The sequence below is a fragment of the Vigna unguiculata genome, chromosome 6 (genome assembly GCF_037176805.1).
Source record: "Vigna unguiculata cultivar grain cowpea cultivar isolate G323 ecotype 2 chromosome 6, ASM3717680v1, whole genome shotgun sequence".
NCBI lineage: Eukaryota > Viridiplantae > Streptophyta > Magnoliopsida > Fabales > Fabaceae > Vigna > Vigna unguiculata.
The window spans coordinates 8293025-8365113 of NC_140797.1; the positions used below are offsets into that span (position 1 = coordinate 8293025).

Genomic DNA, 72089 nt, shown 5'->3' on the forward strand with positions numbered 1-72089 from the left:
ATTGCAAGGTAAGTTATTTTTCTCGCTTTTTTAGTCTCATATAGAGGTCCATTAATAGGGTTAGATAAGTGGTATGTTAGCACGTAAGGAAATTATAAAGATATATCCATAGAAAGTTACAAAGTTGCATTCCTAAATAGAAGATTTTTCGATAGACTTAGTGTTTGGAAATGAAGCTAGAATCAATCACACTCGGATAGGTTTAAATGAGAAGTGAAGCTTAAATTTATGAAAAGAAAAAACAAAAGATAAAATATTCCAATAAAATATTAGTTAATTTTTCTTTTAGTAAACACTTATAAGTCAATCATATATTTAATTACCTTAAATAATAACATAGACTTTAAATAAAATTAACAAAGTTAAAACTTTTACAATCTTTTATTACACTAAAAGGAAAATATGTCAATATTTAGTATACTAAACTAATTTATCATTTATTTTTAAATAATGACGTAATTAGTCCCGCTAAAACGTCTAAATCATTGTTTTCTCTCAAAATGTTATTTAAAATATTTAGAGGATAAAAACAATAATTTTCAAAATTAATAAAATATTTAGGATTATGACATAACACTCTGCATATGTTAGGGGAACAAAAATACGTTTTACTGATAATAATTATTTTAGGGGAACAAAAATACGTTTTAATGATAATAATTATTTTATGAAACATGTGAATGAAGTTGAGGTATACATGGTATTATTATATCTATAAATCATTTAAAAATAAAAAAATCGCTGAATATCCTTCATTCCAAGATCTTTTTAATATGTAAAGTGTGTGCTTTGAACCAAAAATAATTCAAATTATTTGGTAATTCGCCATTTTCCTTCAGACAGCCACATTGACTATTGCCTAGTTCTTAAAACTTTTCCTTAAACAGCATTGCATTTGTTGCAGAACCAGAACCTCAGACAACCTTTGAGTATGATCATTTTCATAATTACTTAACCACGAGACGACTTCAAAAATAAACTTTTGATAAAAGATATATAAAATTAAATTAAATTTTTGTATTGGTTATATGTAATATAATTTGTACAAATTTTCTCATATAATTTCTTTTATGTTTACAACCAACATAAATTAACTTTAGCTTATAAAAGTGCAGGAAGCTTATTTAAGAGATACCCTCCATCAGTATTCCATTACAAAATTCAAATAAACATTAACCAATGCTCATATATGCACACCATAAATTAAAATAATTACATCAGAATTGAAAATAAAGTAAAAGTCCTATATCTGTTAACAAAAATGATATTTGGCAAGTTCCTTCTCTTTGCATAAAAAACACTTTAACAGAACCAACCAACTACAGTCTACAGTTTTGCCTAACCTGTAATGTAACCACACCCTTGTACAGTATTATTCAAAAGATGAAACTATCATTTAAAGTATGGTCATCCTATAAATACTTTATTCCTTCCTTTTTCTTTCTTTCATGTACAAATGCCACATCCAATGGACTTTGTATGAAATTCAACATTTATTAGTTTAACCAAAGCTACAATGCTTCAACTCCACCATGTTCTATATGCAATAGACTTTGTATGAAACTCAACTTTCATTAGATCAACTAATGCTACAATGCTGCACCTCCACCATGTTTTATGCAACCCTTTGCTTATTGTTAGGGCTTTTTGTTTTCAGAATCTTGAGCCTGAGAATTAGACCTATGATAATAGTAATTCTTAGCATTCTGAATGGCTTGTCTTAGTTCTGTGTACATCTTGACAGAAGACCCGGCAAAATTACTTAACTGAGCAACAAACCCAAGAAAGCTTGCCCGAAATCGATCGAAACCTGAATCCCAATCCTCTGGTGGGTCATCTCTCAGTAGATTATCTGATGATTCACTGCGGATATGAGCATTCCAATATTTCATGTGGGGGTTCTTTAAACCTTTGCCCTGGTTCTTCTCTTGATGCGGCAAGAACCGGGCGGTTTCACCGGCTAAACTTTTGATGGCATCTAGAACATCTTGGATGGGTAATTCACCAAGCTTTTCCAACCAGATTTCACAGGTGACATATATTGGTGGAGGACCATAACTTAGGAGTGGTCGTTGGGGTCTCCTTTTCTTCCCTGTTTTTTGCTTAAGAGAGACACATTTATAGAGCCATCCATTTATGGCCTCTAGATAGGACTTCTGAGCTCCAATCCATTTGTTAAAACTTGAGGATAGATAGTGAAGCTCACCTTCAAGATAGGAAGTAATTTGTCTGCGTAATTCAGAATTCGTGATCATTCTGGCATGCCTGTTGTTATAGGCTGCAGACATTATCTGAAACTGATGCTTGTGGCACTCAAACATCACTTCCCACATCCGAATTAACCTGCCACCAAAGCAAAATACAAACAAAAAGCAAGAAATTCATATCCTAATGTAACGCTAACACACACGACAGCATAAAAAGGGGCCTTGGTAAAAACAAGACCAATCTATAGAATCATACCCTTCAATCAACTCCTCAAGTTGAGGCTGGAGCTCTTTATCCCGCAATTCCTCAATCCTCTTTGATATAGAATCTATCCTGAGAATGGCAACTCTAATTCTTGAGTGCAGATCCTTGACTACAGCACGTGTTTTATCAATTTTATAAGTCTTTTCTCCTTTTGATTCCAGATGCTGTAAGACTTTACACTTCATGTCATATTCCCTTCTGATCATACCACTTGCCTGCAATTAGTAGAAATAGGTTGAGAATCTACTCAATATGATTAAAAACATAAAAGGAATCGGAACTAATAATCACTGACAGAAATATTTTGTAAGGATCCACATAATTGAGATTCAGATACTGTGACCTGACCATACCCTGAACCATGTAAACATATTCACAAATGATAAATTTATGCAGCATTGAAAGTTCAATAATACGAAGGATGAAAAAGTGGTAAATTTAATTTGCTTTATCTTCATAATTAGTCATTTTCTTTACAGATTATAGGAAAGTAGGGTAATTAATTCATAATGATTAGATAAGAATTTATTGTATTTGATTCACACACAACATTCAAATAACATCTTTTTGTTTTGAAGTTAAAATACCTTTTTGGTTCCAATTTTCGTCAAATTTTGATAAATAAGTCCTAATTTTGATTTTGTGCTCAAATAGGTCCCAATTTTCGTCAATTTTGTTCAATTTAGTCCTTTTTTAATTAAAAAAAATCAATAAGACCACAAAGTGGCACGTGACAGTCACTCTTCATGGCCGTTAATGATTTAAACGGTGTTAGCAAAAAATGACCAAATTGAACAAAATTGACGACTATTTGAGCATAAAAACAAAATTAGGACTTATTTGACAAAACTTGACGAAAATTGAGACCAAAAAGATATTTTAACCTTGTTTTAATGATCAGGTTCTTCACTCTCTTATATCCAACAAAAGCTCTTTACTCCATTTTTGTGTCTTTGGTTGCACATACTTTGTCCATGACCTTCTAATAACACTCAGAAATGAATAAAAGAAGGGAAAAATTTTATTACAAGCTGGATTTCTAATGAAAACGAAAGAGGATACACTGAGGGAGACAATCCAATAACCTTCCCAGCCCAACCCCAAATTTGGGTTGGGCCGAGTCAATTTTTTTAAAACATGGAGCAGGTTAGCTCTCTAATAAAACATGGTGTCATCAAATCCTAACCCCATCACAACTCTTCTCGAAGCATAACTCACTTGTGGGTGCAAACACATAGGATCGTGTGAGTTTGCGATCTTACTCGTGACCTTAACAACACTGGCAGTCTCGCTTGTTCTAGCTTGTCTGTTCCAAATCACACAAAGACACCGTTGTCCTGATCAGCTTCGCAAGACAATCATTGTGTCACCAGTTCCTACGTCAAATGAAGCAATGACACTCCCTTACACATGTCACATACATCAAACGCATCCTCCTTGCAAATTCAATAGTCGTCAAGCATGGCGACATGTCTACATCCTTTCTTGCTGCGATCACCGATGTTGGTCTCCCTTTGTTGTCCTTTTCTCAATCTGGTCTTACTTCTGTGATTGGAGCCTAGTTGATGTTTCTCACCTTATTCGGGAGACATTTTCTATCTCCTAAAGTATTTTTTTTCTCCTCTAGTGTGCAGTGACTCCTCCTAGTGGTGTTCAATCTAATTCTTCCATTTTTACAATTTATGTCAATGTTAACCTTTCCATTAACATATTAGACAGAACTAATTATGACACTTTGGGCATTTGATATAAAGCTTTGGCTTAAGGGCAAAAATTATGTTGACCATCTTTTTCAAACAACAACCTTCATTAATGAAAATGATCGCTTCTGTTGGGCTCAAGTTGATACTCAACTCTACAATTTCCTAAAGTCGACTATTAATACTTCCCACAGACAAAAATTTCATACCCATGCAACATGTTTTAGAGTCTGGAAGAGGCTCGACTATTGTACACAAATGGCATTGAATGCCTTCATGGTGTTTGTCAAAATCTCTTGAGTGTTTTTGCACCCAGACATCTTGATGGTTCTATGGTTGTAGATTTGACCAAAGTTCATGATCTCCTACATGACTTTAATGAAATGTTGCTCCTTGCTTCCATTCCTTCTCAAGATATAAAATAACACCAAACTTTCTTCATGTTAAGGACTCTATATGGACTTCCAAAATCAATTGTTCATGATCCGATTTATGTTGATGGCTCTATATTGACCTTTGTTTGGTACACCCTCTTGCTTGTGCCATGCAAGTCACCCACTGAATAATCTTCTATCTCCATTGGTGAATTTTTAGCATGGTATCAACTGCACTCGCAAAATTGGCAAGAGTCATCCCAAAATGTGTTCATTGCCATAGACTAGGCCATATGATTGACTGGTGTTATGTATCACATGGTTCTTGTTTCAAATCCCACTTTAGATTGGACGATGGTGACACCTTCCCTCTCATCGCTAGGATGACTTCTATAGATTATTCATTGCTATGGCTATTCTTTATCATTGGCCTCTTTATCATTTGGATGTCAAGAATGTTTTCCTTCATGGTGATTTGTTGAAGTAAATTTATATGGAGCAACCTCCTAGTTTTCTTGCTCAGGGAGAGTATTCCAGATTGGTATGTTGCCTCCAAAATCTTTATATGGTCTCAAACAATCTCCTAGGACATGGTTTGGTAGATTTAATGAAATTGTCAACAATTTGGTATGACTCAATGGAAAGCTAATATTCAGTGTTTTATTGTTCCACAATCATTATACTTTGTAGTATATGGTGATGACATTGTTCTTACAAGTAGTGATCATCATGGCATCACACACCTGTTTTGTCATTTTCAAGCAGAAGACCTTGGTAATTCAAATATTATTTGGAGATTAAGATAGCATAATCCATCAATGGAATTGTCATTTTCGAAAGGAAATATAAATAGGATATTTCAGAGGAAATTTACTCATGACTTCCAAGCCCACTGACTCACCCATGGGAGCCACTTCTTAATCCTAACAAATACATAAGACTAGTTGGAAAGTCGAACTATCTCATAGTTAGTCGTCATGACACTTCCTGTGCAGTTAATGTGGTAAGTCGGTTTCTAAATCGTCCATGTCTAGGATACTGGAATGTAGTTATTCACATTTTGAAGTATATTAAAGACGCCTATAGAAAAGGTTTGTTAAATGGTCATAATAATAACACTAATGTTATGGGTTATTCACATGCAAATTAGGTTGGATCTCCTTCTGAAAGGAGATCCAACTCTAGACATTTTGTCTTTATTGGGGACAACTTGATCTCATAGAAAAGCAAGAAGCAAAGTATAGTAGCAAAATCAAATGCAAAGGTAGAATATAGAGCTACAGTCTCTACCACCTGTGACCTTATTTGGCTCAAATGGTTGCTTATACAATTGATATTTGGGGAGTTCACACAAATGACTATTATCTATGATAACCAAGTTTCCCTACATAGTTTTTTCAAATACAATATTCCATGAGAGGACTAAACAAATTGAGGTAGATTATCACTTTATCAAAGAAAAGATTGCATATGGAAACATCACCATTGAGCTTGTTAACTCTAATGATTAGTTGGCATGTATCTCTACTAAATCATTGTGGGGTCCTAGAATTGATTAAATTTGTAAAAAGTTTGGTTCATATAATTTATATGCACCAACTCAAGGGGGAGTGTTAAATGTAACTAAATATACGGGCCTTGCCCATCTCTTTGTATTTCATTGAATTTGAGACGCTTACATGTTCTTATGTTGTAACACTCAAAGAGAGATTATTTATGTCCCTTCACCATATATCTCAACAGTATCCACTATAGGGTATCAAGTGGACCATAAAATTGAAATGCTACCGATTAGATTAATAATCGTCTGTATCTGGAATGTAAAATTAAAAAGACCTGTATGAAACCAATAAACTGTTTCACTGAGAAACAGTTGATATCCTTTCTAATATGGCATAGACCTTATTACTTAAAATATTTGTTAAGAAAAGAACTTTTGAGCATAATCTAACATCCAACCCAAGACTACTGCAAAATCCTACTATCAAAACAAAACATGGCCAAAATAAAGAAAAGTCTAAATGATGCTGAGAAACACACAGTATACAGTACCTTCACTTCATCATAGAGCTTCCTTTCCCATGCATATAATCTATCCAAGGTTGACGCATGACTTCCAGAGATCATGCACAAACTATCAAAAAGATTATTCGTAAGGTCCTCTATATCATCTTTTGAGTTTGGTCCCAACGGGTTTCTGGATGAAGAGGATAAAGATGACATTGTCCTTTGCCAAGTTAAGTACTTAACCGAGTTTTGAGCAGGTTCTAAGAAGATGTAGTGAAAAAAAAAAGAACATTAGATATAGGATTCCAGAAACAGCTTTCAACAAACAGCAGTCAGTCAATGCAGATTGAGAGACTTCTAAAAGCTTGTAATTCAGCAAATTGGTGAGTCGTTAGACACCAATATAAGCACAAAAAAGGTTAGGATCATGAAACATACTAACGATTTAAGTGGACCAGATCTGCTACTGCTGAAATTCATTATAAACTTCCAATAATCTCATGCACAACTCCAACGATACAAACATTTACGAAGAGGATATTATCATTCCTACTACTCATCACAATATCTGCAATGTCCTAGTAACGTGAGAGATCAACAGAAAAAAGACTACGAAATTACCTTCTGGAAGCTGACTTGGGTCTTCCCCACATGAGAAACATGCCTTTAAAAATGAGGGTGCAGCTGAACGACCTGTTATGATAATAATTCTCATGTTTAAGCTTCAAAGCATTTAATCTTGAAGTGAATAATGTAAAGAAACTTTCAAAACCTCTTATAAATTGAATATTTTTAAACCCAAAGTACAAGACATATTCTTCAAAGTATCATGATCTAGGTTATGGACATTCAAACAGGAGCTGCCTAGCCAAAGGGTAAACAATTCTATGGTTTTAGTCAAGGCATTGTTGTTGCCCGTATGTCACGTGACATATAATAAGGAAAAATGCAGCAGACCATAAAAACAGCATTTATTTATTTGTCTCTTCTACAAATGGATTTGAATGCTCTCATGTGACATTTTCACATGACTAAGAGTGACAAACAGAGACCCGGCTCAAGGCATGTCAATTTGATAGTGCCCAGAATCTTTGTCAATATTTCTATCAACATGGTCTTGTCAACTATCCTCCTAAAATTTCTAAAATTTAATATTATCAATATCATAAAAAACTAACAAGGAAAGACATGGAGACTAGAGAGCTAGAAACATTACTTTCTTTAGCTGGTAATAGTGGACGAAAGTGCAACTTATTTGCCTCAAGCATTCTTGGAACCTCTTTACCAGATTCAGAAGCTTTCACAAAGAGAAATTCAATATCTTTCATGCTAGAAAAGATATCCTTAGGAACAACTTTTTCACTGTGATTTTCATTCTCCATCAATTGATTTGATTCGGCTGGAAGTTCAACTTCTGTAGAAGCTGTCTCTAATTGTGATGCAACAGGGGAGTTCCCCTTCTCCACATTCACATGTTCAAATTCAGAAGTAGAATTCCCTTTCAAAGGCTTAATTGTGGCAGGTGATTCATTGGTTCTAACATGATCATTAACTCTGTTAAAATTTTCAAATCTTTGGACTAGGGTATCTGTGGCAGGCTCGTCATCAAATTCATCTTCGGAGTACGTAGAGTCTTCCCTTCCATGAGAAGAAACCTTCTCATCATCTTCTAATTCAGGAATTCCTTCCTCCTCCATAAGTTGTTTTATATCATCAGCATTCCCCACCATATCTTGGTGCATGACCTTCCTTTGAAAAGAAAATTGATGATCAATAGGATGAAAGAGACCAAAATAATCCCATGGTGGAGTTTCAACTGGAAGAGAAGAATCTCCAGCAGATGCTGATGGTTCAAACTTTTCAGGGGGTTGAGCAGCAGCATCGTGTGGAGTACCTGATGATGTTACTATTCCAACAACAGGAACAGGTAGTTTTTCTTCAACCTTTTTAGAAGAACTGGAGCTAAATTTCATATGATTTGCTTGGAACTTACTAGAGCTAGGAGGAGAGGGAGTTGGAGAAAAGGTTTCAGTTGTATCAATGTGTTGAGACACAGAACGCGAAGAAAGTGAGAATTGGGACAGGGTTTTCTCAAGTGGCTCCAGTGTGGCATTGGTAATTGGTGCTTCAGGTTCTGTGAATTTTCTCAAAGCTATTCCTGTACTTTTCAGTGACTGGACATATGAAACATGAGCAGCTGCTAAAGAGCAGCGCCCGTCAAGTGCTTGCCTAACAAATTTCTTCCTTTCACGGCATAGCTGGAGTGCCTTATCATCATCTATTTTGGAGCTCGAGGCCCCCATTATCTCAAATCTAGTCTTCCTTTTCGCTTTCTGCAAATTTTGGTGTATAAATTCTATCTGCACATTAATTCAGCATCAAATTATTAGAGAAACAACTCATTATATACTAGTAGTAGTGATAATAAACACCATAAACAACACAAGAAGTGACAGTTAAAAAGCATAAATCCAGATTATGAAACATAATAATTGTAACCAACCAGCGTTCAAGTATAAAGTGGCAAAGATCTAACAAGTTATAAATACCAAATCTTTCTTTCGTCATACGTCGCGACAAAAGAAATAATTATGACGAACACAACGACAAAAAATCAAAATTAAAAGCAAAAAGTTAATAAAATCACCAATCCAATAAACAGCCTCAGCAGCTGCCAAAGGAAAACTGAACCATTCACTCTCCAAAGAAACAATTTCCAAGTTTGTTTGCATATGAAAAAGGAACAAAGAAAACAAATTACATCCTCAGACAACATCATTCACTCTCCAAAGAAACAATTTCCAAGCAAGTTTGTTTGCATATGAAAAAGGAGCAAAGAAAACAAATTACATCCTCAGACAACACTAACCTTGCACAATCCACACTAAAACAGGTGATACTATTTTGACATCATAAAAACAAAAAATAAATAAATTAAACACCAAATTTGGGGGCAAAGAGACAAGAGAACAGCATGAATATTTCCACAAAGTTTCCCAATTTAGCAGACTAATTCACATTAACTATGCATAAACAACATTCCACCCTCAATCCAAAATCCCTCAACTTTCCCACTAAAAACATTAAGCCGTTTAAATGATAAAGGGACACCACCAAGAATACAACCGAATACAGCATAACACTATAGCAATAAAGACACGCAAACCGCAAACTTACTGTATAATCCAATTCTACACTACAGTGCTTGGAGATGCAGAAAGTAATAATCTTTAACATAAAAAGAACAACTTTCAACAAAGTAAGAGAAAACCCATCAGCAAAATAGGGAATCTGGAAAAGGGTAATTCTAAAACACCCAGGAAATTTTCAATCAACCCGAATAGCACAGTGAACACAAAAAAAATAAATAAATGAGAGACTGTAAATAGAATTTCATAAGGTTGAGAATTTGGGGTACCTAGAGTGCAGTGAATCAGTGATGCACGGCAAGAACATGGATTTCGGCGAAAATTGTAAACAAAGAAGAACAGAACTTCTATTTTATCTTCCAGAGAGAGAAATAGAAAGAGTGTGGAGGACGAATCTTGATCGGCCCATTAGATGTTTCCATGCAAAAGGCATAAAAAAGGACAATCCATCTGAGTTTAGATGTGGGCCCCACTCATGTTTGAACGCACATTGACCATTCAGTTTCATGAAAATGGAAGAAAAAAAACAATTGGTCCTATGTTGTCACGGAAACATATTTAAAATAAGTTTTCACTAAAAATTACTGTAAGAATGCATAAAAATATAATAAAGATGTATTAATTACATTTTTAAAATGAAAATTAATTTATTTATACCACTTATCGGTTAAACATGATAAATATCGATGTATTTTATTTTTAATATAATATAACAGTTAATCTTTAACTAAAAAACTTCAATTTTATAATTGTTTTGAATTTTGTTGACAGCTTAGAATATAAGATAATTAGCATAATTAACCTTTCACTCTTAGTTCTTAATATGCTTAACGGTCTTTTACCTTCTCCTTCTTTCGAGTAAATTTAAAAAAAATATATATTTTTATTTTATTTTCAATTTCAGCATTTTTTAAACTTAATTATAAACTATCTATAAAATAAATATTTTTTTATAATAAATTTATAAAAATTATTTATATTTAATTCTATAATTGTAATAATTATAATTATTATTTTTTTATTTTTTTATCTGAACACATATGAATATGAATGTCATGAATTTGTTTTTATTAGTACTTAATAAGTATCTTTAAGATTAATTGTATATTAATTACAATTTTTTAATAAATATAAGAGATAATTAATAAATTTAAACAAAATTATTAAAATTGAAATAAAAATTGATAAAATTATTAAAAAAATTGATAAAACTATTTTTTATTGTATTAAAAATTAGTGAATATTTATTGATTAAAATGATTATTTATATTTTTTTAATGTAAGAGTGATATTTTGACTTCTTACCTTAAAATTTAAGATTTGAAATCTAAATACAATGTAACTTCTTACCTTAAATGCATTTATAAAGAAATTTAGAAAAATATTATTAAAAAATGGAGTCTTATGAAATTCTTACAATAAAATAAAAGTTGTTATAAATTCTTAAAAACTATATAATGGAGGGAAAAAAATATGATATCATATCATAATAGAGAAACAAAGTTAATATATTTAGGATAGCAGTACTATTTCTTAAATTAATGAACTATCTAAACAGGAAAAAAATTAGTAAAGTAATTAGGTTTAAAATAACTTAACTAATTTTGATATAAAATAAATTATATGAATAATAATACTTCAAACATATAAAAATAAAGAATATTATTTTATTTTCTTTTAAATTTGTTTCGTCCCTTGATTTCTTTTTTTCTTATCTTCACAAAACATCTAATTTAATTCTCTTCATTTTCATCTTTATCTTTTGTCCTTTGTCCTTGATATTAAGTCTTCATATACAGTCTAAATTAGAGAAAAAAATAGAAAATATGATTATTTAATAAAATAAAAAACATTTGACTTTGAAAAAAAAAAAGTATAAATTTGCGTACGTAGAGTGTTTGTTCTTTTACTTTCTAATTTTGAACATGGAGTAACATGTCTTTTTCTTCCTCCATTTTATTGTAGAATTCTGAATAAAAATTGGAACTAGTTTGATTTCTAAACATTACTCTAACTTAGTCTCACAATTTTAGAATTGTGTAAATTGTGAATCCTATTTATATAGATTAAATTTATTAAATTAAAATACCACAAAGTTATAATAATAAAGAGCAATCAGATGAACAATATACACAAGAGATCAACTGTTACAGTCATCTACGAGGGTATAGGAATGGAAACTTAGGCATACCGCAATGCCATAAACAAAACATAATCCAAAAGGTTCAACAATTTTGCAAAAGAGCTACCCCTAGAAAAAGGAAATACCAAGTAGAGATGGCAAATAAACCTGTCCCCGTGGGTATTGCCCGAACCCGTCTCCGTTTTGACGGGGAATCCCCGCATTGACTGGGTATGGGTATGGGTATGGGGAATCCCGACTTTTTCAGTTGGGTATGGGGATGGGTATGGGGATGTACATATACCCGCCATAATACCCGTCCCCGCCATATCTTCATTCTCGTTTAAATTATTAAAATATTCACAATTAATCAAGTAACCCCTATATATATATATATTTTTTTTTTTTCTATTTTTTATTTCTTTTAATTATTTCATTTGTCATTAAACTCATTCTCATCTCCAATATATTTTTTTTCTTATCATAACCTTTATGTAATTATGTTAAAATGATGTATGTTAATAAAAAAAAATTATGCCTCACATTTGAATATTTATATTATTTTTTAATATTTTTATTTATTATAAATTTTCCTTGCACATGAGAATATTTATACTCTCAATTTAAGGTAATATAAAAAAAATTCTTTACTTATTATTATTATTATTTTTTGTTTAATTTGAAGAACTCTTTTGTTTCATTAAAATAATTTTCGTTATTTTTAACAATTAAGTATATATGTTGATATTTGAAAAGTTTTCTTAGTTCTCTAAGATATTTTTCGTCTTATCATACCTTAGTTATACATTTGATTTCCTTTGTGTGATTTTTTCGATAGTCTCTCAAATTATTTCTAAAACACACATTTGTTAGTTTTTTAATATTTTTATTTATTATTTTTATTCTCATCATGTAGAATAATATTTCGATATATTCTATCTAATTATTTTTTATTTTATAACTCATTATTAATCATAATGTAATTTTTTCACTTTAAATTCTATTTGAAGTGGTTAAAATTATATATATATATATATATATATATATATATATATATAATATTTAGGAATAGTATATGATAATTCACTACAAGAAAAATATGAAATGGTGACTGATTTAGTCAGTAACCCATATCAATCACTATTTTTCGTCATTGGTGGTAGTGGTTGATTTATTGTCTAAATTAGTGATTGATTCAATGATCGAATCGGTACTTGATTTAGTGACCAATTTAATTACTATTTTATTTGTAATTTAATGACAAATTTTTTGGTCACTAATGATATTTCTATTTATTTTTAACCACTTCAAACATAATTTAATAATTAGTTCTCTAAGGTTTTTTTTCATTTTATCATACCTTAATTATACATTTGATTTCCTTTGTGCGATTTCTTTCGATAGTCTCTCAAATTATTTCTAAAACACAAATTTGTTAGTTTTTTAATATTTTTATTTATTGTTTATTTTCATCATGTAGAATAATATTTCGATATATTCTATCTAATTATTTGTTATTTTATAACTCACTATTAATCATACTGTAATTTTTTTCACTTTAATTGTATAAATAACTTTTATTTACTACGATATAAAAATTTAATGTAATTTCTATGAATATTTTTTTGTCACTATCCAACATATATTGAAGTTCAAAAGATACAAAATCTATGTCAAAATTTTATTATTATGTTTATTATTTGTTCTTTGTGTCATTTTGATCAAGTGATGTATTATAACTTTTTATTAGTGTATAAAAAAGAGATTTATTATAATTTAAAAAATTGAAGTAAACAAATATTTAAAATATATTTTAATTTGAATATTTGTTTTCCTTTTATTATTTGTTCTTTGTGTCATTTTGATCAAGTGATATATTATAACTTTTATTAGTGTATAAAAAAGAGATTCATTAGAATTTAAAAAATTGAAGTAAACAAACATTTAAAATATATTTTAATTTGAATATTTGTTTTCCTTTTATATTTTTTTGAAATATTTTTTAATTTTATCAACTAAGTTCATCAATGTTGTAGTTTGCAAATTTAATAAATGTTTTGGTTCACATGAAATTTTATTTGGTATTCTAATATAAAATGTAAACAATTATAATTTATTTTAAGGTATTTGGCATCGAAGAAAATCCTCCTAATATTGAATATTTCATAATATTATGTTTTCTTTACCATAATTTTTTTTCTTTTATAAAAATTAATATTGAAGTAGTTAGAACACGGGTACGGGTATGGGTACGAGATTATACCCGTTACCCGGTGGGGATGGGGATAGGAAAAAAGTTTGATACCTGTTGGGTTTGGGTATGGGGATGGGGATGAATTTTTTATGCGGGGATGGGTATGGGATAGCGAAACCCGTTCCCGCCCCGTCCCGTCCCTAATACCAAGGCACCAAGGCCTTAAAACTACTCTTCAGAGCCATAATTGATCCCCACTAAACAGTGTCGCTGCCACCACCAGATCTATCTTCAGCGTTTCTCCCATCTACTCCCACCAAAAGATGATCATCACAAAAGAGAAAACAAAACAAGAACATACACAAAAATGAAAGGGTAAGCTAGTGTACAATAAACTTAACATATGATGGCAAATAGACACTTAAAACAATTCTATAACATGCAGCAAAGTAAGCACCAATTCATGTTATGGCAAACAAGCAAGACACTATGACTCAATTATCCGGATAAATATAATAAGATCGGATTCACTAGACGCTTGCACTTGTGGTGGCCTCTATTGCTCTGTAGAGCCATTGCCAATGGGTTTCACCCGACCACACACAAGGTTAGCCTTCAAGCATCTAAGGCCATTATCCTGCCAAAGACTAGGGCCTCCCGCTACTCTCACACTTGGATCAGTTTGCTCTACATGAGACCCACTGATCCTTTAGAGTTTCGGGATACGATCCTTACTTGAATCCTTATCTTAATTATATACACTACACACCACCATGAGATCTCCCTACGAGACTCATGGAATTACGCCTATCTCACACCAAATTCATGATCCTCATACCATAACCACCACTTGTTATCTCAACATTAAATTCTCATGCAAGTTCTCAACCAACCAAACAGAATTCCATGTGTTACTCATGCTAACATACCAATTTCAGTGCATATAGATCAAGGAACCAGGCATATGCATGACATATAGCTAATCCATGGATGAATTAAAGAAAATATACTCAAATCTGTACCATTCTCGCTTAGGCTAAGAGCCTTCGCCCAAGCAACAACGATTGTCTCGCTTAAGCTAGGCATCCTCGCCTGAGCGAGACCTGCAACAGTGGCACTCTGCGAGCTTTCTCTTGGGCGAGACCATCTCGCTTGGGCGAGATCACCACTCGCCCAAATCCAAAGTTCCCCGCTTGGACGAGAACGCGAGTAGAGAGCACAACTGGTTTCCTCGAGTGCTTGCTTGGGTGAGCCACTCTCGCCTGAGCGAGACGATGCGTCGCTCAAAACAAGAGTTGGTCGCCTGAGCGAGAGGCTCAAGCAGAACTAGGGCGAGTTCTAGCTACTCTCGCCTAAGCGAGACGACCTCGCTTGGGTGAGAATGACAGTACTCATGACTATTATGCGCATGCAGCAGAAACACAACTCAAATACCATACAAGAATGTAAACAAGCCAGTTTCATACAATTCAAAATATCATTCGAGCATCCAGAAACATTCAACAGACCAAAAACATGGAGAAATAACTTTAAATCATAAAAACCTAGCTTCCCTTACCTTAAGTAAAGTTGAGCTTAGGGGAAAGGACACGTAGGAGGAGGAGCTCCAAAACCAGAAGCGGCTTTAAGAAGCTGGGAACATTACAGATAAAGATGGAGGACGAGGTTAGCAATGAAACCCACACAAGACCAACTTAGGAAAAGAAAAGGAACCATTAAGAGCTCAATTTTTCGATTTTCACTTACTAGGAAGTGGGTTTGATTCTCTCTGAGGGGAAATCAGTTGTGCCCTAGCAGAGCTCCTACTTCAGCAAAAGTGAGAGGGAAGAGAGAGGAACAATTTTTCTGCAAAGGTGACAAGTGAGAGTTTGAAGGGGCTGATCAGAGTATTGGGGGTTCCCTGGTGGGCTGGCCTTGGGCCTACGAAAAGGCTAGGCCCATATACTTATGAACTGAAAAAGGGACTTACATAAATTATTTTTTTTAATCCAATTTTGTTAAATTTATTTGACGTCTCAAACGCATTTCATAATAGTTTCAAATTGTGTAAATAATTCAAATGCTACCATAAAATGTATTTGAAATATTAAATATATAAACTTAAAAAAATTTGATTAAAAGGACTAAATTCATGCGGTTCTAAAGTTAGAGGATTAAACTTGATTAAAATTTATGATTTAGGGTTAAACTGAGACAAAAACCATATCTAACACAAATCTTAATAATATAGATGAAAAAAAATGCTTTAGTTATAATAAAATTCATAAAAATTGAAAGGAGAAAAAAGTCACTTTCTTGTTGAAGCACGTAAATTTTGTTTTTTCAAACATTTTCTACTTTAAGCAAAAAAAATAAGAAAAAAAAAAACTAGATGAAAACACTTAAGAGATAGAACTCAAAACGCACATAATGGCTCGTTCACAATCTTCAATTTGTTCACCTTTTACCATGGAAATTTGATATATTTAGGTAAACTTTTTGTATATAAAACATATGGAGAAATAAATTTAAAATTTGAATCTTATAATGCATCCTTGTATGACATCAAATTTAGTATAATAACTTTTAAATAATACATTAAATCATAAAGTTAAATGAAAATGTATTAAGTTTTGAAATTTTAAAATATAGATAAAAATCATTACAATTTTAATTTTATAAAACTCTTGTATTTGAAAAAAAAATTATGAAAATGTCTTATATAGTGATATCACATGAAATAAAATACGACTTTGTAGTGTGACTTTTGCATTTGAGATCACATAACTATTTACAAAATTAATATATATATATATATATATATATATATATATATATATATATATATATTAAACTTATTATTTAATTTAAAAAATATTTTTGTAAAATTATGTATAAATTAATTTTAATTATGTAACATCCCATTCTCGTAATACAAAACTAATAAAATAAGACATTTCACAATAATATTTAAAGGAGATTAATGGAATAAAAAGTATATTAATATAGTCCTTTAAGAGTTTAGACTATAAAAATATACCATTTACACAACAACATCAAACCTTAGAAGGTATCCCTATACTAAACGTACAACCTCTCATACATCTGTTCCAAACTCACAACTCTAACCACAAACTTCTCATCCCTCAGAACTGCCCATAAACCTGCATTTTCATATGTTCCTACCAGAATGGTGATCATCACAAAAGAAGAACACAACACAAGACCACAAAGTTAAAGGGTAAGCTAATTTACAGAACAGTTGTCCTAAGACCATTTAAATCATCTCAATTATAATTCATACATCTATAGTTAATTCACATAATTGCACACAATATGTAAGACCCACTTTAATTATGTCCTAAAATTTAAGGGCCTCTCTTAGTTAGTTGGGCTTAAGGCTGGCCCATAGGGCATCCCAAAACCCCTAAACCAGCCTAACCCTCTCATGTTCTGCCCACTTTGTAAAATCAGCCACCTTACTCCTTTTCTCTTTTCCCTTCAAATAGTGCTCTGCCAGGGTTCGAAGCTCATTCAGATTCAAGTCAGCTCAACCTCATTCTCTACTCCACCTCTTGAGTATACTCCTAGAGCTGTTGGGTTCGTTGCTGTAGGTGTCTGTGCTTTCCACTAGCATCTATCCAGGTGAGGAAAGCTAGGATTTTTCATGCTTTTATAAATAATGTGCCTATTTTGGTTCTGTTGGGTGCTCTTGATAATTTGACGTGCTTTTGATGGTGTAAAAATAATCGGTGTATTGTTTTTGGATGGAGTTTTAGCTTTGCATGCGTGAGAGCAGGTGAGATCTGCTATGCTCGCCTAAGCGAGCTGTTTCTCGCCTAAAGAGGAAGCTCCCGCCTAAGCGAGGAGCTCTCGCCTAAGCGAGAATGGCAGTAACTCACCCCCTTTAGTTTCGAGTGCTCGCTTGAGCGAAGGCCTCTCGCTTGAGCGAGATGGGCTAGCTTGAGAGAGATGGGCTAGCTTGAGCGAGAACTCGAAGTACTCTCTGTTTTCAATCTCGCGTAAAGCGAAAGCTTTTTGCTTGAGCGAGAGACCCTTGTCGCCTGAGCGAGAGCTCCTTAACTTGAGCGAGATTGACAACACTAGTTGTTTAAATGTTTGTTTGCTCCCATGATTGATTTGTTCACCCTTTTAAAGCATGAAATATGATGCCAACGTTTTATACAACGTGCTTATGTTTTCTTAAATTTTTGTTGTTTGGGATTTTGTGTTTTTACATGTTGAAACCAGTGAAAATATGTCAGTTTAGCTTAAGCGAGAGATTTTAGCTTAAGCGAGAATTTCCTGCTTAAGCGAGATCAATCTAGCTTAAGCGAGATTACTCTAGCTTAAGCGAGAATTGCTGTATAATTTTAATTCCTTAATTTAAATTGAACTTGTGGATTGATTCAATTACTTTTAAAAGCATGAATTGGGCGAATGGGTATGAGTATAATGGTTTATGGTCTGTGATTGATAAGTTTAACATGACCTTGGCATGTGACTTGTATTAGATGGTTGGTAATCAAAGTGGCATGGTGTTGGTATGAATTACACTTCTATATTCATGGATTGGGAAGGATGATTTGGAATGGATTCAACATGGAATATGTATGAGGATGGATTATAAAGGTTGGCATGGGATTTATAAGCATGATAAATAATACATGATTGTTTGAATATGATTGGTGTGTTGTCAGGACGTAATTCCATGAGCCTCTAGGTGAGACCTCATGGTGGTGCTTCAGTGGTCAGGACGTAATTCCATGACCCTTGTTAGTGGGAGTTCATGGTGGTGCGCCATCTATATAATTTAGTAAGGATTCAAGGTAAGGTTGCATCCTGACGCTCTAAAGAGTCAATTAGTCTCACATAGAGCGGATTGACTCTTGTGGTAAGAGTAGTAGGAGGCTTGAAATTCATCAAGGGCTAACCTTGTGTGTGGGAGTTGAGACATTGTAACACTTAGCTCGGGGGTGAGCAGAGAAATCCACCACAAGTGCAAGCATTCGCTGAATCCGACTAAATTATATGTATCCGGATGAGTCAAGTCTGAGTCTTAGTGTATTGTTTGAAAGGTCATAACATGTTTGGATGAGATATACTGATTGGAATGTGAAATAGCATGTAACTGTATGATAAACTGTTTTATACTCTAGCTTACCCTTTTGCTTGTTTGATTGCTTGTGTGTGGTTCTTTTCCTTTTGTGATGATCATCAATTTTTTGATGTGAGCAGATACGAGGAACACCCGGGGTCAACAGGGAGGTGATGGTTCCGTTGCATAGCCCATCTGGGCTGGATTCTATTTTCTTGGGCTTTCTCATAGGGCTATTGCCTATGTACTGTTTTGTCCTTTAGTACTTTAATAACTACTGTCAAGTTCTTGTATTATACTTTGTATCTGGCATCGTGGTGTGCCTTGGTTTCTTCTAGTTTTTTTGGATATTATAAGGAGTAGTGGTTAAACTCCCAGATTTGTTTCTTCTACTTTATCCGTGTGGCATTTCATTTAAATTAAGGATATTATTTAAATGGGGTGTTACACACAAACCATTGACACTAAACTCGATTGTTCAGAGACATGCATTCAGAATCAGAATCATTGGAGACTTGTATTTGTGGTGGCCTCTATTGCTTTGCAGAGCCACCAATGGGTTTCACCCTACCACACACAAGGTTAATCCATGATCATCTAAGGTCATTATCTTGTCTTAGACTAAGACCTCCTGCTACTCTTACCACAATAACCATTCTACTCTATTTGAGTGATGATCATTAGAGTTTCAAGATCTCACCTTACTTGAATCCATAGTCCAATGCATACACTAAATTAACACCACCATAAAATCTCCCATGAAACCCACGAAATTATGTCACATACAATACTCGTGTATATATATATATATATATATATATATATATATATATATATATATATATATATATATATATATATATATATATATATATATATATATATATATATTCACAAACCCATTATCATCACAGTTTCAAAACAATACCTTCATAATCATGTACATCTTTAATCATATTTTCATATTCACATATCAATAATTCCATCTCAAATTTCAAATATCAAAACAATCACATATTTTACAACAATATACGAAGTCAAGTCTCAAAATACCAACATCATCCATGCATAGCTTCACACATCATATTTTTAAAATTAACTCAATCAATCACAGGTTAAAAGTAAGGAATTAAAATTATGCAGCATTCTCACTTCAGCTAGATATTTCTCGCTTAGCGAGACTGCTCTCACTTAAGCTATAAATTCTCGCTTGATTGACAACTCGAACAAAGAGCAAAGTGGATTATACTATTCTCCATAAGCTAGATCTTTCTCGCTTGGGCGAGACTGCTCTCGCTTAAGATAGAATTTCTCAATTAAACTAGAATAACAAATTTTTCACCTGCTCTCAGCATGCAAAACCAAAAATTCAAACCCAAAAAGAACACAAACCACTCCAATTCAGTACTTATCAATCCAACACATCAAGACACAATGAAAGACCATTGTCAACACCCAATTTCGTTCGGGTAACAATGATAAAAATAATAAACAAAAAAAATTAATTAATTGAAGTTCAATTGAGAGGAATAAATAAATAAATAATTAATAAAATAAAATAAAAGGGTAAAAAATATGTTTTAGTTTGAGAAAAAAATAAATATCTATGTTTATTTTATTTATTTATTATTATTATTATTATTATTTTTTATTTTTTAATTTTGTTTTATTTATTTATTTATTTGGGCTTATTATTTTTATTATTACATTATTTTCCTTTCTATTATTATAGCTCCATTTTTGTTTTACGTCTTTCATCCTAGTTTAATAAAAAAAAGGAAAAAAAAAACAAAAAAAAAACAACAACAAAAAGAAAAAAAAAAAGAAAAGGAAAAAGGGAAAGAAAGGTAGAGGTAACGTAAGGTCTCTATGTTATTAGACTCATGTCTGCCATGTTATCATGGTTTTGTATTGGGAATGACCTGTAACATGGTCATGATGGCTGAAGGAGCAAGAAGCTCAGCCTTATCCCAAATTTCGAGATTGGAAGGTGCGGAGAAAAGTGAACAGAACAAAGGAGATAGTTACATAATAAAAAGGGGAAGATTCATGAAATGAGGGTTTTTTTTGGATTACTACAGAGGAGAGAAGGCACTAGAAATCAGAGAGGGAGAGAAGGAGTCAAAATTGAAAACGGAAGCAAAGCTGTTAATGCATTAAGTTTTATTTTCACGGTAAGTGTTCTTAACTCCTTCTTAGCTTATGTTACCGTGACTTGATATTGTTGTTGATGTTCATGGATGTATGAATTGGAGCTTCTGTTAACATGGCTTGATATTGATGTTCATGAATGTATGGATGAGAGATGATTTGAGGTGAGCATAATTACATCTGTTATTTATTTATTTTATTCCCATCGCACCTGCGTAAACAAATTTGAGGTGAGAATATTTTTCTTACTTCTCCATTATCGAATAATGGCTACCATACAACACCATCATAAACGCCACAGAATTCCTATTTTGTCTTATCTTCGTTGCTCATCATAAACGCCAGTGACGAGTTGAAGCTTTTAACAGAGGTGGAGGCGCGACAGTTGGCCCTGGAGTTGGTGTCCCGAATGCGATACAGATGGAGAAGGAGGCCTCGACGTCGATGAAACCACTGGTGAAGAGCGGTGTCGACGGTGTTGCTCCAGTGGTGGTGGTCACGGCATTGTCTCGCGCGCGGGAGAAGAAATGAAGCGCGATGATTTGGGGACTTGGGTTCTCACCGGCGACGCCTCCGATGGTGGCTGGCGTCGACGGTTGCGGGTCTCGCCGGTGGGACCTCCGGCGGTGGCGCGGTGGCATGGTGGCGTGGTGGCATGGTGGTGTGGCGGCTGCGGAAGAAAGAGAAACATAAATAAACCCATTAGGGTTTTTGATGTCTTAAAAAAATAATAATAAAAGGTTGGGTTTGGGTTTGCAGCTAGACCCATCTTTATGTCGCGCACCTTTATTCTTAATCCCTGAACCCTTTTTTTTTTTGTCTTTGTGCACCCCTTTTCCTTTATCTCGCACCCCTGTTTTAATTTTACTGTGAGTACCCCTGATGTTTACTAACCTCGCACCCCTGCAACACTTGTTTCATGTTTTATTTTGCGCACCACAATAATTGATAACCTTGCACCCTTGTTTATGCTTATCTTGTTTTGGGCTTGTGATTTATGTTTACTTCACTTACCTCACACATTACTCATGCACCATATTATTATTATTATTATTATTATTATTATTTTCTTTCACTTTTGTCCTTTTTGTTATTTTATTTATTTATTTATTATTATTATTTTAAATTATAAAAAAATAGAAAAAAATCTAAAAAACGAAAAATGTTCTCTTTTGTTTTGTTGTGTCTGTCCGGTCGCCCGCACCGTGTGACACTCATTTTCAAAAATATCAAAAATAGTTTTCTTTCTCTTTTAGTGTTTGTCCGACACATATTTTCAAGTAATTCAAAAAACACCACAAAATACAAAATTTTCAAAATATAAAATATCAATATTTTCAAATAAAAAGGTTTTTTTTAAGAACTACATGATCCTTGATTCTCCATCGTGAGAAACGTAGGAGCAAGGTTAGTCCTTGTCAGGTTCACCTCTAAAAGATCAAATCTTTGTCTCAATATTTTTTTTTAAATATCTTTTAAAGAACTGTGTAACCCTGATTTCTCATTTTGAATGAGAATACGTAGGACCAAGGTCAATCCTTGTCGGGCCCAAAAAATTAAAAAAATATTTTTGTTTCTTTTTAGCATTTTTGTTTTATTATTTCTTTTGGGGGAAAAATAACATTTTAAAAATCACGTCGACTTTACATTTTTAATTAAAGGTACTGCCCTCGGGCGGGCGCGTATGGTGCTAAAACCTTCCCTCCGCGTAACCGACTCCCGAATCCAAAATTTGGTTTTTCGCAGACTTTCTTTATTTTATGGTTTTCCATAGTTTTCCAAAAAATAACTATGGTGGCGACTCCTAATCTCTTTTTAAACCCGTTTTCTTTTTTGGTTCGCTGTCCCGTCGCGATTCCAGTTGCAACAACTGACAACTCCATTGGGGACACTAGAGAGTCAAGTCATTTAATTAGATATGCGGACTAAATGTGGTGTTCCCTTTTTTTATTTTATTTTATTTTTCCTTTTTCCCCTTTCTTTTATTTGTTTTTTTCGTCTCTATTTTTATTTGTATATTCTTGTCTCTATTTTAATTTGTTTATATCTGTCTCTTGGAATGATTGTGTGTAAATTGTTTTGCATATTTTGTTATATATCTGCTTGAGAAATTTTCTTGTTGTTTTGCAGGTGGGGGTTATGGTATGCATCATTCTCCCTCCACACACACACTTTGTGCATATCATGAGCGGGGCCCTATACCTGGGTCTTTGTAACTTACAGTTAGAGGGGATTGTGTAGCAGTGCCACAGTGGATGAACTTCCCAAGTGGTCATTGTGAGAAGCCCAACTAGAGTTTGTTTACTTCGTTGGTACTCCCACATCTTGTTGTCTACCAACTGTTATGGGAAATGCCAAGAAGTGGTCCATAGCTCTAGTGACCTTGATCCTTAAGTATTAGGGAACCATCCTGGCGAGCGCATGTATTTTACCTTAGGACCATTAGGCGTCAAACCTCTGATAAGGCACAAGGGGAGACATGTGCATTACCTTAATTCTCATCTTATTTTTCTCGCTTTATTTGAATTAGCAATGAAGTCATGTGTCTGTACATTCTTTCGTGGCATCATCATACATGCATTTTGATTATTTATTCATGCATAACATGTATTTTGTCATGCCATGCCATAACATTTCTTGTGATTCTAGGTCAGAAATTTTAAAGCTGTGATTGAGTTTGTGAAAAGAAAAGAAACAAAAGAAATTAACATGGGATTTCAAGTCGGAGGGAATTTAGGGTCGGATGCCTTGAAGAAGTTACCTATCAGGGTTATAGATAGCAATCTGAATGGTCTAAGGGAAGTAGTGCAACAAATGAAGACTATACAGAAGAATGCTTTCAAGAAGCGGTATGGTGATGAAGGATTGACCCCAACCAAGGATGGAGGCACATGCTTAAGAAGACTAAGCATGTTTAGAAAGGAAGTTCACTAATCCTTCATCCCTTTCATTTGTGTTTGTTATTTTTGATTCCCTAAGTTGACTTAGCTTTAGTTGACTTGTTGACCTTTGACTAGGTTTGACTTGTTGACTATAGTTGACTTGACTTAAGCCAACATGCTAATCTATGTTTATTTGCTTTGTAGGTTAATTAGGAGTAAGAAAGCAATGCTAGGTGGCACATGGTGATTGGGGAGCATAAATGATGTGGAGGAGAGAGTAAAGCAAAGGCATAAAGCATAAAGTAAAAGGCATGAAGCAAGTGTACCTATGTACCTTTGGTCTCCTTTATTTTTAGCACACTTTGGCCACTTTTTGGAGACATATGAGACACATTCTTTGTCTCCTTTTGTGCTAGAACGAAATTAGCCTTGCACACACCATAGTTAGCTCTTTTGTCTCTCATTTTTGTAATCTTATTTGACCTAGTTTCTAGAAGCTAGGGTTAGGTTTTTGTAGAGACATCCTTAGGTATCTTTTATTTGCTTAGAGGCCCCTAAACTCTTCTATATAAGGGGTGCTCCTAGACATGTAAAAGGGTTGAACATTTTGAAGTAAAAACACTCGTGTCTCAATCATTTGTGAGAGTTTCCTCCCTTGGGAGTGAATACTTTTAAGCCTTATCTTGCATAACAAGTGGCGGCACACATCCACTCATCTTCAAGGTTGCCATGGCTTCTAGCCTAGCCTTGTAGTGGCGTGCTTCTCACATTTTTACCATTTCTTTCCTTTCCATTTTATGTTTTCTTCTTCCCTAACATGGAGAATTTTGTTGATCAAGTGGCCATCGATGTGTTTGTCGCTTACAAGATTCATTTAGAAAGCCCAGTCGCTGCGATTCTAGCTGATGTGTACGGGGGTTTGAATTTGTGCTATGCACTCAAGAGGAAGAAGATATTATGTTGTGTACCTATATTGTATGTATGGTTTATATCCCGAGTCCGCTTGGGTACAATAAATGCTGAATGTCAGATTGGGGAATTGCCACATGGCGGCGTTGAAATTCGAGGGGCGAAAGAATAGGCCCAATTCTGTGCAGGTTTGAATGGGGGAAAGATTAGATGGTGTGTCCCTGAGCTGCTCAAGTCGCATGTCATTTCTTGTGGGGATTTCCCTAACGTCCCTCTGATAGGCACTAGAAGTTGTGTGAATTATAACCCTGTTCTGGCTCAACGACAATTTGGTTGTCCAATTAAGAGTTCTCCAACTCCAAAATCTCTGGTTTGCCATATGGACTTATTATGAAGAAGGAATTTCTCAAGATCTAATTTGACGAGTTAGGAGTGCCTGGGGTGAGGTTCTGCGCGCAGAAAAAGACCTAAGGCCATGGGTAATAGATGGGAAGATATCTTACCGACGATGGATTCTAGAAAGGGTAATGTGATCAAGCTACCCTTCAAATCGGACTCTCCTGCTCCGGAGCGATTGGAACTTGCTGAGTCTGAGGAGGTGAAAGGGCTAAAAGAAGAGATGGAGAAGATGAAACTAAAAAAATGCCAAATTAATTAACGAGCTTAAAAGTCTCCAACATGAGCATGTGGATTTGAGGCGTGATAATGAGGAAATGACAAAGGCGTATGAAGGGATTCTTAGGCAACAAAGAGAAGAACGAGATCATGCTTTCAGAGTGAAACAGGATTTAGCCGCAGCAAGCACCGCATTAAAATCAAGGGACCGAGAGAGATGCAGCAACAACATCTAAGCGCTAAAGGGATCAGTTGTGTGAGGAATTTAAGAGAGAGAAAACCGAAGCACTGAGACGGTTACACAAATGAGAATCAGTGAGGTTGAACGACAAATGAGAGAGGTGGTGTCGACCTATGAGGTGAAGATGGATGAGGAATGTTGGCATAGAGCTGAATTGGAAAAGGAACATCGAGAGGTGATCAGTCGGATGAATGGGTACACAGTCGAGCAGGAAATGACTATAGAACATTGGAAGAGATGTTTCTCACAGCTGGCTGCCTTGGCGAATGGAGCAATTGAAGAAATCCCACGATTATTAGCTGAAGCAGACACTGCACTACCGATCTTCAATCTGCCAAGAGAGATTGAAGCCTTCTTTAATCATTGCAAGAAGTTGATGAGGGAGATGAAGAGCATGATAGTCAGGGTTAGGGAATAGGTTTTCTTTCTTTTCTCGTTTAATGAATGTAGAAGACTTGCTAATGGTTGGGTTGTATCAGTTTCATGTTAATTTCTATGATATATTTACCTTAAGGTTCTCATAGCTTTAAAATTTCCGACTAGAATAAATGTTTTGCATTCATTTTCTTTCTTTTCATTTTTCATAATTCATTTCATTTAACGAAATAATAAAGCAAAATCAAATACGACGGCAAAATTTCCACGACACCCTTATCGCACACGAGCTAACCACAGAAGCATGGAAGATTGGGAAGAGGCCCATGAAGCTATAAAGGCTGACATTAACGAGTTGAAGGATCAAGTGGGCCAAATCCTGGAGGTCTTGAAGTTACTGAAGGCTTTAGGAGAGGCCTCATCCGCTAGGGTCGAGGAGAATGCTCATTCTTATGGAATGCCTATGGGCACGTCAGTTTCGTTCCCAATGTACGGTCTGCCCCCGGGATACACTCCTCCAGTTGGAGAATGTTCAGATGCAGAACAAACTTCTTTTTCTTTTCCTGCAGCTAACAACACATTATCGATCGGTACTCAAGGGCCGATGTTAGCTTCGACACCCGTGACAAGAGCGGAGATGAATGAGACAACCACATTTGTAACATCCCATCAGGATATTACGAATTTATAAATAAATAAAGAAAATACATAATAACGTCGCATTTAATAATACTTCATTTCCCAAAACGCGGGAAATTTAAGTCTTTATTTCATATATTGATAATGAAAATTTCGAACAAGTATTCGTCAATTATAAAATAAAAGTCCAAGAACATAAATGTTTACAACTGATTCAAAATCATAAAATAAAATCCCCAAGCTATCCCCTCTCCACAGCTAAGCTTCACCAGAGCCACCTGCATCAACAACATCTGCTACCGTGTATCGCGTACACGATCATTGCGAAACATGCGTAGATAGGGTGAGCTTAACAAATAAAACATATATAATTTTACAGTTTCATATACGTATTCACATATCACTAGGAATACTTAAACATTCTACATCGGTTCTATACTTTAATTCCTACTATCTGACCCCAATCAGATTATTCGTGTTCTACATCGTCTAATGATTACTTCAAGGTGACTTGCTGCTATACCTATCGGCCACAACCGATAGAGCACGTGCGGGAAACAAAGCTACGGATCATACATCGTAACGTCAGGTAGAGTTCCCATATACGAACATAGTCTGTATCGTCCAAAGACTACCAAACTCGTCAGCCAACAACTGAGGAGGGCAATCTATCTGGACCCATCCGTATTGGCCACAACCAGCACACTCCCACCGACAACACTCGCCAACCCGAGCCACAACTCAAGGGTTCCTCGTGTTCATCCGCCATCCTGAGCCACAACTCAAGAGATGCTATTCTGAGCCACAACTCAAGGAATACCACGTGCTTAACCCCTATCCAGAGCCACAACTCAAGGGATACGTTCCGAGCCACAACTCAAGGAACACCAACAAACCCACCTTTTAAAGCACCGCTAGACGCCTTGTAGATCACAATTACACAACCAAATTCCAAGCTGCAGCAATACGAATTGCCTGGCGGGGCACACGTGTCGCCAGGCGCTGCCAGCTCCCAGACCGCCTGGCGGTGTTGCGTACCGCCAGGCGCATAGCGCCTCAAAACACGCAGACTTAACAGCCACTGCCTGGCGGGTCAGCCCCCACCACCAGGCGCCAACGCTACAGACTCCACTGTTGCTCTCACTACCGCCTGGCGGAATACTTCTCATCGCCAAGCGCATCCAACTAGGCAGCTTCGCTATTCCGCTGCTATCGCCTGGCGGATTGGACCCCGCCACCAGGCGCCATATCAGAACCCCACTAGGTACTGATTTCTCTACACTCCACTCCGCTGTTAAGACCCCATACATGCATTTGTACTACCCAGAATACTCATTTTTAGTGAATATTGTAACACCAAGATTGGTTTATATTAGTATGATCCCTTTAATCCTATCTTGCCTGTGAGTTACTTTAATTAAGATTATTTAGCAATTCCCCAACAGCCAATTATCACACATATACATTTTATATCATAGACTGACCATAGTATGATTAATTCTTCCATTAAGCTCACAGGATGTGTCCCTATTTTGATAACCAACCTGACCAAAGAGTACTCACCCCACCGCATGTATATTTCAACCATAAAACGTATCTGTCAGAGTTCTCTTCCTTATCCCCCCTCTAATTCACCACATCTCATTAGCCATCCTTATGTCTCCACTCTCCTAAGCGTCCAATTCATCTCACATTCTAATTCCTTCACGTCCACTACTATTGCACAAACTGCACGAACTATACCACATCCAGCCCGAACCAGTCCAAGCAATATTCCATCATACCACTGATGTAACGCTGCCGCCTGGCGGTAACTTGTCTCCTGCCAGGCGGTGTATCAGACCTGGGAACAACTCTGGTTTCTTTCACCCCTGCCAACATTCCTGTTCACTCCCTATCACCTATCTCAATACAATCTCTCCCATTTTGGCATAACAAATCCAATAATTACAACCCTCCAATCTCAATACCACTGTACCCAACGAGGATCACAACACTTACACCCTAATTGTACCCCGCTTTCCTACCCTTGACATTTAATCACTGTTTTATTCACTTATACCTACTAATGCGTAAAAATGCACATCATACAATATCTAATTCATCTATTAATAACCACGAATAGCTTTCCCACCGATAAGAAACAGCCCAGATCACCAAAAATGTTGATTCGAGCCAGAACCCGCTCGTGTCGCCTGGTGGTTCACTTACTACCGCCAGGCGCTTCATCCCAACCCAGAAAAATGAAGATCTCCTATGTGTCGCCTGGCGGCCAAGCATGTGCTGCCAGGCGGTTCCTTCTCCAGGAACCCAAAATCGTGCAATAAAGTATGAGCCGCCTGGCGGCTTTTAAGACCTGCCAAGCAGTTTCTGGAAAATTTCTAGAAACGTGAAATTATACAGCTTTAATCTGACAGAGACATTCAAATAGACATTCAATCATACAAATATTCATGCATATATGTATAAGCGAGTAAAACTCCCCTAACCTGGATCCTTTTGCTAAGAATTGGTTTGCTTTGAAGAACTCCAATGATCACCACGTTCCCTCCTCTATTGGTGTGCTCTCACTTGACTTCAGAACCTCACTCCACCTCACCAATCTCTTTGATTTTCGTGCCTAATTTTCTGGTATACTCTCAGTTTTGCAAAAACCCTAACTTTAAGCAAAATCCTTCTTTTTAAAGGGTGTCTAAAACTATGTTAATTACTATACCCGAAAATTAAGTCATAATTGAGTTGTTAAATGCAATTTACCACATCCTTATGGCCATTTTCCAGCCACCTCTCTGCTACCTACTCTAGGGTTTTCTCCCCAACCTTTCATATTCAATTCCAAGCCAAAACAACAAAAAAATTAAGATTTTAGTTTGGATTTTCCAAGGTTTGAATCCATGACCACTCAATCACCATTTCATAGTATAACCAATTCAACTAATCGTATTTCATGCTTAACAACCCAATTCAAACATCATATCATTCCATAACATGACTTCACAAATTTAAATAATAAAACAATAACAAAAGTTAACATACATAGGGCTCGAACCCAAGACCTCTCACACAGTAAAGTACTCTTAACCATTTGAGCTAATACTTTTCCACGTCATACTCTTCATAATTTAATGTCATAATTATTTTCCCTCCCGCATTTATTAATTAATTAAATCCTACGGGTCTTACAACATTCACAGGACCGAGGATGACTGTGGCGCCCCAGCCTCCGAAAACATTCAATGATGCAGATGTTGTGACTAAAGCTGTACCACACGCTACAGTCCAAGCAATATCCACTGTTGTTGATGGGGCTAAAAGTAAACTTGAAATTCTTGAGGAAAGGATTCGTGCCATTGAGGGTGGTAGAAGCTATGGGTTCGATGATGTGGTGAGATTAAGCTTGGTTCCTGGTGTGATGATACCACACAAGTTTAAGGTCCAAGAATTTGAAAAGTATAAGGGCACCACATGCCCTAAAAGCCATATGATAATGTACGATAGAAAGATGGCTGCTTATGCCTATGATGAAAAATTGCTAATACATTGAATTGGTATACACACTTGGAGCCATCTCGAATTCATTCCTGGATGGATTTGGCTGACGCCTTTGTGAAACAATATAAATACAACACAGATAGTGCGCCAGATAGATTGCAATTGCAAAACATGGCTAAGAAGGATACTGAGTCTTTCAAGGAATATGCATAACGATGGAGAGAGTTGGCTGCTCAGGTTGAGCCACCTCTACTTGATAAGGAGATGGTGGCGACGTTTGTAAACACGCTGCAATACCATTTTATGAGCATGTGTTGGGGAATGTGTCTTCCAATTTTGCTGATATCATTATCATAGGGGAAAGAATAGAAATCGGGTTAAAAATTGGAAAGATTGCATATGGCCCATTCGCGGCTGCAACTCCTAAGAAACCCAATTTTAATCTCAGAAAGAAGAAAGCAGCGGAAGTACAAGCGGCCTCAATGATGCCTGTGTGGGAAAGTCGGGCTCCTACACATAATTATCGACCACACTTGAACCAACCTCCTTATGTGGCCAATGCAGTGTCTGTTCATCAAACACGACCTCAGCCAATGCAGTGCCAAATGTGATTATCACGGAGGGGGAGTTGGTCACTCTACTGAGAATTGTGTGTCCCTTAAACACAAGGTGGAAGCTTTAATCAACTCAGGATGGATAAAGTTCCACGAAGACAAACCCAGTGTTGAGGCTAATCCCCTTTCTGGTCTTGGGAACCCTTCGACAAATGCCATTGAAGTTAAGAAACACTGACTGGTGAGGGATGTGAGTGAAATTCGAAGCTCCAAGCGATTTGTTTTTGAGACACTATTGAAATTGAGTTTGTTAAAAGGGGAATATAACCTGAGTGAAAAGTGTGGATTCCATCCGAGTGCTAAACATTTTATCGATGAGTGCACCGAGTTCGAGGACGTTCTACAAAATCTTATAGACATAAACTTTATGCAAGTATGTCACGAGGACATGGAGGAAGAAGTATTTGCACAAGATGGTGCGGAACTCGGTGTGACTTTACCAGAGCCATTGGTGATTCATTTCCCTAGATCCAATTCTACCCCGACAATTCAAGAAAAGCAAGCTATTATTATCCAAGCACCCTCCCCATTTCCTTACAAAAGTGAGAAAGTTGTCCCATGGAAATATGGTGCATACGTGTTGGGTGAGGAACAATGGGTAGGTGGTCAACCTATCAGTGGTGAGCCAGTGGTGAAAAATATACCAAGCATCGGTGGAATTACGAGGAGTGGTCGAATCTTTACGCCTCCAAACTTGGTGAAAGATGGAGTTGGTAATAGTGAATCAGTGAATACCAAAAAGGCTAAGGAACTATTGAAAGGGAAGACCATCCAAAACGATGAGGTTTCGAAGAAAAGATGATGGGAAAGAAGTATCTAATGAGGAGGCTTGCGAGTTCTTACAACAAAGCGAGTATAAAGTGGTCGAACAGTTGAATCGCCTGCCTGCTCGAATCTCACTTTTATAACTACTCATGCATTCAACCTCTCATAATGAAGATACTCAATGGAGCGCATGTGGAGCAAAATATTTCTCTGGACAGTTTTGAGGGAATTGTTAGCAATATCATTGTTAACAATTACCTCACTTTTACCGACGAGGAGATACCTACTAAAGGGAGGGGACACAACAAGGCCCTCCACGTCTCTATAAAATGCTTGGATCATGTCATAGCACGTGTATTAATCGACAATGGATCTTCCTTGAATGTAATGTTGAAAGCAACATTGGAAAAGCTACCGTGTAAAGGTATTCACATGAAACCAAGCGCAATGATAGTGAGAGCTTTCGATGGGAGTAAAAGAGAAGTAATAGGAGAGGTAGAATTGCCAATCCAAATAGGGCCATGTGTCTTTCAAATAACTTTCCAAGTGATGGACATCCTCCCAGCATAGAGCTGCTTGTTGGGTCGTCCTTGGATTCACTCAACGGGCGTGGTACCTTCAACCTTGCACCAAAAGTTAAAATATGTCATAGGTGACAAATTAGTGATTGTTTCAGGGGAGGAAGATATTTTAGTGAGTGGGCCTTCATCTTCTCGCTATATTGAAGCAGCAGAGGAAACCCTCGAGACAGCCTTCCAATCTTTGGAAATTGTGGGTAATGCCTATGTGGAGCCCTTTCCAATGAACCCACATTTGTCACGTACTTCCCTTATGACGGCCAAGGTCATGTTGAAAGAGGGATATGAGTACGGAAAGAGGCTAGGTAAGTACGAGCAAGGATTGACATATCCTTTAGAAGTCACCGAGAAAAAGAATAAATACGACCTTGGATACGAGCCTACTAGAGAGGATAAGAGGAATGTGGTGAAAGAAAGGAGAGAGCGCGATGTGGCTCGAATCCAAGGAAAAGAACTGGGGTTAGGAAAGATTCACATATGCGACATCAAAGATAGCTTTCGCAGCGCGGGATGGATCAACACTAGTCAGATAGTAGCTGTCAGAGATGAAAATGAACTTGAAAGCTCGATTTTTGTGCAGCCTTGTGCTCCAAATGTACTACTTAAAAATTGGGAGACTTTGGATCTACCTGTGATGTTTAATTTGGTTAAAATGTAATATTTTTAATTTATCCTATTGCTTTACCCGGAGCTTTAGGATTCATGACTTAACGGGATGACACCTTTTCCTTTATGCTCAGCGTGATAATCAATTTGTGTTTGCTACCTTTGTTATCTTTGTTTGCATTTTTCATTGTTGTTTGTTTATTTATCATTTTTTTATAAACTCAAATAATGCAGATATGATAATGAATGTTTTGAAAATAACAATGTCGATATCCCTAATTTCGAGCACCTTGTCAATAATATGGAAGATGATTATGAAGGTGATTCGGAACCCTCCCCCGAGTTAATGAGATTAGTGGAACAAGAATCTAGGGAAATAAAACCCCATCAAGAAGATGTTGGAGTGCTTGACCTAAGCGAGGGGATGAAAATAACGAAGTGAAAATTGGCATGAGTATGAAGAAAGAAGTGAAAGAAGAATTGTGTGCGCTGCTAAAGGAGTTTAGGGATGTGTTCGCTTGGTCGTACAATGATATGGCTAGTTTAGATACTGATATAGTACAACATAAGCTTCCACTCAAGCCGGAATGTCCTCCAGTCAGACAAAAGCTAAGAAGGATGAAACCAGAAATGTCATTAAAGATCAAAGAAGAAGTGCAAAAGCAATTTGACGTTGGATTTTTAGCTGTGGCAAAATACCCTCAATGGGTGGCAAATATTGTACCAGTGCCCAAGAAGGATGGGAAGGTTCGGATGTGCGTTGACTATCGAGATTTGAATCGTGCGAGTCCAAAAGACAACTTCCCATTATCGCACATCGATACATTAGTGGATAATACAGCCAAGTTCTCACTATTTTCGTTTATGGATGGCTTCTCGGGATATAATCAGATTAAGATGGCACTTGAAGATATGGAAAAGACCACATTTATCACATTGTGGGGAACATTTTGCTATAAGGTGATGTCTTTCGGGCTTAAGAATGATGGGGCAACCTATCAAAGGGCCATGGTGGCCCTTTTTCATGATATGATGCAGAAAGAAATCGAGGTTTATGTAGATGACATGATCGCCAAGTCCGAGTTAGAAGAAGAACACATCCTCAACCTAAGGAAATTGTTTGAGAGATTGAGGAAGTTTAAACTTAAACTAAACCCGGCTAAATGCACATTCGGTGTGAAATTTGGAAAGTTGTTGGGTTTTGTTGTCAGTCAAAAGGGGATAGAAGTCGATCCCGACAAGATGCGTGCGATAATCGAAATGCCTGCTCCCAATACAGAAAAGGAGGTGTGGGGTTTCTTGGGTAGACTAAACTACATTGCTAGGTTCATCTCCCAGTTAACCGCCACTTGTGAACCAATATTCAAGCTATTGCATAAAAATCAGGTTGTTGAGTGGAATGAAGATTGTCAGGCTGCTTTTGACAAAATTAAACAATATCTACAAGATCCTCCTGTGTTACGCCCACCTGAACCGAGGAAGCCACTCATTATGTATTTGACGGTACTAGATGAGTCAATGGGTTGTGTGTTGGGTCAACATGACGAAACTGGAAAAAGAGAGCATGCCATATACTACCTGAGCAAAAAGTTCACAGAATGTGAACAGCGATACTCGTTTTTAGAGCGAACTTGTTGCGCATTGGCATGGGCTGCCCATCATCTAAGACAATACATGTTGAGTCATTATACCTGGTTGATATCCAAGACTGGCCCTATCAAGTATATTTTTGAAAAGCCCGCTCTCACTGGAAGGATAGCTTGGTGGCAAATGCTATTGTCAGAATACGACATTGTGTTTGTCACTCAGAAGTCCATCAAGGGTAGTGCTTTGGCTAAATATCCGGCCTAACAACCCGTTAACGATTACCAGTCGATGCAACCCGAATTTCCCGATGAGGACATCATGGCCTTTTTCAAATATGACCAAGAATATGAGAACATAAAAAAATGGACGTTATTATTCGATGGGGCTTCTAACGTCATGGGACATGGTATAGGGGCAGTACTAATATCTCCAAAAAACTAATACATTCCGATGACAGCAAGGTTGTGTTTTAAATGCACGAATAATATTGCTGAATATGAAGCATGCGCTATGGGCATCCAAGTCGCAATTGAGTCAAAGGCAAATTTTTTGAATGTGTATGGAGATTCAACGTTAGTTATCCATCAACTAAGGGGAGAATGAGAGACCATGGATCAGAAGTTGATTCCCTACAGAACTTATATCATGGAATTGGTGGAGTATTTTGATTTCATTGAATTCCACCATATTCCGCGAAAGGATAACCAATTGGCAGATGCCTTAGCTACCTTATCATCGATGTTCGAGATTAATCAGGATGGAGTAATGCTGATGATCCAAATGAAGAGCCATGAAGAGCCAGCATATTGCCATTTCATCGAAGAAGAGTTAGATGGTAAGCCATGGTATTTTGATATTAAACACTATCTAAAAACCAGAGAATACCCCGAAGAAGCATCTGAGAATGATAAAAGGACACTGAGAAGGTTGGCTGCAAATTTTATCTTGAGTGGGGATGTGTTGTACAAGAGAAATCATGATATGGTTCTTGTAACATCCCTAAGGAATATTACTAATATTTAATATATAAAATAAGAAATTAAAATAAATGTCTCATTTAATATATTACCGTTTCCCAAAAACACGGGAAATTTTAAAAAAACTTTAATATACGTGTCATAAACCAGGAGTCCATAATTATAAAACTGAAATAAAATTCAATGGCTCCCAAAAGGTTACAGAATTATCTCAAAACCAAAATAATAAACATATATACAAAAATCCCATGCTATCCCTCGCTCCGAGTCTAAGCATCTCCTGGCCCACCTGTCAAATCATCTACTCCCGGATAACAAGTTATTTGATCATCGCCACACACACAGAAAGGGTGAGCTATGCACAATATATAAAATAGATACATGAATTAAACATGTCACCCATCCCAAAATAACATAACTAATATTTCAAGCTTTTCAAATAACCTAACCATGACCTCATAGTCCTTCATGAGTCATATCCATGAACTAGGTCTTGGGACTTCACTATGCTCCCACGAAACTAACTCATTCGTGGTACAACCCTATGAGCCTATCCCGCTCATAGTTTTGCCCTACAGACTCCTCGTCTGTAGTAAAACATCCAAGTCTTCTCAACTTGGACCCTGGCACGCACACAATCACCACACTATGGATTCCTCGCCCAATAGTAGCTGACGGGAACATAACAGTTCCTTGCCCATCGTGCGCCCGACACATGTAATCAGCATACTAAGGACTCCTCGCCCATTAGTAGCTGACGGGAACTTAACCCGTTCCATGCCCATCATGTGTCCAACCAACAAGCACATCCCAGACCCCTATTAGACTTAGTCCTTCAAGCCCAAACACCACACCACATGCATATACATCCTATACTTAGGATAAAGAAGCCAAATCACACACACAAGCACACACAACATGGAATTTTCGCATAAACTCGCTTAAGCTAAGGACTCTCGACCAAGCTAAGCCCTCAGGCTCGCTTAGGCTAGTTCACCTCGCCTGAGAGAGCTTAAGACAGTGACCGCATCACGTTATCTCGCTTAGGCGAGATCTGTTCGCCCAGGTGAGATCATCTCTCGTCCAAACACCCAATTCAATATCACATGAGCTACAATGAAACCAACCCATCCAACTTGATCACGACATCTCGCTTAGGCGAGACCTTCTTGCCTGAGCGAAACCCTGGTTCGCTCAAACCCGCACAACTCCTCGCCTGAACGAGGTTTCGCGCTTAGAACACTCAGGTCACTATGGGACCTCGCTTAGGCGAGTGTCTCTTGTTAGTTTTGAAATGGTTGAAAAGCCAAGAAGGGGGGCTGAATTGGCTAGTTAAAAATTTAGGCTATCTTTCCAAGTTAAAAACCACCTTTAATGGAATCAAATAGATCACCAAGTTAGGATGCAAACAATACTGAACTATACACTTTCAATCGATCAAAAACAGATTTAACAAATTGATTTTACTAAACAGATTTTGTTATGGTATAATCAATCGATTGAAACTAAAAAACAGTCGACTGAAATACTGAGAAAAATGCAAAAATGCGAATTTGAATTTTGAACTAGAAACAATGCTCAAGAATGATCAAGACCAGTTCCAAATGATTATACAAACATGCTCAATGCTTGAGATGCTATGAAAACATGCAAGAACATGAAAAAGATGATTAAAGCACAAGTTCTTGAAACTTTAAAAAGCAAATGCAAGAGAGAAAGGTTAGAGAAGAGAGGACACCACAAATTTTTATACTGGTTCACTCAAACCTGAGCTACATCCAGTTTTTCAAGGAAACTTAGCTTGACTTTGCACTATTTCAAAAGTTTTACAAAGTATCCACCCTTTCACTTCCAAAATATGCAAAAACACCACAAAAGACTCTTGAATCACACAAGAATCACACCAGCACAGCAAGAACCCTCTTGCAGACTTGGAAAACCACCAGGCACACACACAAAGCTTGAGAAAGATCAAACCTCAGTGGTAGCACAACCTTGCCTACCACAAACCACTTTCTCCAAGCTTTAAACCAAGCCAAAAGCTTCAAGAATTGATCCAAGAACAATCTTTAAGAGCTGCAACACCTATGATCACGAAGGAGAGAGTTTCCACAAGTTTCCAAAACCAAATCGTGCTCTAAAATGATCAACAGACCTCTCATTCGAAAATCACAACTTTTATAGTCAAACTGTTACGAAATTGAACAGGTTGATTTTCAAATCAATCGATTGATTTCACTTGACTTAAGTGAAATCAGTCGATTAAAAACTAAATCAACTGATTGAATTTGTTGCAGTTTAAGACTACTGCAGCCAACCTTTTAACCTGTTGAAAAACCATTCAACAGATTAAAAGAGACATTTTAACCTGTTGAAAAACCATTCAACAGATTAAAAACACACTAAAGACCAAACTACATCTAGTGAATGCTTTAAGGTCTACAACATGAATTACAAACTACAAGTACACTTTCTTAATGATGTAACTACATGGAGAGCACACATTCCAGCCTTGATCACCATGGATATCATCAAATCTCCTTTCCTTCATCAATGTAGGCTTCATTCCAATGGTTATGGCTTCAAGATATTCTAAAGAGCTTCATTCAATCTTCATCAAATATTCAAGAAGCAAACCACCTTGGCTTCTCATGTCAACAATCTCCCCCTGATTTGATGAAGCGAACCTCTATTCCATCTATCTTCTTCTATCTTCCATTGCAAAAATGCTTCTTCCATTTATTGGAAACCAATTGATGAAGTAACACCTTAACTTAAAGCTTGTGAACCTGAAACACATTTTACAGCAGCAATACACACAAGCTAGCAAGTATACAACTGTGATCATGCTCCCCTATCAATAATATGGGTTCAAATTCAAATTTGATTATTTATTCCAATTTTAATGCTTAGTTTAATGTGATCAATTATCCATTTTCCAATTTTTCAATTTTTCTTCCCCTTTGGATTCATCAAACAGAACAAATGCATAAAGATAACAAGCATTGCATTTCATTTCATTAATACTGGAGGGGAATACAGCCAACAGAAACTGAAAACAGAAAACAGATGCATAAAGCTGATACAATCAGCTGACTAAAATGAAAAACAACCAACTGAAACAGACAAAACTCCAACTGAAAAATCATAAACACAAGGATGCAATGCATGATCCTAAACAACCACCACACTTAGTCATCCTGAGGATCATTTCTGGTTTGGAATGAGTGGAGCATATCATGGATATCATGGATTTGGCCATCCAATGAATTGAACCTCTCATTGCAATAGTTGTGATGTTCATATTGAGACACATTGAGCTCATGCAGCTGGTTCAGCACCATCCTCTCAAAATGTAAGTACACAGGGCCTCTATCCTTAGGAAGATTGTAGGGAATCAAGTCCATGGGTCCAGTAGTTTATTCTTCCTCTTGATTTGCACCACTTGGACCGGCTTCATGGTCATGTGCACCACCAAGAACAGCTCTAGCAGTTGTCCATCCATTTCCCACCTTGATAAAGCCCATTTTGTGCAGATTTTGGTTGGAGGTATGGTTCAATAGTCCAGTTGACTCCTCTAGCTTATCCTCTACATCAATATCAAAGTATTCAATGAATTTAGACACCAAAACCATATATGGAAGCCTAAAATCCGTGAGCCTCTTGGCCTTGAGCATGTGATCACGAAACACATAGATCCAATCCACTTGAATGTTGTGTTGAATGCAGTACATAAGTATCAAATCTCCCTCATTCAATGTTGAATGGTTGCTACCACGTGGAACAAGGATTTTTGTGACAATCATACCAAGTAACCTTTGATCCACCTTGAGACCACCAACATGGAAGTGTTTGATTTCAGCAATAGGATTTCTCAAGCATTGGCCATAGTATTGCATCTTGTTGAATTCTGGAACAACCCCAGTTTCACCTTTTCTCACTTGCACACCCCTTGGTTTGAGTCCAACCACATCTTTCCAAGCTCTCTTGTTGATCTCCATTTGAACACCCTTGATGCTGGACAGTAGGACATCATTTTTGAACTCCAAGTTGGTGAAAAACACCTTCACCAAGTCTGGATATATTTTCCCTGAAAGTTCAAGGAAGGACTTCAACTTTTGATGCTTTAATTGTTCGAATAGGCTTTCAAAGCCTTCAGCCCTTAGCCAAGAGAACCTCAACACCTTAGGAATGCTGATCTGCTTCCTATTCATCTCAATGAGGAACACTTGAATGTTGTCCTCGTGATCCTCAAACCATGCTTCAATTCTTCCATGGCTTTCATGATTTGGAGACCTTGGAGTAGGAGGAGTGGAGTGCTCATCATTAGATTGGGTAACTCTTTGGGAACGACGAGGCATGATGAGTGTTGGTATGGCTGTTACTAAGAGATGTATGATGCAAATGCAGCAATACAAGTGCAGTATTTATAATTCAACAAACTGATTTTCAGAAATAGTTGATTAAATGGTGAAGATTTTTCTAATTAATTCATTTTATATTACCCAAATCAATTTAATGCAATCCAAACCAGTATCTTGTGCATTCATGATGTTTTCAATGTGTTTTTATGAGAGAATCAATAAGTTCAGATCATGTGAGCTGCATGTAGATTGGAATTGTACACTAGAATGCTTTTTGGTCAAACAATTTAGTAAAAGTAACACATGGCTGATGAAATGGGCAATTAAGAGCAGATAGTGCCTGACAAAAAATGCTTGCTTTGACTGAGTCAGCTTAACAATTCAATTCGTGAGTAAAAGCACAGTTTAAGTAAAATCAACGCTTTGAAAATAGAATCAGTCGACTAAAATAGCATCAGAGCATCAGAGATTAAAAACAGAATCTGGTTAAGTGAAATCAGTTGACTGATTTTCAAAATCAATCGATTGAAAATCGTGAAATTGAACTTCAATTTTTCCAGATTCAGTTTTAATGAAATCAACATACTGAATTATGAAAACAGCAGATTAAAAATCATAGCAGATCAATTTTTCATCATCCAGTGGCAGTTTAAGTGAAATAAACATGTTGAAATACAGAACAACAGGTCGACATATCATGAATTTTGCAAACAGAGGCAGATTTAAGTGAAATCAACACGTTGAAATGCAAAATCAACAGGTTGACTATGACAGTTTTTAACTCTTGCATACAACAGCAGATTTTTATGTAACCAATGCATGAGTACATAAGATTAACATGCTACAAACACATCAAACCATATTCTTGATGTCTAAAATGCCTAGTTCAGTTCTTAGCTTGTTAAACCTATCTCTAGCTAATGGTTTTGTAAACAAATCCGCCAATTGATTTTCAGTTTTAACAAATTTGATTTCACAATCTCCCTTTTGAACATGATCACGAATGAAATGATGCCTAATCTCTATATGCTTGGTTTTAGAATGTTGTATTGGATTCTTGGTTAAGTTGATTGCACTAGTGTTATCATAATACAAAGGTACCTTGCTTAGCCTTACACCATAGTCCAAAAGTTGATGTTTCAACCATATGATTTGTGCACAGCCATGTCCATCAGCTATATGTTCAGCTTCAGTTGTGGAAAGTGCCACACAAGCTTGCTTTTTGCTATTTCATGAGATTAGACTTGATCCAAGCAAATGGCAAGTACCACTTGTGCTTTTCCTATGCAATTTGCACCCTGCATAGTCTGAATCTGAAAAGCCACTAAGAGATATGTTAGAATCACATGGATACCATAATCTAACATTGGTTGTTCCTTTGAGGTACTTTAGAATCCTTTTTGCAGCCTTAAAGTGTGATTCCTTAGGATTTGCTTGAAATCTAGCACATAAGCCTACTCCAAACTGAATATCTGGCCTACTTGCTGTAAGATAGAGCAAAGACCCAATCAACCCTCTATATTTGGTTGAATCTACTGGTTGGCCAGCCTCATCTGCATCCATAAGGCAATTTGTTGCAATTGGAGTGGCAACTTCCTTGCAATCCTCCATTTTGAACTTTTTCAACAAGCCAAAACAGTATTTTGATTGATTTAAAAATGTTCCATGCTTGAGTTGCTTGACTTACAGCCCTAGAAAGTAGGCAAGCTCACCCATCATGGACATCTTAAATTCTCCCTGCATAGTTGCAACAAACTCTTCACACAATGTGTTATTATTTGAACCAAAGATGATATCATCAACATACACTTGAACAAGTATAACATCATTATCATGTTTTCTAATGAAGAGTGTTTTGTCCACTGCACCTCTAGCATAACCTTTTGATAAGAGAAAGTTACTTAGCCTTTCATACCATTGCCTTGGTGCTTGTTTCAAACCATATAAGGCCTTTTTCAATTTGAAAACATGGTTAGGATAGAGATGATCCTCAAATCCAGGAGGTTGTGAAACATACACTTCTTCATTTATGAAACCATTCAAGAATGCACTTTTCACATCCATTTGATGCAATTTAAAGTTACACATGCAAGCATATGCTAAGAGTAATCTCATAGCTTCTAGCCTAGCTACAAGTGTATAAGTTTCATCAAAATCAATACCTTCTTCTTGATTATAACCTTTAGCAACTAGTCTAGCTTTGTTTCTTACTATATTACCATCTTCATCCATTTTGTTTCTAAAAACCCATTTGGTTCCAATTATATTCATATCATTAGTTTTAGGCACTAGAAACCATACATCATTTCTTGTGAATTGATTGAGTTCATCTTGCATAGCCACAATCCAATTACTATCATTCAAAGCATCATTCACATTCTTAGGTTCAATTTGAGATACAAATGCAACATGTTCACAAAATACAATCCTACGTCTAGTAGATACTCCCTGTTTGATATCACCTATGATGTTGTCCTTTGATAAACCTCTAGGCTGGATCCAATCCTTAGGTAATTTGTTGTCTGCAGCTTTTTCAGTCGACTGTTTTTCCTTTTCAGCCAACTGATTTCCTGCAGCAGTGGACTTTTCTGCAGCAAAAATTTGCTCCTGTAGTTGATCTTCCTCATCTGCATTCTTTGACACTTGATCTTGCAATTTTGGGTTAGTTTCATCAAATACAACATGCATAGACTCTTCAACTGTCATCAATCTCTTATTATAGACTCTATATGCATGACTTTGTGTAGCATAGCCTAGAAAAATACCTTCATCCGCTTTTGCATCAAATTTGCCAAGACTTTCTTTGCCATTATTTAAGATGAAGCACTTACATCCAAATACTTTTAGGTGACTTAAAACAGGCCTTCTTCCTTTGAAAAGCTCATAAGGGGTTTTCTTCAAAATTGGCCTAATCAACACTCTATTTAAAACATAGCAAGCAGTGTTGACTGCATCAGCCCAAAAGTACTTAGGTAGTGAGTTTTCATTCAACACAGTTCTAGCTAGTTCCTCAAGTGACCTGTTTTTCCTTTCAACAACACCATTTTGTTGTGGGGTTCTTGGTGCAGAAAAATTATGGTTAATGCCATGCTTTTCACAAAAGTGTTCAAACTTTTCATTTTGGAATTCCCCACCATGATCACTTCGAATAGACACTATCTTGGAACTCTTTTCATTTTCAAGCATCTTGGCAAGTCTTTTGAAAGCATGAAAAGTGTCATTTTTGGCAGCTAAGAACAAAGTCCATGTGTACCTAGAGAAATCATCAATGATGACTAATGCATAAAGATTGCCACCAAGACTCATGGTTCGAGATGAACTAAATAGATCCATGTGAAGCATCTCTAAAGGTCTTTCAGTTGAAACAACATTTTTGGATTTAAAAGAGACCTTAGTTTGTTTTCCTTTTTGACATGCTTCACACACTCTATCCTTCTCAAACTTGAGTTTTGGTAGTCCTTCAACCAGTTGTTTTTTATTCAGCCGATTGAAATGCTGCATGTGTATGTGACAAAGTCTTCTATGCCATAACCAAGTATCATCCTCTTTTGTAAGCAAACAATAGATGCTAAATGATGCATGATGCAAGTCAAGTAGATATATATTATTGACTTTCTTGCCTATCAAAACAATACTACCATGTGCATCATATATTAAACAACTATTTGGTTCAAACATGACTTTAAAGCCTTTATCACATAGTTGACTTATACTTATCAAATTGTGTTTGCGTCCTTGAACCAGCAACACATTCTTGATGTTGAAAAAGGATCCATTGCCTATGACTCCATTTCCAAGGATTCTTCCTTTGTTGTTGTCTCCATAGGTTACAAACCCTTCCTCCTTCAACTCCAACTTTGCTAATTTGGTTTTATCTGCTGTCATATGTCTTGAACAACCACTATCAAGGTACCACAAATCTTTCTTATCACCTTTCATGTCCTACAAAACAAATTTGGATTATTTGGTACCCTTTGATAGGTTGGGTCCATCATGGTTATGCCTTTCTAGATCCTTTTAGGATCCATTTCATAATCCCTTTAGGAACATCATATTTTATAGCATGACAATTCTTAATAACATGACCTTTTTGCATACAATAGTTCCATGAAATGAATGGCATGTCACTTGGCATGCGTTTAGAAAAGAAACTAAAGAACTTCTTAGTTTTCTTTTGAAAAGAATGATTGAAACCAAGTCCAGCTTTGCCAAATACACAATTTTGTGAACTAAGAACAACCTCTAAGTTTGCTTCTCCTCTTGTGAACCTTGCACAGGTCTTTATAAGGTATTTCACTTGATTTTTCAAAACTGTGCAGTTTTCACAGGATTTTTCAGCTGACTGATTTCTAAAACAGTCGGTTGAATTACTGTAAATCATTTCCAAATGTTCAAAATCAATTTTCAAATCAGCTGTTTCTTTTTCCAGTTGACTAACTTTGTTTTCTAGCCAATTATTTAAGCCTTTCAACCGATTGTTTAATGCAGAAATCTTGTTTGCTTCATTATGCAACTCTTCAAAATCATGCAACAATTGATTATAGTTATTTAAGTCTAGAGAATATACTTGGCTTGAGGAAGATGACTCATAACCAGCAATGAGACACAAGTTGGCTTCTTCACTCTCATCTTGTGAGGAGCTACTTGTTGTTGAATCATCATTGTCCTCCCATGCAATGTATGCACATTTCTCCTTTGACTTCTTCTCCTTTTTCCTATCAACACTCTTCTCCTTTTCTTTGTTAGCATTTGGACATTCAATTTTGATATGTCCTTGTTTTCCACAGTTATAACATGTAAAATTAGAAGAGTTTGATTCATTATGTTTGGAAGTATACCTTTTGGGATTACCTTTGATACCTTTCCTTTCGAGATACTTACCAAACCTCTTTACAAGGAGATTCAAGTTCTCACTTTCACTTGATTCAGCCACCTCATCCTCGAGTTCCTCATTTTTCTTGGTGCTAGTCTTCAAGGCTATGTTCTTGACCTTTTTCTCACCTGACTCAAGCTCATTAAGCCTTTGCATCTCAATCTCATGCTCCCTAAGCTTACCAAACAATGCAGTTGTAGTCAAAGTGGATAGATCTCTTGTTTCTGAGATAGTCGTGACCTTTGGTTGCCAAGATCTATCAAGACACTTTAGCACCTTGATGTTTAACTCTTCTTTGTCAAATTCCTTACCCAAGCCTATGAGATGGTTGACTATGTGAGTGAATCTCTTTTGCACATCCGCTATGGATTCTCCTTGTTTCATCTTGAATAGCTCATATTCTTGAATCAAGGCATGCTTCTTGCTCTCTTAACATCATTGGTTCCTTCATGAGACACTTCAAGAACCTCCCACATTTCCTTGGCACTCTTGCATTATGAAACACAAAAAAACTCATCCATGTTGAGAGATGAAGTGAGGATATTCTTTGCATTGCAATCATATTGGGCTTTCCTCCTCTCTTCCTCATTCCATTGAGTCCATGGCTTATTAACCTGCACATCATCAACAATATGCTTAGGAGTATATGGTCCATTTATGATTGCATCTCATATCCCTTGATCTATTGACTCAATAAAGATTTTCATCCTAATTTTCCAAAATTGGTAATTAATGCCACTAAACATAGGGGGTCTATGAATTGAGGCACCTTCACCAAAGGGTAACTTGTTTTCAGCCATTTCAAGTAGTTCAAAACAAATTTAGGACCATACTTGATCAAATTTCAAGAACCTGGCTCTGATACCAATTGTTAGTTTTGAAATGGTTGAAAAGCCAAGAAGGGGGTTGAATTGGCTAGTTAAAAATGTAGGCTATCTTTGCAAGTTAAAAACCACCTTTAATTGAATCAAATAGATCACCAAGTTAGGATGCAAACAGTACTGAACTATACACTTTCAATCGATCAAAAAAAGAGTTAACAGATTGATTTTACTAAACAGATTCTGTTCTGGTATAATCAATCGATTGAAACTGAAAAACAGTCGACTTAAATACTGAGAAAAATGCAGAAATGCGAATTTGAATTTTAAACCAGAAACAATGCTCAAGAATGATCAAGACCAGTTCCAAATGATTATACAAACATGCTCAATGCTTCAGATGCTATGAAAACATGCAAGAGCATGAGAAAGATGATTAAAGCACAAATTCTTGAGACTTTAAAATGAAAATGCAAGAGAGAAAGGTTAGAGAAGAGAGGACACCACGAATTTTTATACTGGTTCACTCAAACCTGAGCTACATCTAGTTTGTCAAGGCAACCTTAGCTTGACTTTGCACTATTTCAAAAGTTTTACAAAGTATCCACCCTTACACTTCCAAAATATGCAAAAACACCACAAAAGACTCTTAAATCACACAAGAATCACACCAGCACAACAAGAACCCTCTTGCAGACCTGGAAAACCACCAGGAACACACACAAAGCTTGAGAAAGATCAAACCTCAGTGGTAGCACAACCTTGCCTACCACAAACCACTTTCTCCAAGCTTCAAACCAAGCCAAAAGCTTCAAGAATTGATCCAAGATCAATCTTCAAGAGCTGCAACACCTATGATCACGAAGGAGAGAGTTTCCACAAGTTTCCAGAATCAAATCGTGCTCTAAAATGATCAACAAACCTCTCTTTCGAAAATCACAACTTTTATAGTCAAACTGTTACGAAATTCAACAGGTTGATTTTCAAATCAATCGATTGATTTCACTTGACTTAAGTGAATCAGTTAATTAAAAACTAAATCAACTGATTGAATTTGTTGCAGTTTAAGACTACTGCAGCCAACCTTTTAACCTGTTGAAAAATCATTCAACAGATTAAAAGAGACATTTTAACCTGTTGAAAAACCATTCAACAGATTAAAAACACACTAAAGACCAAACTACATCTAATTAATGCTTTAAGATTTACAACATGAATTACAAACTACAAGTACATTTTCTTAATGATGTAACTACATGGAGAGCACACATTCCAGCCTTGATCACAATGGATATCATCAAATCTCATTTCCTTCATCAATGTAGGCTTCATTCCAATGGTTATGGCTTCAAGATAGTTCAAAAAAGCTTCATTCAATCTTCATCAAATCTTCAAGAAGCAAACCACCTTGGCTTCTCATGTCAACATCTCTCGCCTGAGCGAGAGGAAAGTCGCTCAACCCTGATACCGGGTCGCCTAGGCGAGAAACGCGAACCAACACCCAAACACGAGCCCTCCAACTCTCGCTTAGGCGAGATGGTCTCGCTTGGGCGAAAATTGTAGATATTCTCCTCTGATCACAACAACAATAGAACCCCACAAATTATATTCACTAGTGCATAACACGAACATGGTATAACTCCCTTTTGATTCACCAAAACAAAAGGGTTTGGCCATACAGAACCAAATACAGTACCAAACCTTCATATTTATACAAAACACTAAAAGAATTTATATGCACTATCAAAACCAACCAATTCTCCCACACATTGCACATTTTTACCAAAATTCATACAACACAGAATTCAATTGGGCAGAAAACGTAGACACACATACAACATTCGTACAAACAAACTCTGCACCTCTAACCTGGATTCTTGATTGAATTTACGAAGAGACTAGGGATTCCTTGGTGCACCAAATTCTTTGCTTCCACCTCCCTCTCTCACTCAGCCCTTGCACTCTCAATTCAGCCTCTCACTCTTCCAATTTTCGCTCTCCTCTCACCCAAAACGAAAATAATTGCAAAAAACCCCTTTTTCACCTCAATTTTGCCTTTTATATGTGTCTTATTATTGGGTTAAAGGGATGAAACGAATTTAGGCTTTTTGGTATGGTTAAGTCTCATTTAATTATCATTATAAGATGATTTCCAGCCCCTCTTAGCTTCCCTTTCTAGGTTTTCTTTTGTCCTCTCATATTCCCTCCAAAACTACACTAAAAAATAAAGTTCCAATTTCATTCCCAACCAAGTTTGAACCCATGATCACTTAGTCACCATTCAAGTGCATAACCAATTCAACCAATCATGTTTTGTGATACACTTGAATCATCATAAGCATACAATACCAATTCCATACTCATACATATTATTAAAATTAATAATAAAACAACAACACATAATTGGCATACATAGGACTCGAACCTAAGTCCTCTCACACAATCAAAGTACTCTCAACCACTTAAGCTAGTACTTTTCCACATTACATCAAACAATAACTAAGGCCATAAATGCGCTTTCTACCCGCATTTATTAATTAATTAATTATTTAATTAATTAATTTTTCCCGGGTCTTACAAAAGAGGCTGAGTTAATATTGGAGGAAGTTCATGAAGGAAATTTTGGCACACACATGAATGGACACTCGATGGCTAGAAAGATCTTGAAGGCTGGTTACTTTTGGTTGACTATAGAGAATGATTATTGCACACACGTGAGAAAGTGCGAGAAATGTCAGAAGTATGCAGATAATATCAATACGGCACCTAGTACTTTAAACTTAATGTCTGCCCCATGGTCGTTTTCAATGTAGGGGATAGATGTCATCGGAGCTATAGAGCCAAAAGCCTCAAACAGACATCACTTCATTCTAGTTGCAATTGATTATTTCACTAAATGGCTGGTTACTTTTGGTTGACTATGGAGAATGATTGTTGCACACACGTGAGAAAGTGCGAGAAATGTCAGAAGTATGCAGATAATATCAATACGGCACCCAGTACTTTAAACTTAATGTCTGCCCCATGGTCATTTTCAATGTAGGGGATAGATGTCATCGGATCTATAGAGCCAAAAGCCTCAAACAGACATCACTTCATTCTAGTTGCAATTGATTATTTCACTAAATGGGTGGAAGCTGCTTCCTACGCTAGTGTGACCAGGAAAGTTGTGACTAAATTCATAAAAAGAGAGTTAATTTGTAGGTACGGGTTGCCTAGCAAGATAACATTGATAATGCTACCAATCTGAACAATCAAATGATGGCTGAATTGTGTGAAGGATTTAAAATTCAACATCATAATTCTTGTCCTTATCGTCCAAAGATGTTGTATAGAAAATGGTGGTCACATATAAAGACTGGCATGAGATGTTTCCCTTTGTTTTGCATGGGTATCGCACCTCGGTACGTACAACAACTAGGGCAACACCTTTTTCTCTGGTGTACGGAATGGAGGCAGTACTACTCTTCGAAGTAGAAATCCCATCCCTACGAGTGTTAATGGAGACCCAATTGGAAGATGCAGAATGGGTTCAAGCCCGATTTGACCAGCTTAATCTCATTGAGGAAAAATGGCTAACAGTAGTGTGTCATGGACAGTTATACGAAAGAAGGATGAAAAAAGCATTCGACAAGAGGGTTCGCCCTAGAGAGTTCCATGAAGGCGAGCTAGTCTTGAAAAAGATCTTACCTATACAAAAGGATCATAGGGGCTAGTGGACTCCAAATTATGAAGGCCCGTATGTGGTGAAGAAAGCATTTTCTGGTGGGGCACTAATTCTCACAAAGATGGATGGAGAGGATTTACCGTTACCGGTCAATTCTGATGCGGTCAAAAAATTTTATACATGATGATTCCTTGATAGGAAGTTCTACTAGGGGATATTGATGTTGTCTCCAAATTTTGTTGTATTCTACTTTGTTTTCATTCAATAAACACCATTTGGTTCTCTCCATAAATTTAAAGCAATGGATGTCAAGCTGAGTTTGTAAAGAGAATAATAAACAAAAAATAAGGGAATACAAGTATATGCATACCAACAAGGCATCACGGGTACATTCACTAAGAGCAGACTTATTTTTGGAGGGTGTCGTGGAAAAAAAATTAATAAATAAAAAGGAAAAAAATAAAGCTTCCTATAAATTTTATCCATGCATCCATGCATTTATGCATCCTCACCGCATTACATCATTTGCCTAAAGATTGAATCTTGTCGGTGCTAAACATTCTAGCAGTGTTTACTGACACATCAAAATCAAACTTCGGGTTCTCCTTTCGTATATAGACCCTCTCCAATGGAATGGTCATTAATTTTTTTTACATCAAGACCCTCTCCAATAGAATGGTCATTGATTTCTTTGCCACATCAAGACCCTCTCCAATGGAATGGTCATTGATTTTCTTATGTCACATCAAGGCCCTCTCCAATGGAATGGTCATTGATTTTCTTATGTTTCCATCAAGGCCCTCTCCGATGGAATGGTTATTGATTTTCTTATGTTTCCATCAAGGCCCTCTCCGATGGAATGGTCATTGATTTTCTTATGTTTCCATCAAGGCCATCTCCGATGGAATGGTCATTGATTTTCTTATGTTTACATCAAGGCCCTCTCCGATGGAATGGTCATTGATTTTCTTATGTTTACATCAAGGCTCTCTCCGATAGAATGGTCATTGATTTTCTTATGTTTACATCAAGGCCCTCTCCGATGGAATGGTCATTTATTTCCTTCTTCACGTCAAGGCCCTCTCCAATGGAATGGTCATTGATTTCTTTGTCACAATGGGACCGTCTCCTTCGAAATGGCCGAGTCTGTTTTCTTCTTTGGATCACGACCCTTTTCTTTGAATTGGTCATTGTATATGCTTGATTTGTTTTTTTCCTCTTTTCCTTTGAAACCCAAACGAAATTAGTGTTTTTATCTTTACTCATCTTTTACTTTGATAACCTATGAAAGTTAACATTTCATATTATCAAGTAAAATCTAAGTAAAGAGGGACAACTGTCAACACCCAATTTAGTTCGGGTAACAATGATAAAAATAATAAACAAAAAAAAAATTAATTAATTAAAGTTCAATTGAGAGGAATAAATAAATAAAAAATTAATAAAAGAAAAGAAAAGGGTAAAATAATATGTTTTAGTTTGAGAAAAAATAAATATCTATGTTTATTTTATTTATTTGTTATTATTTTTTTTTTAATTTTGTTTTATTTATTTATTTATTTGGGCTTATTATTTTTATTATTACATTATTTTCCTTTCTATTATTATAGCTCCATTTTTGTTTTACGTCTTTCATTCTAGTTTAATAAAAAAAAAGGAAAGAAAACAACAAAACAAAAAAAAACAACAAAAAGAAAAAAAAAGGAAAAAGGGAAAGAAAGGTAGAGGTAACGTAAGGTCTCTCTGTTATCAGACCCATGCCTGTCATGCTATCATGGTTTTGTATTGGGAATGACCTGTAACATGGTCATGATGGTTGAAGGAGCAGGAAGCAACATCTGCTCTCAGCCTTATCCCAAATTTCGAGATTGGAAGGTGCAGAGAAAAGTGAACAGAACAAAGGAGATAGTTACATAATAAAAAGGGGAAGATTCATGAAAGTAGGGGTTTTTTTGGATTACTACAGAGGGGAGAAGGCACTAGAAATCAGAGAGGGAGAGAAGGAGTCAAAATTGAAAACGGAAGCAAAGCTGTTAATGCATTAAGTTTTATTTTCACGGTAAGTGTTCTTAACTCCTTCTTAGCTTATGTTACCATGACTTGATATTGCTGTTGATGTTCATGGATGTATGAATTGGAGCTTCTGTTAACGTGACTTGATATTGATGTTCATGAATGTATGGATGAGAGATAATTTGAGGTGAGCATAATTACATCTGTTATTTATTTTGTTTATTCCCATCGCACCTGCGTAAAAACAATAAAGAGTAGAGCACAATTTTTTATTTATTTATTTTTGCTTACTTCTCCATTATCGAATAATGGCTACCATACAACACCATCATAAACGCCACACAATTCCTATTTTGTCTTGTCTTCGTTGCTCACCTGCGTAAAAACAAGAAAATAGAGACCCAATCTTCTTCCAAAGAGCCACTAACGGACCTCCATCACCGAATAACATTCAAAGCCTTAATCCCTTTCTTCCACCCTCGGCCCGACCATCACGCCCTAACCGTAGGAACCAAAACCAAACCCCTTTCCATTCAATGCCATCGGAAACGGTAAAACCAAGAGATGAAAAAGAATCATCGGCGACATCGCCAATGACGAGTTGAAGCTTCTAACAGAGCTGGAGGAGCGATAGTTGGCCCTGGAGTTGGTGTCCCGAACGCGACGCGGATGGGGAAGGAGGCCTCGACGTCGACGAAACCATTGCGGAAGAGCGGTGTCGACGGTGTTGCTCCCGTGGTGGTAGTCACGGCACTGTCTCGCGCGCGGGAGAAGAAACGAAGTGTGAGGATTTGGGGACTTGGGTTCTCACCGGCGAAGCCTCCGGTGGTGGCTGGCGTGGACGCTGTGGGTCTCGCCGATGGGACCTCCGGCGGTGGCATCGTGGCATGGTGGCGTGGTGTGATGACATGGTGGTGTGGCGGTTGCGGAAGAAAGACAAATTCACTTTTGTCCTTTTTGTTATTTTTTATTTATTTATTATTATTATTTTAATTTTAAAAAGAGAAAATGAAAATATTTTAAATTATAAAAAAATTACAAAAAAAAATAGAAAAAAATCTAAAAAACGAAAAATGTTCTCTTTTGTTTTGTTGTGTCTATCCGGTCGCCCACACCGTGTGACACTCATTTTCAAAAATATCAAAAATAGTTTTCTTTCTCTTTTAGTGTCTGTCCGACCGCTCGTGTCTCATGACACATATTTTCAAGTAATTCAAAAAACACAAAAAAATACAAAATTTTCAAAATATAAAATATCAATATTTTCAAACAAAAAGGTTTTTTTTTTCTTTAAGAACTACGTGATCCTTGATTCTCCACCGTGAGATACATATGAGCAAGGCTAGTCCTTGTCAGGTTCACCTATAAAAAATCAAATCTTTTTCTCCATTGTTTTTCAAATATCTTTTAAAGAACTACGTAACCCTGATTTCTCATTTTGAATGAGAATACGTAGGACCAAGGTCAATCCTTGTCGGGCCCAAAAAATTAAAAAAATATTTTTTTTTCTTTTTAGCATTTTTGTTTTATTATTTCTTTTGGGGGGAAAATTAAAATTTTAAAACCACATCGACTTTGCATTTTTAATTAAAGGTACCGCCCTCGGGCGGGCGTGTAGGGTGCTAACACCTTCCTTACACGTAACCGACTCCCGGATCCAAAATTTGGTTTCTCGCAGACTTTCTTTATTTTATGGTTTTCCATAGTTTTCCAAAAAATAACTATGGTGGCGACTCCCAATCTCTTTTTAAACCCTTTTCTTTTTTGGTTTGCCTTCCCGTCGCGATTCCTGTTGCGAAAACCATGATAAACAATTTATTTTGAAATCTACAAGAAAAACCTAGCTTCCTTACCCTAAACGTATACCAAACTTGATGAGCAGGAAACTCCAAGGAATTTGAGCACCACAATCCCAAATCAACCTAATAAACTGAAACACAAGAGCATGGAGAAATAAAAATGAGGCTCTGATCATGATCAAAACGAAACCAAAACCCCAAAATTGGAAAAAGAAAAGAAGACGAAGGTTGGAGTTTTGACTTATGCAGAGGGAGGAAACGTTCGATTTGATTTGAGGAGGACTCAACAATAATCCCAAAACTGGTGCCTGTTTCAAGAAGGGCGAAGATTCAAATAAAGAAGATGAAGATCAAGGCTGGGTTGAAGTGGGGAAAGAGATAAAGTCGAGAGAAATGAGAGAAACATACGTTTTTAAGAAAAAAGAAATGGGACTGCTAAGACTATTTTTCAAAAGAAAAGAGTTTCACAAATTATAAAAAGTTTTTTTTAACTTTCTCTCATAAATATTTATGGAAAAAAAATCAAATACTTATTACATTACGAATCTTTTTCCAAATAAAAGTATTATAGAGTCAGATCATTGTGTTGAATAGTAAAATATAGTAAAATATATTATATTCATCACACGCAGAGTCATCATGTGGTTCTAGCTTGTACTTTTCTCACATATAGGTTAGATGATAAAGGAACAAGACATTCTAGAAAGAAACTTGAATGAAGTTTAAAACTTCATCCAAAAGTATTTGAAAACTAAATGAATTAAAAGGTTTAAATAATGTTACTAAATAATATGTAAAATTTGTTTCTAGAAGATTTTATAATGGTTTAAAGGGATAAAAAGAGAGAGTTTACATATAATATAAGGAAGAACAAATTCAGTTTAATTGTTAACGACAACTTTTACAATTTCTCATGATCTTTTATTAAAATAAAGAATATAAATATTTCAAAACTAACAACAGAAACTGTAAAATATTTTATAGCCCCAAGAAACAAAATTTGTTGTACTTTTTATATTATAATTCTTATAATATTATGGTTCATTGTATGTAACTTAATTAATATTTTTCTCTAATTTAGGTTTTAGTTTAAACCAAAACCAATTAAATATAAAAGAAAATACAAAAAATTTAAATCAATAGTTACTACGTCTAAGTTACATATACGTCGGACTGTTTTGTAACATAGAAAATCATAAATATGATAAACAAAAAAAAAAAAACTTATTTTATGAGAGTGATTTGATAATAAAATGTGTGCTTACAAGGGGTTCTCTTGCAAAAATATGTTTCTTTTAAGTTAAATGTGTACTTAGAAGTGGTTCTCTTGTAAAAATCTATCTCTTTTAAGTTGTTTAATGAACTTGAATAGTCTCAAAAAGGTTGTACGATTATCATTAACATGAAGAGTTTTTGTATATGATAGAAATCAAAGATAAATTTACTACTACATGGATTATATTCACAAATAAAGTTGGTTAATTTTATTTCTCTTAGTTAACTTCTAAAAGTTAAGCATTATTTTACACTAACCCTCTAGATTCCAATTCTAGCAAAGTCAGATCTGAATCAAATATACCCTCAAAATATGAAAGGTAAACCGTTATCTAAATCATGAATTATTATATATAATAACATTATTTATTTAACTTATTTAAATATCACATATTCTGCCATTATATTAAAGTAAACTAAAAAATATATAAAAATGGTAATGCGTCATGGAATTTGACAACTATGTGATATTGTTTTATGGTAAAAAGGTATCTCTGCTAAGATGCTCTATCTTTCTTTTTCTTTTTTTTCCCTCTCTTAAAGCATATTTTCCCATCAGTTTCTAATTCTAGCTGCTAATTAAATGTTGTCATCACAAATAAGGTGTTGTTAGGTTGGTGCTTTAATTAGATTAATGGTGAAAAGATAACTCAGATAAAGAATATATAATGCCAACCTTTATTTCTCCTTTACATGGAATACTTTTTATATAAAAAATTATAGGTACTTTTTCAACTAAACCAGTTTACATCACTCATATTTTTAGGGTTTAGGATTTATCAAAATCATATAACAAATTTATCTACCAAACCAAATGACCAACATTATTAAAATCTGAAATAAGTTGTTATGTATATTTTTTATCTTTTGATGTTGATAGATAAACCATGTAAGCATGTGTGCTTCTTTGTAATTAAAAAAATTAACAGGGCTAATGAATTTGAAGGCTTTAAGTAATTATAATCTCCGCAAGGAAGGCCAGTTGAATTTTTACTATTAATTACGAAGATATAATTTATCAAATAATAATTTAAAAAAATGATAAATGATTTAAATTGATAAAAGATAAAATTTATAAAAATGAAAAAACAATATAATTCAAAATACTACTATCTTTCTAAGTCAAGTTGAGATCCCTAATTGAGTAATCAAAATAAAGTTCATGTCTATAATTTATAAACTTCAAAGTTAAGAGACTTTTTTTTTCAGAATTTTTATATTCAAGAAGATGTACATACAATAATATATATATATATATATATATATATATATATATATATATATATATATATATATATATATATATATATATATATATCCACGGATTTTAAAAGGAGCAGGGGTCATGGCCCTTTAATCTTTTTGAAATTTTTTTAGTTATGTATTTTATTTACAAAAAATTTAAACTGTATTTTATTTTAAACTTTTTTAAATTATGTATTATATATATTAGAAATATTGAGAATTCATAAAAATTTAATTGAGTATATTTTTATTTATTTTATAAAGTATAATATATAAATTAAATATAATAAAAAATAAGAAAATATTAAGATATTTTTTATTTTTTTTCCAAATATTTTTAAATTTTTTATATAGTGTAGTGGTTTCTCACTGTTTTTTCTTTTGTTTATGAAAAAAAAATGAAATTAGACACAAATTCATTATTTTTACTCTTATCTTTCTCTTTACTTGTGTTTCTTTCTTTTGTTTATGAAACAAAAATAGACACAAACTGATTATTTTTGCTCTCATCTCTCTCCTTTCTTCTCTTCCATTTTCTAAGAAAAAAGGGTAAGTATCTTGTCTCGCTTGAAAAAATATAAGCATTTGGTATATTCATTATTTATAATATAGAAGAAAAAAGTAATGTATTATGTATTTTTTCATATCAAATTTTTAATTGTGACTTTATTATCATATATTTTGTAAGACCCCTTTCTGTTTTAAAAATGTTTGGGCTGGTTTTATTAAAGGACCCAAGATCAACCCACTTGTTATCCCCAGAATCCCCCTCCCAACCACTCACTCTCATTTTGTCTCCTTTCCAGAAATAATTTCCCTTCTCCCTCACAGTTCTGAAGTAGAAAGCTCTGTTAGGGCATACGTCTTTTCCTCCTCCGAGCTTATTGACCACTCTTCCTCCACGTAAGTCAATCCCTAACCTTTGTTCCACTTTCATTATTTTTTGTTCCAAAGCTTTGGTCCCATGTTGTCTCTGTCTTGGTCTTAGTTTTTGCCTCCTTTGGTTCTGTTTTCCACTCCGTAAGCTATAATTGTGTCGTGGTGCTCTTCTTTTAGAGCTTCTTCTTGGATTAGCACCTGTCAAGGTAAGGGAAGCTATAACTCCTTCTTTTTATTTGAAATGGATTGTACTTATTTTCGTTCTGGAATGTGCTGAGTTTGTTTAATTGATACCAATGGATGTCGTAGAAGTTTGTTTCTATTCATTATTTTGGTTGACGTCTCATTTTTTATTGGCTTGTTGTATTCTGCTCTTTTATTTAAACTTCTGATCTTATTATCAGAAATTATGTGTTTTCCACGTGAGATATTGTTTGGATTTCAACAATATATGATATGGTCTTGCTTTTGACAGTGTGAAATAGAAGTTAATAATGAGCGGCATCTCACATGTGCATTGTGTTAAACTTCTTAATTGCCTAAATTAAATTTCTCCCTCTCTATTTTGAATTGTGTACCCTTTTTCCTCGTGAGATGAATGAGTTGCAATTTTTTTTATAATACAAATCTCTTACAGTGAATCATTATGGAAGCACCTCTCAACGATATTGTATTCCTTTGCAATTTATATTTACCAACTAATTTTGAGCATCCTATCATTGGGTTTAATATTGCCGCTACCCATTTTCCTACACTGCACACTTTTCGTAAAATGAAGGTTCCTACTTTGTTAACCGTTGGATCGAGCTTAAATTTGATTAGCTGATCCTAGACACATAGTTCTTGACCTTGACCGGTCGGATCTTGAATTAGAGGTTGTAGTAAGAGCAAATATTATGGCAAGGTCCCTGTAGTTTTGGTTGTTGACAACATTAACCTTTGTTGCTTGTTTGGTGCATAACTTTCTCTATAGTTATTCAATTAAGTTGGTTATTTTTGCATTTGGTTATTGATTCGATCATCTTTAATTTGAATATAAATACAAAATTTTTGGAGCTTTATACAAGCTGCAGTTTTATTTCTAAAATCCAAATTGTTTGCATAATGTGTTATTAAGTTGGATTGGATAAAAATTATAAGAATTAGTTATTTTCCAAGAGAGACATATGTTGTATGGTTTCTAATATGTGTTTTCAAATACTTGTGTGAGAATATAGGAGATTTCATGAGAGAAATCCTATCCGATTTAATTAGTAGTGTGTTCATTGATGCAAGGAGTCAGTACTGGAGGTTTATCCTGATACTCTAATGCTCATTCAAGACTCATGTAGAGTGAAATGAATCATGTGGTAAGAGGGACATGAGGTCCTATCTTTAAGAAGAACCTCAGGGTGGTTAAAGGGACTAACCTTGTGTGGTAGGGTGACCCATTACCATTGACAATGACTTTATAGGTAATAGAGGCCACCACAAGTGCAAAAACCACTAAGAATCATCCATCAATGTCTAGATCTGAATAATTGAGTCTAGAGTGTCATCTTGTGTGATGAGTCAGTTGATATTACTTAGCTTGGTGTAATTTATGCGTTGTTCTGCAATTCTTTTGAGTGTTATATATATATATATATATATATATATATATATATATATATATATATATATATATAATACAATTCAAGGTAGCATAAAGTGCAAAAAATTCAAACAACTACAAAAGCATATGTTTTTATTACTAAAATAGGAAATTTTAGGAGTGTCGTGGCTTCCTAAAATGCAAGAATGTGGCCTACTAATATGAGTGACATGTGCCCAAAATTTTGAATTTTAAATTCTTTCAGAAGCATGTGTTTCTCTCAACCTCTTTTTCTATATGTCACCTTCCATTAAAAAATATCTTCCAGAACCCACTCTCTTTCTTAAATTTCTCTTCCTCCTGCTAGAAACTACTCATACCATTATCTTCCACCCTCTCAATTCCTAACCCTAAAACACACTTTTTTTTTTATCAACCACATTCTTTAGAACCAACCATAAACGAGGTAGGGCTTTGTTCGTCAGGTTAACATGGTTTTTGTAACATCCTAGTAGGATATTACTTAGAAATAAATAAAATAAACGAGACAGAAATAAATTCCTCATTTATTAGTAAGTCATTTCCCTAAAATGCGGGAAATTTAAAACTTTAAACATCCATAATAAAATATTAAGAGTCAAAATATTCCAAAATTCACCTTTACAATTTAAAGATCCAGGAAAAACAGTAAAATTCGATAATTCAAATTACATGAAAATTAAATAACAGGCTTTATAAAATTCCCATGCCACTAATTCCCACTCTCTGCCACTATGTAGATCTTGGCTCACCTGCAACATCATCTGCTCCCGAATAACAAGTTACCCCATCATCGCCACACATAAACAGATAGGCTGAGCTATGCACAAAGATATAAGTACATATAGAAAAAATAAACCCACCCAACATTTCATAATAATCCATCAATTTAGAATAAAATCTCCCTTTTTCCCCACTCATAACCATTATGAGTCCATGCATGCACTCTATATCTTGGAATTTCATGTGCTTCCACGACCCTCCTCGCTCGTGGTCCAACCTACGAGCCTATCCCGCTCGTAGTCCTGCTTCATGGACTCTCCCGTCCATCATCTGAAACCCTTGCTCAGACCCGGACACGCATACCCGCCTTTCCTACTATGAACTCCCTTGCTCATAGCATTATCAAGTTGAGCATGAGATGAATTCCCTCGCTCATTCATCACGATCTCCTTTCTCATGACTCAAGCCAAGCACATCCCAAAATCCTATGAACTAAGTCCTTCTAGCCCAAACATCACAAACACATGCATAAAATCCTTTAACTTAGGAAATATGAATCAACCAACCCAAACAGCGCACGAAAAACATGAATCCTTCATGTTCTCGCTTAAGCTAGTAGCCTTCGCCCAAGCGAGTGGACCAGTCTCACTCAAGCCAGTCCTCTTCGCCTAAGCGAGAGCGAAACAGTGGCCTAACACGAGCCCTCGCTTAGGCGAGTCCTTCTCGCCTGAGCGAGACTCTCATTCGTTCAAACCCAAAACTCCTCGCTCGGACGAGAAGTCGCGCTTAACAGGCACAAGTCTCATCGCCTGAGCGAGAGACCATGTCGCTCAACCCTAACAATGGTTGCCTGAGCGAAAAGCTCGGACCAAAACCATGATCAATACTCTGCAACTTTTGCTTAGGCGAGAGTAACTCGCTTGGGCGAAATTAGTAGAGTTTTGTCTCTGTTCACGCGTCCAAAACACCAAAACCAACACCAAAATGCATCTCAACCATACCAAGCATAAAAATAATGTCAAACAACACTAAAAGACATGTTACAAAACCTTTTGAAGTATCAACCCATGAGATTTAATTAGCAATGCCCATTCAATTGCAAAACCCTCCTACTCATATAAGTATAAAAGGCTTTGCACCCAACATCAAACCAACCACAATTTTTGATCATATCATACATACTACGCAAGCTAAATTTAGCAAAAATAAAGTCTACTTTATGTCCATCAAGGTTTGAACCTGTGACCATACCAACACCAATTCAATACACAACCATCCAACCAACTCATTTTTAGTGATAATTATCAAAATACTATGATTATACTATCACTCACTAGGCACAAATATATTATCAAAATAATAACAAATCAAACAACGCATAAATGGCATACAAAGGACTTGAACCCAAGTCCTCTCACATAATCAAGTAGTCTCAACTACTTGAGCTAATACTTTTCCATGTCATACCAATTAACATTTAATGTTATTAAAGTTCCCCCCTCCCGCATTTATTAATTAATTAATTAATTTATTAATTAATTTCCACGGGTCTTACAGTTTTGGATTTCAATGAGTGCACTCTTCGGTTATTCAAGCTTCTTCTACAACACTCCGACTACTCTAGGTTCTTCTACTTCTTCCTTTTCATTTGTTACTCTTTTTCTCCTTTCTTCTCTAATATTTCTTCTTTTCGTGTTTTTGTGTTATGGAAGTGTCGTTTGAGTACTCCAGATTGATCTATGCAATGATCTACAACTATGGTCTTCTCCAAAGTTTAGTTTTACAGATTATTATGGTAGGTTGAACAAAATGTAACATTTTTTTTTTATTTTTATTTTCTTTATAATTGACTTATTTATGGTTTAATACATTGTTCTTCAATTTTTAGGATTTTTTCATTCTTCTTGAACTTGTGCTTTTATGAGGTTTTCTATTCTTCTAATAAGGATTTTTTATGGTGCAGGACTGAATAAAAAAATTTTAGGTTTTGGTATTCAATGGTTCCAGACTCCGGTCAAAAAAAAAAGTTTTGTAAACATTTTTATTGGGTGCTTTGTTTAGTTATACATTTTTTATTTTTTTTGTAAACAGAGCAAGAGGAAGAAGAGAAGTTATTGGGCCAAGGAATAGAAGTTTGGGTTTACAGGAGTCAAAAAGTGCAGAAAAGAAGGATAAAACACTAGTGCAGATTTGATAATTTACCTCGCCTTTTATAGGCCTCGGTTATAGCGGAACCGAAGCCTATAAGGAGGTGGTGGCAATTTTGCAATTTCAGCAACCTATATTGCTTTGGTTCTACAAACAACCGGTGCCGTAAGCAGCTTTAGGCCTCGATTCCTTAAAAACCGAAGCCTATTAGGCAGCCCAGAAATGAAAATTTTAAAATTGACGCCAGCGAGAACACATTTGGCCTTGGTTGCTTTTCGACCGAGGCAATATTGGGTAGTTTTAGGCCTCGATTGAAATAGAACCGAAGCCTATAACCCTGCCCAGAAACCCTAATTTATAAATTTCATCAGCGCCGCCCCCTTTGGCTTCGGGTCCCCTTCAACCGAGGCAATATTGGGCAGTTTTAGGCCTCGATTGAAATAGAACTGAAGCCTATAACCCTGCCCAAAAACCCTAATTTATAAATTTCATCAGCTCCGCCCCCTTTGGCTTCGGGTCCCCTTCGACCGAGGCCATTGAGCCTGTTAAAATCCCCAAATCGCGAACCCCGATCACTATTCATCTTCTTCCCTAATTCTCTCTGCGCGAACCCCAGGTGTGATGGATCTTCGTCACTACCGACGAGATGAAGAACGGAACTGCGGTGGAGCAGTCGCGTCAACAATGCCATCTTTGGGAGCACCACCTACACTCCAAACTCCTTCTCAACGGAATTCCCCATCCTCCGTGGCTCTGCAACTCTTCACTTCATGCAGATCCACAAGGTATCATACTCTTCCTCTCTTTACTTTCTCTTGTGCATTCACGACTACGATTTAGGTTTTTGACTTTTGGTAGAAATAGTTTCAGTTAGCATCTACATTGTACTTATGTATGTGCTGCAATGGAGGATACGTCTCCGTTGCTGCCATGGTGGTCGCGAATCTGGTTCAATGTGCAAAGGTGGAGCTCGCGTCGGCGTTGCAGTGGAAATGATGGTTCGATGATGGTTTGCTCATGGTGGTTCGATGGGGCATGGTGCTGCGGTGGCTGTGCGTTGCAGAGAAGATGGAGAAGCGGTGGTTGCCGACAATGGTGGAACGTGAACTGCCATGGTTGGTGCGCGAGGAAGCTTCGTGGAGGTTGCGATTTTTTTTTTTAAATATTGAATCTATTGCTTCGGTCTTTCTGCACCCGAGGCAGAAAAGAGATCTATGGTTTCGGGTAATGACCGAGGCCAAAAGGGGGTGTCTTTTGGCCTCGCTTTAATATGCCTCGGTTCTTAAACCGAGGCAGAATCTCGAAAATAACCGGGGCCAAAAGGGGGTACTGCACTAGTGAAATGACAATGGTAGAATGATGAGGAGAACTTAGAGAGTTAATAACATGGAGTTTGTTTGTTTCAAGGTTAGGATAATTGATTTTTTATTGAGTTAATTTAAATCTGGTGATCTTAATTGGAAAAGCCTGATCATAGATTTTAAATTGTAGCAAAGGTCACCCTCAACACACAATTATGTTAATTGGTGGAAAGGCGGTTGAACTTCAAAGTTTTATGATTTAGCATGTGCTATGGTTTATGCTTCTTTCCACTAGGTTTTCTATTGAATGGATTGCCTTGTTCATATATAAGCATGGATTTTGACTAGAGATATTTTCATTATCGAGTTTGACTGGAGAGATTTCACCGTGTGTACTTTATGTTATAATGATTTTTTTTTGGATTGCTTCAAAAGGGAAAAAACTTTTTAATTTTCAATCAACCGTGTTCTCAAAAAGAAGTTCACGTGTGCTGTCAAGGAGATGTTATGCATCAGCCTCAAGTACAACCAATGAATCTTTGGGCTGTTAATTTTATCTCCTCCAAGTTTTTGTTGGGTGGTACATTAAGCCTTCAAAATGTTGCCTAAGGATCTTGATTTTATATGTTGGTAATGCTCTTTAGATTGCATTCGAGAAGCTAGCTTCTCAAATTCTAGATTTCTTCAGGTTGCACTTCAGCTTCCTCCATAACTAGATCCAATATAGATTGTCTTCCCAATAACTTCTATAACCTTCATTGATATAGTTGATTTACCAATTAAGGATCAAGAGCTAACAACTGAAGACATATTTTTATTTAAATTATCTGAGATGTGATGATGCATTTTTGGTAATCATTGGAGAATTAAACGAAATCAATATTGTTAAGTTTAATGCTTTTAATGCAGTTGTTTTGAAGGTCAAATCTCTCTACAATGATTTTAGGTATTTGGGAAGCAAGATTTCAAGTATATTCTAAAGCAAGTACATGATTTGAATTTCATTATGATATTTGATTGAATTTATAAAAAAGATCCAATACTATTGTTTCACGTTATGTGAGGGGTTTGATGTTATTTGTCAGATTGACATTAGAAAAGCTCTTTTACCAACTCAGAAGCATGATCCCACCACTAAAAAACAGACAGAAAATGAGTAGAAGGTGATGAAGAACATAGATTGATCAATGAAATGGAAGAACTAACTAATGTTCAAAGATTGCTAAAAGAAGAGTCAAGGTTTTTAGCATCTAACTTTCTTTGATTTTTGTCGTGATTGGAAATGCACATGAATGACTTTTGGAATTTGTGTTGTTAGATATGCATGTGCAACCATGTAGTATCTTCTTTGTGTTTGATCAGTAGTGACAAGGACATTGCTAGGTGGTTACAAAAGAAGTTCCATATTTTTAGACAAGAGTGAAGTCAACAACTTTTATTCACTCTGTAACTAGATAAATAATCATTAACAATAATTTGTTATGATTTTTTTGACAAAGTTATTATGATAAATTTAATTATGCAGGGAATGATTGAAATTATCATGTTTGTGAAACAGCAAAGCATGGCATTCACCAGTTAAAGCTCAACTATTGGAGATTTTGATATATGAGTAGATGATCTGAAAGAATTACCCTACTATCAAATTTTCTGGGTAAGTAGCATTTTCCTAGCTATTTTTAGTACTTGCTTAAGTAGGATACAAGTTGAAGATAACAATGACTTAAGAAAGTTTCCTTCTAATTTCTTAAGTTATGTAATAAGTATTAGGGTTAAGTATGTTTTTAGTCCTTGAACTTTCAACAAAAATTGAAATTCGTCCCTGGTCAAAACTTTGATAAATTTTGATCCCTAAACCTTAAAAATGAATGAATGTAGTCCTTTTAACCCAATTACGTTGATTTTTTTCAACATGTGAAATGTGTTTCGTGTTAATATTGGAGTTGTTTACACCGTTTGACACATTCTCGGCTCAATATTTACTGAGAAATGCGTTCGAAACCTAAAAACGAAGTTAACAAAATTGGGTTAAAAGGACTATATTCATTCATTTTTAAAGTTTAGGGACCAAAATTTATCAAAGTTTCGACCAGGGACGAATTCCAATTTTGAGTCAAAGTTCAACGACTAAAAACATAATTAACCCTAAGTATTACCTCCACCTTCCACTATTACCTCCACCTTCCACAATCATGATATCCATGAATCTTTGCAACATCACTCCAAGAAGTTGAATTCTACTTTCAAATCTTAAACTTTGTTGATAACTTCATATATTCTGGGAAGTATTTTGTTATCTTAAAAAAATGAAGGCTAATCTCTTATTGAAAGTCTTCTCCTGATGTAAAATGGATTAAGCATATTGAAAGACTATAACATTTATGGGAACATTATATTATCTTAGAATTTAGTTTTCCTATTATTTTAATAATCTTTCACTATTTTAAGAGATTTTATGTTTAATTAGTATTTATCTATACTTTTATATTTGATCAAAATTTATGCAGGATTTTATTCTCTTTGGACTATGAATAGATTATACCCTTTTGGTGTCTCACGTTATTCAAACTTTTTTCCCATAATTGATTTTTGATATTTTATCTTAGAGCATCTGAAACTTGAGTTGTAAGAACATTTTCCCCGTGAAGGAGCACTTTAAATTTGTTTATTACTTTGTTGTTATATGATTTTCTTATCAGAAGAGGTTTATAGTTTCTGAGTCCAGATATTAACATCTTCTTTGTAGTTACATGTTTATCAGTACAATCTAGGCATGACCAATAATATCCTTTGACCATTAAATTAGACTAACCCAAATCTCACTTCTAAGTTGCTTCAGGATGTTAACTTTTGAAAAAGGATACTTCCGGATTTCAACATCCAATGAAGATGTCAGACTTCCGGATGTCAGTATATATATATATATATATATATATATATATTCTTTTCATTTAAATTTTTTTAAAGTTAAAGTTTAGTTTTTCTTTTAATTTTATATATTTTTTAACACATTATATTAAAACAAATTTAAATTAAATTTTTTAAAAGGAGTCAAAAAAACATAAAAAAATAATTAAAATTCAAAAACATTAAACTTTAAATAAAATTCGAAAAAAAATTAAAAAAATAAAAGATAATATATATATATATATATATATATATATATATATATATATTAATTATAAACATACTTTAAAAATAAATAAAGTTAAGAAATAATATAAATTAAAAAATAATATATATACATATATATATATATATATATATATATTTCAAAAAATAAATAAAATGAAGAAGTAAATTGAATTAGAAGAATAATTAAACCTTAATATTCTGTTTTAGATATTTTTATTTTATTTAAAGTTTAATTTTTTTGACTTTAATTATTTTTTCAGTTTATTATACAATGTATTAAAGAATAAATAAAATTAAAATTAATTAAACATTAAATTTGGAAAAAGTAAAAATTATATATATATATATATATATATATATATATATTTATTCCCGAATGTCTACTTTTGATGTTCACTTTCACTATATATATATAAATAAATAAATATATATATATATATATATATATATATATATATATATATATATATATATATATATATTATTCCCGAATGTTTACTTCTGATGTTCACTTTCACTATATATATATAAATAAATAAATAAATATATATATATATATATATATATATATATATATATATATATATATATATATATATATATATATTTATTTATTTTATATTTGCGGACCGCGGTAAGAGGGGCCATGGCTCCTAAACGTTTTAAATTTATTTTATATTATATATATTTTAATTTATTTTATATTATAGATATTAAAAAATATATTATAATTAAATCAAATATTTTATTTTTTTATAAACATAATAAATAAAATATAAAATTAAACATAATAAAAAATAAAGAATAAAAAGATTTATTAAGATATTTTTTTATTTATTATGATTTGAGTTTCTCATAAATTGTTTTTATATTCCATTCTCATCTGTTTTTTCTTGTTTTTGAAGAGAAAAAGATCTATTATTTCTCCTCCATCCTCTTCCATTTTCGTGGAAGAAAAGAAGAAGATAATTTTTTGGTCTAAATTGATAGTGAAATATTAGTTTAATAATTTATTTAATAATCCTCTTTTATATTAATTGTTTATTTCATGAATATAGAAGAAAACATAATGTACTGTGTGTTTTTTTTGTAATCGAATCTTAATTGTGATTCCATTATATGTCTTGAGTTTCTCACAAATTGTTTTCATATCTCATTCTCAGCTGTTTTCTTTTGTTTTTGAAGAGAAAAAGATCTATCATTTTTGCTCTTATTTCTCCTCTGTTCTCTTCCATAATCGAGGGAGAAAAAAAGAAGGTAATTCTTTGGTCTCAATTGATAGTGAAATACTAGTTTAATAATTTATTTAATGATCCTATTTTATATTAATTTTTTATTTTATGAACATAGAAGAAAAAAATATTATACTATGTGTTTTTTTATAACCAAATTTTAATTGTAGTTCCATTATATGTCTTGATTTTCTCACAAATTGTTTTCACCTATCTTCTTTTATTTCTGAAGAGTAAAAGATCTATTATTTTTGCTCTCATCTCTCAGCAGTTTTCTTCCATTCTCGAAGAAATAAAAAAGAAGGTAATTATCTCTTATCTCACTTGATAGTAAAATATTAGTTTAATCATTTATTTAATCAGCCTCTTGTATATTAATTTTTTATTTTATGAAAATAGAAAAAAATATTGTACTTTGTGTTTTTTATAACTGGATTTTAAGTGTGGTTTGATTATTATTGAATTTTCTTTTGACAATTTTTTAGATATGTGTGATTTCTTTTTTAGTTATTATTATACTAAATTATGTATTTATTTTTATTTTATTAGTGACAATAATTAAATATATAAACTTTTGATGTATTATTTTGGTTCCCCCAACAATTTTCGTCAAGATCCGCCACTATATATATATATATATATATATAATCGTTTTATTATATATTTTTGATATTCTGAATTACGAAATCTTCATCTGATATCGATATTTGGAAGAATCATTTATTAAAAATCAACATTTGTAGATAATTTTGGAGATGAAATTTGTTGAACTGGTTAAATGATTAAAGAATATTTTTGAAATTTAAAAAATATTTTGGGTGCAGAAAAAATATTGAAATTGCAGGAAAAAAAAACAAAACTCTTATGTTGTGTTTGTTTTAAGGAGAGAAACTTTGCGAGGAAAGAAATCAGAATGAATGTGATGTTCGCTTAAGGGTATGTATGCAAATGGCAGAGCGAGTATGTCAGGAATCCATCACATTTGTAATCGCGGGTTATATGCGAAGATTTGGTGGGATTGGGTTAGGGTATTACATATTTACCCTTGTCATCTCTCTCACGTGCCATGCATGGTGTGGGATGGTACGTAAGTCAGTATTTTTTTAGCACTGTTCAGCAGCCATGCATTGTGTAATATTCCTGAAAAAAGCATTAGATTCCTGACGCTTATGACCATACAAAGCTGTTTGAATTTGTTTGACTGAAAAAAAGCCATTAAATACGTATTGAATAAGTTAGATAGGTTGGTAGCTGATATTGGTGGAGTGTATAAGTTATAACAGGGGAGAAGGCTGCCTGGGTTTTTGGTTTTGGTAGAGATATCTGTTTCGTTGTGCTGTCATTTCAGGTGAGTGTGCTGTTTTTTTTTAAATGTTTGTGTGTAAGTTGAGTTTTTAACTGGTGTGTGTGTGTTATTGTTTGATTTGAGTTGTGAAATGGTGAGGAACACATCCAATTTATGCCCCATTTACCACCTCTCCCCTGCAATGCAAACACACTGTCGCTGCAACCATGAGAAGTTGCAACCATGTTGCGGAGAAAACGAGATCCCATGTGTGAAGGATTCGATCCCATTGTGCTGGATCGGATACGCTGGATAGCTGGATCGGATACGTGCTCAGGCTGGATCAGATACGTGCTGAGGCTGGATCGAATACGATTGGGCTGGATCGAATACCATTTGGGTGGATTGGATACGAGTGTGTGGATCGAATACGTTCTGTGGTGGATCGGATATGGTGTGTTTTGAGTCCTTTTCAGATCCGATTTTCCTTTCTTCCGCCATGGCTGCTTGGTTTCCTAATGTTTGATTTTTTTTTTTTGTGTGCAGAAGGTGGTCGAACACAACAGTGCAATGGATTCAAGAGGTGGTCTTGCACGGGTTGAAAGGCTTAGGACATCTTGTAACTGTGGTGGCTGACCTATTGTTCATATTTACTTACAGGTGGTGAATAATTATGGATTGTGTTGAGGCGGGTTTGCGTCTCCTTCTAAGTGGTGGAGGTTAGTTATTTCATGGTCCGGGTTGATTTTGAGTTACAAGTTTCCATAATATGTTTGTTGGTGTAGGTTTGTTGTGGTGTGGTGTGTTCGTGGTTTTGTGTTGTGGTGTTATGCTTGGTACTCGGTGGATCTGAGTTGTGCTGTGTGTTCGTGGAAGTGGTCCAACTGTGAGTGTGACGACCCTTGTACGTGGTTGAGGTATGCTTGTAGTTAGGAGAACAACTTATTTTGTGTGATTTGAAGATTCTAATATGATTCGGTTGGAGTAGGTCTTTGACATTTGTGGAAATTTGTTTGAAGTCTTGAAAGCTAAAACAGAGGTATGTAACATGTTCAAGTGTGGTATTTTTGTTACTTATGAAATGTGTTATTTATGGTATGAAATGTGTTATTTGTATTTTTTTTTGGATAGATTTCATGTTTTATTTATGGATACATAATGGATTGATTGCATGGTTAATTGTAAGTGTTATTATTGAAGGAAATATTTGTATTTTGTTAATGGGAATTTATTGTTAGGGTTTTTTAAAGTAGGATGTTTATAATAGTTCATAATTATATGTATTTTGTGGAGGTAATAGTTTTTACATTTCTTAAAGGTGACATACATGGAAGAAGAATTAGAACTTTCTTATTTGGATGGTGATGATGTAGTTGATGATGTTGTGGGTGTGGACTTCAATATAGTCACACTTTTACACCGGCAATTACAAATTCGCACAGCAATAGCCACAAACAATGTTATGCATTGTTGCACATGCGTTGAATATATTGAATATATATATATATATATATTCAAATCATAGCAATATTGGTAGGGAAGTTTGGCCGAACAAAGATCGTCGAAGACAACAACTTATGTCTTACTTGGTGCATACTAATCGATGTCGTGATATCATTCGTATGGGACCAGAGGCATTCATTAACCTGTGCGAGCGACTACGGGCAACTGGGTTAGGAACAAGTGGCTAAAATTTTTCACATAATTGGCCATAACGTGAAAAATAGAAGTGTCGCATTCTTTTTCCATCGTTCAGGGTCAACTGTTAGCAAACATTTCCACAATGTGTTGGATGCAATTTTGACCTTGGAGTCTGAATTTTTAATTCAGCCATCAAGAAATGAGGTTCATCCTCACTTGGCCAACAATCGTCAATTTTTTCCATACATTAAGGTATAACTCAAATTATTCCAGTCTATGTTTTCAATTTTAACATGTACAATAAGATCCTTATATAACTTTGTTTCGTATATCAAATAGGATTGTTTAGGGGCAATAGATAGAACTCATGTATGCGTAAGGGTCCCAAGGTCTGATGCCGCAAGGTTTCGAGGGAGGAAGGACTGGCTAACTCAAAATGTGTTTGCCACGCGTGATTTCGATATGAAATTCACTTATGTTTTAGCTGGTTGGGAAGGGACAACATCTGATTCAAGAATATTGAAGGATGCTCTAGTTAGAGATGATCTGTTGATCATACCTGAAGGTTAGTGTATTCATTAAGTTTAATTTATTTCTACAATGGTGACACACTAATAAGTCAAATGTCATGATTCGTGTAGGAAAGAGCGATAATGACACCGTTTAGAGGTGTGAGATATCACCTTAAAGAGTTCACACGAAGAGACCCACAAAATCCACGAGAGTTATTTAACCATCGCCATTCATCACTGAGAAATGTTATTGAAAGAACATTTGGTGTGTTGAAGAAAAGATTCCCTATCATTGCAAGTGGAAGTGAACCTCATTATGTTGTGGATACAATGACAGACATTGTTTTAGCTTGCTGCATCCTACACAACTATCTACGTGGGGTGGATAATGATGAAGCCTTAATTGATGAGGTGGATCGAGAGTTGATGGAAGAGCAAATGGAAAGTAACATCTCTAAAGTTCGTGAAGATGATTATAAGATTGGTTGTAACTTTAGGGATGATTTAGTAGAACAAATGTGGCAAGATTATGAAAACTCTTAGATACTGTACTTGGTTGCATTGTTTGAGTATGCCATGTTTAATGAAAAAGTTTATCATTCGTAAAAAATGATTTAATAGTTTATTATAATGTGATGAATTTTGTTCAACTAGGTGAAAACATGAACAGGGGAAAGAGTATTGCGACATAATCAGGTGCCGGGCCGCGAGAATTTATGAAATGGACAGGAGATGGACGAAAAGCTTTTGAATGCTATGATAGAAGAAGCGCGAATGGGAAACAGGGTGGACGACAGCTGGACCTCCCAAGCATATAGCAATATCATTGGAAATCTTCACCAAGCTGGTTTTTTTGGTGTAACAAAAAATCATGTGAAAAATAGACAAAAGGTATTGAAGGAGAAATGGCATGAAGTGCATGACTTGTTTAATTCCCTTAGTGGATTTTCATGGAGTCCAATAAGTAGGCGATTTTAGGCTGAAGACGAGGTTTGGGAAGACCTAATCAAGGTTAATTTCTATACACTTTATATATGAATAAAGTATAAAATTTGATTTATTTGATATAATTTGCTTCAAACTCATTTCAAGCCAAGCTAACTGTAGCAAAATGGAAGGTCATTAGCGTTAGGCATTACGACTTAATGGAGGAGCTATGGGCAGCTGATAGAGCTACAGGTGGGGGAGTTCGAACAGCACGGCAAGCACGTCGCATGCGACACCAATCTCGCGTGGATGTTAACTTGAACAATGAAATGGCCTACATCCCTGATGCACCAACCGTTGATAGTTCTGATGCGTACCCTCCAACCTCACCATCTCATATGGATGAGTATAGTCCTGGCCCAACTAAATTTGTGCCATCTGGGGGGACTTTGAAATCTCGTGGATCAAAGCGCAAGGCCCCCATGGTAGATTTATAAGACTCACAATTTGACAAGTTGAGCACAAAGTTGGATGGTTTCATGGATGTAATGGGGTCAGGGAACTCGCAATTTGAGAAAATGAGCTACATCGCGGAGAGACAATTAATTGCCATTGAAAAGTGCAAGGATATTCTCAGTCAGCAAGTGGGGATGTTGCGTCGCAATGCTACATTCGAATACATCGAAAGTGATATATGGGAGATGCTTGAAGGGATGAATATACAGGATCCTAAGTTTATGGACTAGTGTTATGATTTCTTGTGCACCCACCCTATGGCCGCGAAGATTTAATGGGAATGCTTGGCAATCTTAGGTGGAGTAAGCTCTTGAACATGATGATGGGAGAAAATGACACTTGCGTCTGACACAAGGACTATATCAGTTTGGATTAGGAGTTCATGTTTTTTTGTTATCATTTTGTATATCGTTTATTACGATGTTATGTTTGTTTATGTGTTCATGATGGGTTATCCGTCTAACCTTGTTTTGAAACTTATGGTATGATGTACTACTTCGAACTATAACTATCATGTCATGTCTTTGTATTTCCTATGAACTATGTTTAATGATGTTTTTTGTATTTCCTGTGAACTTCAAATTTGAATTATGTT

At 35.2% G+C, this 72089-nt stretch overlaps 2 protein-coding genes and 2 pseudogenes across 2 annotated transcripts; 3 read left to right on the forward strand and 1 right to left on the reverse strand.

Annotated features, from left to right (window-relative positions):
- Nucleotides 1-1160: 1160 nt before the first annotated feature.
- Nucleotides 1161-10127, reverse strand: LOC114188678 (nitrate regulatory gene2 protein-like). The gene is made up of 6 exons (XM_028077268.2): nt 9972-10127; nt 7770-8913; nt 7175-7246; nt 6599-6813; nt 2464-2687; nt 1161-2343 (listed from the first exon to the last, which is right to left on the reverse strand). The coding sequence occupies exons 2-6, from the start codon at nt 8854-8856 to the stop codon at nt 1638-1640; spliced, it is 2304 nt and encodes a 767-aa protein (XP_027933069.2). The 5' UTR covers nt 8857-8913; nt 9972-10127; the 3' UTR covers nt 1161-1637.
- Nucleotides 10128-26572: 16445 nt separating this feature from the next.
- Nucleotides 26573-30451, forward strand: LOC114188337 (uncharacterized). Its single transcript, XM_028076931.2, has 2 exons — nt 26573-26858; nt 30102-30451. The coding sequence occupies exons 1-2, from the start codon at nt 26573-26575 to the stop codon at nt 30449-30451; spliced, it is 636 nt and encodes a 211-aa protein (XP_027932732.2).
- Nucleotides 30452-67561: 37110 nt separating this feature from the next.
- LOC146885472 (uncharacterized) lies at nt 67562-70594 on the forward strand (annotated as a pseudogene).
- Nucleotides 70595-71526: 932 nt separating this feature from the next.
- The window catches only part of LOC146885473 (uncharacterized), a 1787-nt pseudogene continuing 1224 nt past the window's right edge, over nt 71527-72089 (forward strand).

Bases quoted from the DNA above. Each gene is read 5' to 3' on its own strand.
- LOC114188678 (XM_028077268.2), bottom strand. From the start codon at position 8,856: ATGGGGGCCTCGAGCTCCAAAATAGATGATGATAAGGCACTCCAGCTA. The intron at 7,247-7,769 runs GTAATGTTTCTA...TTATCATAACAG, and splicing joins ACTATTACCAGCTAAAGAAA to GTCGTTCAGCTGCACCCTCA. The intron at 2,344-2,463 runs GTATGATTCTAT...CTTTGGTGGCAG, and splicing joins CTTGAGGAGTTGATTGAAGG to GTTAATTCGGATGTGGGAAG.
- LOC114188337 (XM_028076931.2), top strand. From the start codon at position 26,573: ATGGAAGATTGGGAAGAGGCCCATGAAGCTATAAAGGCTGACATTAAC. The intron at 26,859-30,101 runs GTACTCAAGGGC...CAACATTCACAG, and splicing joins TAACAACACATTATCGATCG to GACCGAGGATGACTGTGGCG.